Source organism: Macrotis lagotis, chromosome 2 (assembly GCF_037893015.1).
Source record: "Macrotis lagotis isolate mMagLag1 chromosome 2, bilby.v1.9.chrom.fasta, whole genome shotgun sequence".
In the NCBI taxonomy this organism is placed as follows: Eukaryota; Metazoa; Chordata; class Mammalia; order Peramelemorphia; family Peramelidae; genus Macrotis; species Macrotis lagotis.
Genome location: NC_133659.1, coordinates 156,188,453 through 156,260,541, shown reverse-complemented (window position 1 = coordinate 156,260,541; position 72,089 = coordinate 156,188,453). Strand labels below are relative to the sequence as shown.

At 37.1% G+C, this 72,089-nt stretch overlaps 1 protein-coding gene across 1 annotated transcript; it reads left to right on the top strand.

The window, feature by feature from the left end:
• The first annotated feature begins 19,638 nt into the window (after positions 1-19,638).
• On the top strand, positions 19,639-61,862 carry C2H1orf198 (chromosome 2 C1orf198 homolog). Its single transcript, XM_074223041.1, has 4 exons — positions 19,639-20,182; positions 38,734-38,784; positions 53,944-54,486; positions 60,961-61,862. The coding sequence occupies exons 1-4, from the start codon at positions 19,832-19,834 to the stop codon at positions 61,015-61,017; spliced, it is 1,002 nt and encodes a 333-aa protein (XP_074079142.1). The 5' UTR covers positions 19,639-19,831; the 3' UTR covers positions 61,018-61,862.
• The last annotated feature ends 10,227 nt before the right edge of the window (positions 61,863-72,089 follow it).

The window sequence follows — 72,089 nt, the reverse complement described above, 5'->3', positions numbered from 1 at the left end:
AGACTCAGAAAAGTTAAGTGGTTTCCCTAAGATCACACAACTAATATATGTCAAAGACAGGATTCAAACTCAAATTTCTCCCTATTCCAATATTAGAGGTCTTCCCATTAGACCATAATATTACCAACAATATATTAAAATATCTGTGTCCCCCACAACCAACATTTAATTTTAAAACTTTAAATGATTTTTAATTTTGAAATTTTAACCATTTTTTTTGTCAATTTAATGGATGTAAGGTAATGTCTCAGTTTAATTTGCAATGTTCTGATTATTAGTTTCAAGTGATTACTTTATAAGTTTTACTTCCTCTTTCAAAAATTAACTTTTCATCTCTTTTTACCATTTATACCAAGATAAACAAAGACACAGGAATATAGCATGGTCTTAGTACAAGGAGGAATACAACCTTTTTTCTTTTTTTTTCTGTTTTTTTGCAAGGCAATGGGGTTAAGTGACTTGCCCAAGGTCACACAGCTAGGTAATTATTAAGTAACTGAGGCCACATTTGAACTCAGGTCCTCTTGACTCCAGGATCAGTGCTCTATCTATTGTGCAACCTTTCTACCCTATAGTCTTGGAATGCAATCTCTTTATTTTATAGGAAAGCAAACTTCTTATTTTATAGATGAGGAAAACAACTTGCCCAAGATCATTACCTTGCAAAGTCAGTACTAAACTCATGTCTCCTAATTCTCAATTCAATGCATTTTTTTACCCAACCATTATCTTTCTATCCTCATATGCAACATGTTTCAAGTAGAACATTCTGTAGCTGTATGTCTTTTGTAATGGGGTTAATATAATTGGCCAAGTAAATTTGGACAAGATCTGAGTGGTCTATCTGGTGGTTCTGAAGGAAAGTTAAGTTTGTAATCTTTGTTGGCAGGAACTTGATTCAAAGAAAGAAAAGTAGAAGCATACTCTTTTAATTAAGCCTGCAGTCTGCATATAATTGGTTGTTCTCTTTCTTTTACTCTATGAATATCTCATATGAAGAAGTTTCACATTAGTTAAAATATTTTCCCTTATTTCCTTCTTGGCTACAACATTCAGATATACCATCTATTTTAACTCATTTTATAGCTGTAGATTAGGATTGAATTATAGAATGACTGATACAATTAAAGGTTAATTAACTTTTTAAAAAGTAATGTAAAATTGTGAGCCTGTGAGTTTGAGACCAAAAGATCCTGAGATGATTTACCAGTTTTGCCAATGATTCACTGTATGATCTTGGGAAAATCATTTACCTCTCTTTCTTGTTTCAGTTTTGTCCTGAGTCCTCATCTTTCTCTTTCTATACTATTTTACTTGGTGACCTCATCAACTCCTTTTGATTTAATTACTATCTCTATCCTGATGATTCTGAAATTTATCCTACCCCAAACTCTCCATTCTCTACTTCCTCTGGTCTCAAACTCTCTCTCTCTCTCTCTCTCTCCTCTCTCTCTCTCTCTCTCTCTCTCTCTCTCTCTCTCTATATATATATATATATATATATATATATATATATATATTCATTAAGCATTTTAAATCCAATATAACCAAAATAAACCTCATTAACTTTCCCCCTAAACCTTCTTCTCTCCACACTCTTTTTTTTAACAAGGCAGTGGGGTTAAGTGACTTGCCCAAGGTCACACACACTCAGGTCCTCCTGATTCTAGGGCCAGTGCTCAATCCACTGTGTCACCTAGCTGCTCCCCCCCCCCCCAACTCTTAACTGCAGTTGACAATACCATCTCAGTTGCTCAGGTTCACAACCTAGAAGGTATCCTAGATTCCTCACTCTCTCTCTCACACCCCATATCCATGTTATTATCAAGGCCTGCCAGTTTTACTTTTGCAACAGCTTCTGAATATGCCCCCTTCTCTCCTCTGACATAGTCATTATTCTAATGCATACCATCACCTCATGTCTCAGTTATTGAAATAGCCTATTAGTGGATCTCCCTGCTTCAAATCTCTTTCTGTCTCTTATCTGAATGAAGATCAGCAACTAAAGTGATTTTCCTAAAACATAGGCCCAATCATGTCACTCCTCTATTTAGTATACTCTAGTGGCTTTCTTTTGCCTTTAGGTTCAAATACAAAATGCACTGTTTGGCATTCTAAGCTGCCTCCTACCTTTCCAGTCTTCTTATACCTTATTCCCTCAAACATACTTTTCAATCCTGGTCTCATGGCAATGAACAAGATACTTTTTCAGTTCTGTGCATTTTCTCTGGTGTCTCTCATGCCTGGAATGCTCTCCCTCCAACTATCACTTCCCTGCAGTAGCTGTCTTTAAGATTCCATCTTTTACAGAAAATTTTCTCCAATTGCTCTTAATTTCATTGCCTTCCCTCCATTAATTATCTCTTATTTAACTGTATATAGTTTGCTTTGTATTTATTTGCATGTTGTCTCCCCCATTAGATTGTAAAGCATTTTTGAAAGCAGAGACTATTTTGTTTCTTTTTTCTTTTTTATCTCCAGTGTTTAGCAATATCTGAAAAATTTTAGGCATTTAATGCTTAATTAATTGATGAAAGCAAGAAATTATTGGTTTTTCTACTTGACAAGGAAGATATCAATACAAACTAGTTAACATTTCTAAAATGTTTAGTGCCTCTAGGAACTATTGGAACAAAAAAGATTATCAGATGTAGGCCTTTCTGATTTATTTGCTTCAATGGGCAGGGCATAAAAAAAGTCTACCTTTAAAAAAACACTATGGATTATTTGGAGAGTCATTATATGGAGACAGCTAGGTGACTCAGTTCAACCTGAATTCAAATCCAACCAAACACTTACAAGTTGTGTAACTCTAGGTTAACCCCTATTTGTTTTAATCCAATAGAAAAATAAATGGCAAACCACTTCAGTATCCTTGCCAAGAAAACTTCATGGACACTATTGGTGTGCAATGGCTCACAGGATCAAGAAGAGCTGGAGCTGGAAATGATTGAATAACAACATATGGAGAGCCAAAGGATTGTATAGGGGCTGGTTTCATCTGGATGTAAGATATTGAAATTTTTGCTTTAAAAATTCTAGTATTTTCAGGGGCGGTTAGGTAGCGCCGGCCCTGGAGTCAGTAGTACCTGAGTTCAAATCCGGCCTCAGACACTTAATAATTACCTAGCTATGTGGCCTTGGGCAAACCACTTAACCCCATTGTCTTGCAAAAAAAAATTCTAGTATTTTTAAAGCAACTCAATCATTTTTACTTTGTTATATATACTCTATATACAAGATCATGTATACAGCATGTCTTTATATACTTTAATAGTCATGAAAATAAATAGAAGTGCTATATATCTTTGGACATAGCCACATTCAATGGCATTATCTAAAATAGTAGGTATTATTAATTGATAGGAAGAGATGAACCAATGATAGATGATTAGGTGGAACAAGAAGATTCCATGAAGGAAGTTTCCTGATAGGTTATGAGTACAATTTTTCTTCTATTATCACAATATCTAATGATCTGCCCTTTTAATCCCTGAAATCAACCAGCAAGGTTATTAAGAGTAATTATTAAGCATATAGTATGCATTTAGGTTCAAATGATATTTTAGGAGAAAAAAAGATAAGATAAGGTTCTTTCTTCTAAGTAACTTACAGCATAATTGGTGAAATAAGGTAAACATATCAAGAATGAATAATATGAGAGATATAACTAAACAATAAATTATGTGCCAACAACTCTAAATGCTGTAATTATTGAGAAGAGAGGAAGACAATGAAGAATAGCTTCAAGGAGTTAGCCATTGGAAAATAGGGAGAATTTGAGGAGGCAGATTGGTGAAAGAAAGGCTTTCTTCATGAGGAAGAACATGAGCAAAAACACTGAGGAAGAAATAGAAATAATATGCTTGTAGTTACAGTGGAGAGATCAACTAAAATAAAGTGATTCTGTTGGGAAGGAAATCAGGGTAGGGAATAGATGATAGAAGGTCTTGAAAACATTAGAGGAATATATAGCTGATATGGTAAGATAGAGAGAGCCACTCAAAGTTTTGTTTAGGGGAAAGTTAGTCTGGGCTTTGGCAAGTAGAAAGGATTGAGTCAATCTACTAATGAGACAAGCTAGCAAAAAGAATGTTGCAGTAGTCCAATTAGGAGATGGCAATGACCTGAAATGTAGTGGGAATGAAAAATGAAAGAATAAGTGAACAAGAGAAGTTTAGAAGAAAAACAATTGATTACTAGATATGGTGATAGAAATGAATCATAAGATAGAAACTGAAGGTTAGAAAATAGTTTCTCCCTAACAACTTAACTATACCACTTCAAAATACAATCAGTTTCATGAGAAAAGAACTCTGGGGTGTGTTGTTATCTATTCATATGTCAAGACACAGAATTTAAACATACACACACACACACACACACACACACACACACACACACACACATGCCCTTCTCAACCACCATCTGAATCTAATGGCTACTTTTCCTTTCACTAGCACTAGATTTAATATTTTAATATACTATTAATCAAAATGTTCTGTACTCCTTTTAATGTATATGACATTGTTCATATTATCTGTAGGATTGTAATAACTCACTTTAGCATTTTATCCTTTAAAGACTGAATATTATTCAAAGATACCAGAAAACTAAAAACAATTTCAACAGATTAGAAATACACAGATCCCCATAAGCCAGTCCTTTTGATTGCTTAAGTTTTCACTTAGCCCCTGAAATTTGGCTTAGGAAGAAAAAAGGGGGGGGGTAAAAGAAAGAAACAGATTCAAATATTCTTTCCAAGCAGAGTGGCTGGGATGAGTCCATGAAACTCCCAGAGGGAGCATGGGGGATGACCATTTATGGATCTTAAAACTGTGACATTCAGCAAACAGTGGGTCAATAACCCATTTAGCAAATGTCAGTACAGTCTGAAGAGAGGAATAGAAAGGAGAAAAATACATTCCACAGCTGGGACTGTTTAGAACTCACTAACAGATAGTTTAGACTAAAGGATGAGGGGGAAGAATTCCCTTGACTTCTTTCCTATGAATAAATCATTTCTACACACTTTCCCCTCGCATTCTCCCTCCTTCAACCATTTTTATGTACCTTGTTTTGCCTCCCCTCTTGATCCCATTTCCATCTTTTCTTTATAATGTTTATACCATTCCATTAAACTCATGATTCACAATAATTTGGGGGAGAGACCTGGGTTTGGTTTTATCTACTATACTTACTAGTTGTATGATCATGGGCAATTAATGTCTCTGAGCCTCATGTCCTCATCTATTAAAAGGGAATAATATGAGTAATACTTATCTCACAGGGATGTTTTGAATCATAGATGAGATTATGTAAGTGCTCTGCAAACTTTAAAATGCTATATCAATAATGGGCTAATAATAATTTTAAGCTAATTATATATATACATATTACATGGACCAATGTACTATATAGATGGTTGAAGTTATCTATTATAGTTTCTCAGAATCTGCTCTAGGAAAAATTCAAATGGGTGAAGTTTATATTCTAGCTTTCTCACTGCCCCTTTCCCAATCCCCCTTTTAGGGTCTCATGTTCTTCAACTATAAAACAAGGATAATGATACATGTACTGTCTCATAGATTTGTTCTGAGGAAAAGTACCTTTTAATTTTAATGGTTGGTACTTATATGGTACCCTAAGCTTTGCAAAACATTTTAAAAGCATAATTTCACTTGAGTCTCACAAGTCTATAAGCTTAAGTCATGTTTCAGAAAAGAAAACTGAGATAAGGACTGATCAAGAGACTTGTCTCCAGTCTTACCAGGCAGAATTTATAATTAAATTTCTTCTGATTTCATGTCATTACTGACACTCTTTCTATTCTGTCATGTTGGCATAAATAGTCATAGAAGATGTTATAAACTTTCAAGTGCTTTGTAATTATGATATATATATATATATATATATTTAAAAGTTACATTTTACAAAGGACTCCTGAAAGTTTTTAAAAATCAACTTTAGGTGGTCAGGAAGGACCTGATCTTGAGAGGGAAAAGAGTATCTTAATTCCCCTTAGGTCATAAGAGAGAACACAATTTTTTCTTTCCCAGGTGAGTTGTTTCAATTAACTTTGTTAGACAAAATATGATGTTAATTTGATTCAAGTTGTTGATTTAATTGTCATGTGGACCAGTGTAATAGTAAATAAATATTTGTCTTTCTCTTTCTCAGGGTCATGGAGTTTGTTCTATGAAGAGAAACATTCTCAGTCAAAGGAGAGATTCTACAAATATTCTTCTTCGCAAATGATTTTGTATTAATTTCATCAATCCCCATTTATAAAACATTCTTGATGAGCTCTCTATTTAAAAGAACTCAGCTAAACCAGAACAGGTTATCAGAATGTATGAAAATGCCTAAATGACATACAGCAAAATCTGGAATAATTTGCCTTGTATGAGAGCAGAGATTTTTATATTCTGAGGTCCATTAAACTTTTTAAAATATCTTGATAACTGCACTTCAGTAAAATTGATATTACTTGTTGAAAAAGAAACACACTACACAACCCATCTTAACCTACCCTCCTTCCAACTTCCCTAATTATGCCTAGCAAACTATCATTCTTCCACTTGTGCAACCTAGAAATTATACTCACTTTCCCTTATTCACCAATGTCAATTGGTTGCCAAGTCTTATTATCAATTCTATCTCTTCAACACTTCTTCATACCCTTCCCCTTATTTCTACTCTTTCACTTCTCATCTAGACTATTGCAAGAGCTTTTTAACTGGTTTCTCTGCCTTTAATCTCTTCACCTCTCCAATCCATTCTCCACATAGATATCAAATCGATATTCCTGTGGTGGAGATCTTAAGACATTATACAAGAAACTTCAGTTGACCTCTGTAGTAAAATACCAATTTCTTTGACACAATTTGATTCCATTCTATCTTTCCAGATTAATCACATGTTACTCTGCTCCCTTCATAGTACAGCCAAATTGGCCTACTTGTTCCTATATCTCTCATAAGACTGACTTGTATGTGATATCCTATCTCTTGTCTCTGTGCCTAGATACTTAATAAATTTTTATTGTTTAGTTGATAGAAGTCCAGAATATTCAAATTGAAAGACAGTCTGAGAGGTCATATGGTCCAACTCACAGCAGTTGATTGGACTCTACCCTATCCTGCAAATACTAGAGATTTGAAATTTGTTAAGCCATGAAACAAGGCCCTTGAGGTTCAAACCTGAGAATTCAATATTCTGAGAACCATGATAGTTGATGAGCCAACTAAAGCTCCAGTTATTTGGGAATCTTCTTTTGCCACCTTAAATACCATTCCCTCCATGAAACCTCTAAACATTTGAGTTGGAAATGCTTGTTTTCTTCTTTGGGTCAGACATAGTATTGTTTGTTTCTAAATGAACATTCTTGAAGGATCCATGATTTCTGCAGTGTAACTATCCCTTCCACCAATACAGATCACAAACCTTTCAGTACCATATAAAAAAGATCTTTTGAGTCGTTATGGTCAAAAGTATCATTCCCTGGAGATAAACCTTTGAGGAAGAGGCTTACCTAACTTGTATGACTTGTCATTAGATGGGCATTATAGCCTTTCTACTTGGTATACTAACAGTGTGGTATAATGAATTTACTACTAGACCTAGATCCAAGAAAATCTAGGTTCAAATCTGACCTCTCACGCTAATTAGTTGTGTGACCATGAACAATTCCTGTACTCCCTCTTGGATCCTTAGTTTTCTCATCTGTAAAATGTTATCTTTAGTACTTACTTTACATGGTTGTTGTGAAGTTCAAATGAGATAATATATGCAAAGTGGTTTGTATACTTTAAAGCTTATGTCAGCATTTATCATGGTTAGAGCTTATACTCTGTTAATGATATTTCAGAACCTATTGCCATCTCTACTGTAAGATAATTATGGACACAATTATGGAAAGGTGATGAATCTTAAACCTTAACAAAGAGTTCCATTCCATAAATCATTTCAGAGACTTTACTGCCCTCATTTTGGTGGGAATATCAGAATTTAGATATTCTAACACAATATGGAAGCAGCTAGAAAACCAGCAATAGGAACATATATTATTTCCTATAATTTGGGAACACTGCCTAGATTTACACAATCAAACAGAAGGTCAGATTATGTGATATCTTATGTGATGTAATTGGAGAACACAATTAAAAGATCCTTTTCACAATAACTTTTTTTTCTGCCATAGCCCCTGAAATTTCCCCATTTTGAACTAATTTCTCTGGATTGAAGTATTTTTGCTAGTAGTCCCCTGTGAAATTAAACAACCACCAAAAGAAATATGACTTTGGGGAAGATCAGGAACTGCTTTCTATTGCTAAGAACCCAAACTGTTCTCCTACAGAGTTTCTTCCATCTCTCTCATTATTGCCAAATTAAATCTGACCCTTCAGCTAAATCTCCCAGATTATGCTACTAATGCAATAAGCATATAAGGAATAATGACTTCTAAAGATGAACCCCAGCTCCTAGGTACATTTTTTTTTAGGCTTTTGCAAGGCAAATGGGGTTAAGTGGCTTGCTCAAGGCCACACAGCTAGGTAATTATTAAGTGTCTGAGACTGGATTTGAACCCAGGTACTCCTGACTCCAAGGCCGGTGCTTTATCCACTACGCCACCTAGCTGTCCCCGGTACATTTCTTTATAAAGAATATGAAGACAATAACACATCTAGTAAACCTTGGTGTACTTTAAAAAAAATCAAACTAACAGGAAATTGTTCATCATAATGGTAATAAGAAAAGAGTGAGCAGGGTAAGAAAGGTACCACAAAGGATGAACCTTGGCAACCAGAGGAATACTTATAAATATTGGGAACCTAGGGGGACTTCATTTTTGTTTTTTTCTTTTTTTTGGTTTGTTTGTTTGTTTTTGTTTGTTTTTGCAAGGTAATGGGATTAAGTGACTTGCCCAAGATCACACAGCTAGGTAATTATTAAGTGTCTGAGGTTGGATTTGAACTCGAGTCCTACTAACTCTGGGGCCAATGCTCTACTCACTGTGCCAACTGGTTACCCCAACCTAGGAGGACTTTAATGATGCAAAGGAGAGAGGATAAAATAAAGAAAAAGTAGGAAGTCCTTAAAGACAAAGTTCATCAGCTTCAAAAATAACCCTATTTGCATACTGTTCAATAATATGCCAGCTAGTAGTGCTTAAGCTTTCCTTCCCCTTTTTAACATACAATAATTACTAATAGAAATAAACTAGTGTTCCCCATGAAACAAAGTGAAATTGAAATAAATAAAGCTCATCATAAAACTCAGGAAAAAAAGACATTACAAAAAATTAGAGTCAGTGTGATTTTAAGAATCAAGTTTTAGACTTAGAGTCAGGAAGACCTTATTTCATATCCTGCCTTTGCCATTTATTTAACCTGTATAACCATGAGGGAGGGTGGGGGGAGGGCGGTATGTGAACAGAGAGATCTAGGCAGGATGGTTTGCCAAGCCCTCATCCACCTTTGTTGTCTACTTTCATGCAACTCTCACATGTGACTTCAAGAAGAAGAGTTAGGGAAGGCGGAAAAGTAAGTCAGGGAAGCAAGAGATAGGCAGAGATTCATCAGCAGAGAATAAAGAGAACACTGCAGTTCTGCTGAATGGAGTGCAAGCAAAGGCACAAAAGAGAAATTTAGCAAGATGTGAAAGGAAGGAAATGAGCATGCTGACAACTGAAAGGGATGAAATGCATTTGGAAAGGTGAGAGAAAAACTGATAGACCTTGAATGCTAGACTGAGGAATTTATATTTTATACAACTGGAATTCACCTTAGGTTCTATATTTTACTTCAGTAGTAGAATGACATAATGAAAATAGAATTTTAGGTAATTAGTGTATAAGAGAAAGAGATCAGAAGCTATATCATCTAGGCAATCTTTTCTGATTTAAAATTTTACAGGCATTAGAAATAAATGGTTTGCTGGTTAGTCAGTATATGAAAATCTTCTTTCTATAACAATATTGACAGGACTTTGTCTATGCCTTACAAATTTCTCAATTGTCTGGTATCCCAGTCAATCAATAGCATATATTAACTGCCTACCATGAGTTCAGCAATTTATTAATCACTTTCAAAGGTTTATGAACAATTGACAGTGTGCCTATCAGATTATTCTATCATAATAAACTGTATTCAATCTTAGATCTTTTTTCATTCAATTTAAATATTTTTATTTGTTTTTCCAACAATATGCAATAGTTTTCTCTCCCTCTCTTCCCTCCCCCTTCCCCGACAGAAAGAAATCTAATATAGACAGACTCTACATCTGTAATTATGTTAAACATATATCCATATTAATCATGTTGTGAAAAAAGAATCTAATTCAAATGTAAGATAAAAAGAAGAAAAAATGATAAAACATAAGACAACTTTTAAAAATTGATGATAGTATGCTTTTGTCTTCATTTAAACTCCACAGGTCCTTCTCTGGATATGGATGGTATTTTCTGTCACAAGTCTTTTAGAATTAGCTTTTATTATTGTCCTGCTGAAATGAAAGTCATCATAATTGAGCATCACCCTATGTTGTTGTTAGTGCATACAATGTTCAGGTTCTGCTTGTTTCATTCAGCATCAGTTCATGTCTTTCCAGGCTTTTCTGAAGTCCCATTCCTCAGGATTTCTTATAGTACAAAACTAAATACATTCATATACTACAATTTGTTCAACCATTCACCAATTGACGTACATCCCCTCATTTCCAATTCTTTGCCACCACAAAAAGAACTGTTATGAATATTTTTGCACACCCCTTTCCCTGATCTCTTCAGGATACAGACCCAGTTGTGGTATTGCTGGATCAAAGGGTATGCACATTTTTTTTTTCCCTTTGGGTGTAATTCCAAATTACTTTCCAGAAAGGCTGGATCAATTCACAAGTCAACTAATAATACATTAGTGTCTCAGTTTTCCCACATCCCCTCCAACATTGATCATTTTCCTTTTTAGTCATATTGATCAATCTGATATGTGTGAAGTGGTACCTCAGAGTTGCTTTAATTTGCACTTCCTTATCAATAATTATTTAAAGCAATTTTTCATATGATGAGATAGTTTTAATTTCTTTGAGAACAGACTTTCCATATCTTTTGATTATTTATCAGTGGGGGAATGACTTGTTTTCTTATAAATCTGACTCAGTTCTCATATTTTATATATATATATATGTATATATTTATCAGAATATATAAAATCTCTGTATTTGTCAGAAACACTAGTTGTGAAAGTTGTTTCCCAATTTACTGCATTCCTTTTAATCTTGGTTGCATTGTCAACCTTAGCATCTTAGTGTACTAGTAGGCAATGTAGAGAAAGAGTAAGAAGTTAGTAAAAATCCATAAGGAATAATGGCTATGTCTAAAATGTTTAACTATATAAATATAAATTAGAACAAAAACATGTAAAAATAAAAAAAAAATCATAGCATCTCTGAGTTGGATAAGATCTTAAAAGTCTTCTAGTCCAATCCCTAAATATAGTGTACATTTCTTGATATTATACTCCCAGCAAGGTACCAGACAACTTTTTAAATATTTTCAGTAAAGGATAATGGACATGAAAGTACCCCTCATCAATTGGTCTACTTTGTAACTAGACAATTGGCCTTCACGATGACCAGCCCCTGCTTTCATTGATCTTAACCTAGTCTACTTTTAGTCATGATCTTTCCTTTCAGGTTTCATCCTTGACTTGACTGTTTCAGTATTGCTAAATTGCTAGTTCAACTAAAACTCTGGAATTGGACCATCTTCCTGTCCTTTTTGTTTGAAGTTTCAGTGATTTTTCCCTCATATATGTATGTTTGTATGCATGCATATGTTTGTATACACACACACACACATATACACACCTCTTTTAAACCAAACTAATCAAAATTGGTTCCTTTGAGGGTTTAACACTTACCACAGGAAATACAGAATTAATAGTTTTGTATTGGAATCTTCTAAGTGTTGGCATTGTGCTAAGGATACAAGGACAGTGAATGAAACAGTTTCTACTTTCAAGAAACATGTTTTAGCAGGGGAGACAATGTATATATATATATATATATTTGTGTGTGTGTGTACACATATACACAAAATAAATTTAAATAAAATAAGTGTAGTATTCATTTGCGAATTTATGAGTTCCATATTTTTCTACCACCCTCTTTTCCCTCCCCCTCCCTAAGCTGAAGAACAGTCTGGTAAAAGCTGTAAATGTATATTTGCGTTTAACATTTTAATATATTAGTCATGTTGCGAAAGAGGAATTAGAACTAAGGGGAAAGAGGAAAAAAACATGAGAAAGAAGGGGAAAAACAGAAAAATTTTAAAAAAGTAAACATAGTAGGCTGTCCTCTGCATTCAGACTCTAGTTTTTTCCTCTGGATGTAGATAGCATTTGTCCATAGTGTATCTCTCAGGGTTGTCCTTGATTTCTGAACTGCTAAGAGGAGTAGCATCCATCATAGTTGATCATCTCACAATGTTGTTGTTAATGTGTACAATGTCCTCTTGGTTCTGCTTATTTCACTCAGTATTGGTTCATACAAGTTTTTACATGCTTCTCTGAAGTCTGAATGCTCATGATGTCTTATAGAACAATAGTAATCCATAGCCTTCATATAGTATAACTTGTTCAGCCATTCCCCAATTGGTAGGTCTTCCCTCAATTTCCAATTCTTTGCTGCTATAAATATTTTTGACCATGTGAATCTTTCCCCATTTCTGTGGTTACTTTGGGATATAGATCTAATAATGATATTGCTAAATCAAAAGGCAAGATCAGTTTTTATCACTCTTTGGGCATAGTCCAGATTGCCTGAGGAATTTATATTTTATCCTAGAAATGAGAGTCACTGGATTTTACTGAGGAAGGGGTTGAAATAACCAGGTTTGTGTTTAAGGTACAGTGTGCAGAACAGACTAAGTAGGAAGAAATCTGAGGCAAGTACATAAGTGAGGGTGCCATTGCAATAATCTAGGTGAGAGATGATCATGGTTTGAACTGATATAGTGGTTCTATGAATTGAGAGGTTAGCTTGTGGGAGGGAGTTTGAAGAATCCAGGATCATGCCAAGATTATGAACCTGGGAAACTGGAAGAATGGTGATTTTTTTCAACAGGAAATAGAGAAGTTTGGAAGAGAGTAACATTTGAGGGAACAGATAAAGAGTTCTGTTTTGCACATGTTGATTTTATTATGTCTCTGGAACATCCAGTTTGAAAAGTCCAATAGGCAGTTGGCCATGTGAACTTCTGCTAGAGATGATCATTAATCTCATTGGAGGTGATGAGTTTACCAAGAGAAGGGGATTCAAAGCAAGAATTCTTTATCTGGGGTCCATATTTCTAGAGGTCCATGAAGCTGGATGGGAAAAAAATACCCTTTATTTTCACTAACTTCTAAGTGAAATTTAGCATTTCCTTCAAATATTTCAAAACATTATTCTGAAAAAGATTTTATTAGCCTGCTACTGGTCCATGATACAAAAAAGGATATGAATTCCTGGCATAAAGGGAGAATAGAAGAGAATCTAGGAAAGAACCTTGGGAAATCCTTACAGGGGCACGATATGGATGATGAGCCAGCAAAGTTAGACATACAGGAAGAGAACCAGAAGAGAGTAGCATTGAGCATACTTTTCAATGATTTCCACCTAGCTTTACTCCTTACCACATGACACTGTCTGACATCTGACCCAAGCATCAAGTAAATAAGAGGTTTAGCATCAGAGTCCTTATTCCAGTTTTAATATCTACTGTAAACTCTTGGAGTAGACAATACACAAAAGAATTCTGTTGGCACCTGTTCCATTGTTACACAAACAAGAGAATGGCTTTTACCATGGTAATAATGTGGGTTGTCCCAGAGTGTAACCTTTTTAGAGGGCTAGTCAACATCTGTGAGTTCAACTAATACTCCCAGTGTTGCCTTGCTGCTCTTGTACTATCAGACCTTTTTGTTTTTTCTTCATACAGTTGACCTAAATAAAGTGGTCTCAAGAAAATGTTATTTGGTTGAGAGGATAATGTTGATAATTCTCTTGGGTTTATTCATCTTTTAAATTGAAAGAATTGGTTCTTTCTCTTATTTAATGGGTGACATGGGAAGATTTAAAATCTAGGCCTTTACAAAGCCTCAAAAGTCAGCATCCACGAATCTCATCTTTGTCACAAGCTGTGGATCTCTCTCACCTTTTCCTTAAGTGTTCCAGTTTCCTCATCATGGGATAATAATTCAACCTACTAGAAGGGCAGGATAATGGTCATAAAAATACCCTGCAATTAAAATTTAACAGTTTGTTCTTTACTATGATACAAAATTACTAGAAAAAAATCTTTTTTCCCTTTAGCTATTTATTTACATACTTTTAAAGACTTCATGAGGGCTAATCGAATCTTCACACTTGTCTGCTTTGACAAGAATTCTAGTTTATGTTCAAGGTCTTGAAGAACAATGGGTTCTTAATGTTTGTTGAGTGTTTTAATTTATACTAATAAATGACATTGGACCACGAATAGTTAAAGTAGGCAGAGAAACCAGGAGGGAATTATGAATTCCCAGGAAGGAGAACATTGAAAAGAAGAGTGTTCAGTGAATGCCACTAAAAGGTTAAAAGAAATGAAGTCCAAAAAAGGGTCATAGGGTGTAGCAATTAAGAGACTATTGACACAGTGTGAAACAATATCATGGCAGCAGTGAGATCAGAGGTCAAATTGCAAAGGACTGCAGTTACTTGTATTGAAAAAATTAAAGGATTGAGTGTAGACAACTTCCTGTAGTGGTGGGGTGTTTGGTGGCAAAGAAAGAAGAGATATAGGATAGTAACATAAGGGATGAACCAACCCTCAGCCCATTTTTCAAAAAGGATAAAGGGGATTTGAACATCTTTGTAGGTAGTAGGAAAAGGAACAAGTAGAGAGTAAAATATTAAAGATGGAAGAGAAAGTGGTTTGGGCAAGTTCCCATGTGAGATGGAAAAGAAAGGAATTGTGTATACAATCCACTGTCCAAATGTTGGTTTTCTGATACTTAGTATCATTCTAAGCTGGAATTTGGACAAACCTAGGATTTTTCTCTTGGAATATGAATCATTCATATCTAGTTCTCTGGCAAGTCTTCTGTCAAAGCATTTCAGTCCTTTGAGTTTCTTGTAATCTTCTCAAAGAAAACTTTTTCTTTTAATTACTATTTATCATCTTGTTCATGGAATTTGGATAATTTGGCCAGAGTCCTTGGGCAATTTCAAATTTGTATCATTTTTATAAGTCTAATCGTCTCCCTCCCTTGCAATAAATTATATTTTGGTGCAAATTATTAGAGGTTTTGGAATTCATTCACTTTGTATCTTTTGGAAAACTAAAGGAATTCTTTTCAAAAGTGCTTTGAAAACATAGCATGGGATAATGCTTCTACTAGCATTTAAAATGCCTTACACATATGAATTTCAAAGCATTCCATTGTGGTTAATTTATTTCCCACAATATACCTGTGGATATCACTCACATTATAAAATAAAGATGAGAGGGAAATAATACAAAGGGACTCAGGCTAGCTTCCAAAAATTATACAATGGCATCATTGGTAGAGACAAGAAAAACAATTATAATGGCCTGGTCTTAGCCCACTATAGCTCGGTAAGACTGCTTTCCTAAAGATAATCATAGAGTGTATATACAGTACTCCACATACATTGAAACTAAGGTTGTTGCCTAGCAACTCAACTCATGTGCTCACTTTCCCCTGAATTCTGAGATTACATAATTTAATACTGATAATAACAATAATAAAACCTTTTATTCATAGAATTTGGCTTGTAACTTTAACTTGTAACATTAATCCTATTCTATGACTATTATCTTAAGGTTTCTGAAAAGGACTAATGTATAGATTTTAAAATAGATTTTTCTTCCTACATTTAAAACAATACTTTGCAGGTACTCTCAATCTTCTTGGAAGTCTCTTTACCCCTCAAAAAGGAAATTATGATGAGCTGAAATGAAGAACTTTGTAGACAAGTTGTCATCTTCTTCTGACTAAATTTCTGTTCACTCTTCACTGTTCATGTTTTGCTTGCCAAAGTCATTTTCAAATGCATAGGGGACACACATACACATTATATCCACAAACACATTTGTGTAGATGTATGTTTAAAATATTCATTTCTATAAGCTTCTGGGGGCTTCACACATCCAAGATTTTGAAATTCTGACTAGTAATATTGGATGCTATAATGTATTTTTTTCTGATCTATTCAGTTACAAAGCTGCAAAGATGTAGCTATCAAAATTTTCTGTGATTTTTTAACTCCAGTTGCAATGTTATTATCATTCACTGTCATTGAACAAATAGGATGTACCTAAACAAATTTTATCATTTTTTTGGGAATGAAATTAAAAACAGTGCATTGTTTTGGAAAAACAATACAAAAAACAACTTTAGGTAGATCAAAATACAATTCTGGTAACAAATTCATAAGTAAATCTCAAACTTCCATTCTCAGGTTTTCTGGCCTATCCCTTTATCCAATCATATCCTGTTGGTTTTTAACTTTTCCCTCTGTATTCCCTTAAAAAATGCTATTCTTCATATGGACCATGACCTTCAATCTCTGACATTTCAATTCTCTCCCACACCATTTCCCTACACTAGCCACTCTCCTCTTTTCTTCATCTTGACTCCTTGGCAAATCAATTCAACTCTATATTGTCCTGCTTTCTTTAATCCCTAGTTCCTTTATCATTTGACTGATTATTATATATATCATTTGACTCCCAAGCTGGAATCATTCCCCAAATTCACTGCCTTTGCTGCTGGATGAAGGTGGGGAAAAATTATGCAAGTATTCTAACTGGTTCCATACAAATGAATGCTACACAAATTCTACTAGGCTCTCACTGCCTCTAGGCAATCCTTCTATTATACCACTCTTATCAATTCACTATCCCACTTTCCAAAGCAGTCTCTTCCAAACCTTTTCATCCCTCTTCAAGCCTCCCATGTCTCCCTCTCTCTCTATTCTCAATTGAAAACCTTGTCTCATGTTTTATAGAAAAAAATTAAGCCATGCAGAAAGCAGGGAAACAATTTTTATAGTTAGTATTCTGATAAAGGTCTTATTTCTAAAACATATAGAGAATTGAGTCAAATTTATAAGAATACAAGTCATTCCCTTGAAAAATGGTCAAAAGGTACAAACAGGTGGTTTTCAGATGAAAAAATTAAAGCTATCTATATTCACATGAAAAAATAGTTTAAATCACTATTAATTAGAGAAATGCAAACTAAAATAATTCTGAGGTATTACCTCATACCCATCAGATTGGCTAATATGACAGAAAAGGGAAATGATAAATGTTGGAGAGGATGTGGGAACGCTGGGACATTCATGTACTGCTGGAGTTGTGAACGGATTCATTTTAGAAAGCAATTTGGAATTATGCAAAAGCTATAAAACTGCTCATACCCTTTGATCCAGCATTACCACCACTAGATCTGTATCACAAAGAGATCATAAAAAGGGGGAAAAGACCCACATGTACAAAAATATTAATAGCTGTTCTTTTTGTGGTGGCAAAGAATTTGAGGAAATTGAGGGGATGCCCATCAATTAGGCAATGACTAAACAAGTTGTAGTATGTTAATGGAATGGAATATTTTTGTTCTATAAGGAATGATGAGCAGGGAAATTTCAGAAAAATCTGGAAAGACTTATATAAACTGATGGTGAGCAGAACCATACACAGGAAGAGAAACATTGTGTGATGATCCAACTATGACAGCTTAACTCTTAGTAACACAGTATTCAAAAACAATTCCAAAAGACTTGTGATGAAAATTTCCATCCATATCCAGAGCAAGAACTATGGAATCTGAATGCAAATCATGGCTTAGTATTTCATTTTTTAAAATTTGTTTGTTTTTTTCTTATGATTTCCCCCTCTTATTCTGATTCTTCTTTCACAGCAAGACTAATATAGAAATATGTACAATAGAATTGTGCATGTATAACCTATATCAGATTACTTGCTCTCTTAGAGTGGGGGAGGGTAAGGAAAGGGGAGAGGGAGAAAACTATAAATATGAATTTTGAAAAGTATATTTACATATAATTGGAAAAATGAATACATTTTAAAAAAGAAAAACTTCAGAAAAAAATTTAAGCCATTTACCATGAGCTTCCTCATTCACACACCTTCTGCCACTGTTTCCTCCTTCACCCTGTCTCACATGATGAGGTACACTTACTCCTTACCAAGACTAACTCCCTTTTCTTGCTCAATTACATTCCTTTCTATTTCCTCTAAAAGCTTGCCCTCCCTGCCATCAAATAATCAATCAATCAATCAATATTTATTAATCACTTAATATGTGCTGTGCTAAGACCTAGGGATACCAAAAAAGGCCAAAGACAGTTACACTTTCAGGGAGTTTACAATACAATGGGGGAAGATAACATACAAATAAATATATACAAAACAAGTTAGATATAGAATAAATGAGAAATAATTAACAGAAGGAAGGCACTGGAATTAAGAGGGATTGGGGAAGACTTTCTGTAGAAGGCAGGACTTTTAGTTGGGATTTAAAGGAAGCCAAGAAGATCAGTAGTTGAAGAGAAGAGGGAGAACATTCCAGGCACTAAGATGGGAGAAAATGGGAACAGAAAAAGTGTTTTGTTCATGGGACAGTGAGGAGACCAATGTGTTGAAATGCATAGAGCTCTGGCCTTGGAGTCAGGAGCACTAAAGTTCCAATCCATCCTCAGATGCTTGACTCTTACTAGCTGTGGGACCTTGGACAAGTCCCTTAACCATGATTTCCTCGAATTCAAGACCTTCTTCAGTCGTCCTGATTCATATCTGGTCACTGGACACAGATGGCTCTGAAGGACAAAGTGAGACTGGTGATTCATCTTAGCACCCCTCTCACTCAAATCCAATTCACATGCTTGTCATGGTATCACCTCCCTAATGTCACAGGACAAACAAAACATCAAATCCATTTCTATTTGTGTATCTGTTATATCCTCTATCTGGGGTTGGGGGGAGAAGGGCTCCACGAGGGCATGCTATTTAATTAATGTGTTTCCCCTAGAATTTATCTCAGTGTTCTCCAAAGAGTATGTATTTAATGGTTGTTGGCTTAAATGAAATCCCACAGTAAACCATCCCATCGAAATATCCATAATTAGACCTTGACAACACTCACAAACAAGCGACAGTGGGACTCGGGAGGCTCCCAGGTCGGTGAGATGGGCTGATGAAACTTGGAGTGAAAAAGATGGGGCACCACAGCTGGGAGAAGGAGGAGGAGGCGGGAGAGGAAGGAGGCGTGTCTGCAGCTGGGTGGGGTGGAGAGGTGCTTACAAGGGGGAGGAGCAGCGAGAGGAGGCGACCAGGAAAGAAGGAAAAAGGGGGTAGAGAGAAACCCAGGGAAAGGAATTGGGATAGTCCGAAGGCAACTGAGAGACTGGGAGCGAGGAGGTCCAGTTAAGGGAGGAGGAGGAGGAGGAGGAGGAGGAAGAGGAAGGTAGGAAGGAAACAGAGGAAGTCCCAGGGAGAGGAGGGACTGGAGGAGTGGACGGAACTGGGAGCAGAGAGCCAGAGAGGAAGGGAGGCGTTCACCCTGGGAGGGAGGGAAGGAGGAGGGGGGAGAGGAGGTCCTTAGCTCGGTGGCATCTTCCCTTTCTGACTCCCAGCTCCGGAGCCAGAGGCAGAGGCAGAGGCAGAGGCAGAGGCAGAGGGTGGCCGGAGCGTGGCGGAGGCGTGGAGAGAAAGGGACAGCCGGGCGGTGGGCAAGCAGAGCAAGGCCAGGGGTCCGTGGCCATGGCCTCTATGGCGGCGGCGATCGCAGCCTCCCGCTCGGCGGTGATGAACGGGAACCGGCCCCTGGACGATAAGGAGCGCAAGCGCTTTACCTACTTCTCCTCGCTGAGCCCCATGGCCAGGAAGATCATGCAGGACAAGGAGAAGATCCGTGAGAAGTACGGGCCCGAGTGGGAGCGGCTGCCCCCCAGACAGCAGGACGAGATCATCGACAAGTGCATGGTGGAGCCCCACATCCAGGCCCGCTACGCCGCGCACCGCGCCGCCGGGGCTTCCCAGGATCAGGCCCCCTCCTGCTACCCCAACCTGCGGGTGCCCACCGGCCAGAAGATCGTGCATTTCGGAGACGAGGTAACCGGGGAGCTTGCACCGGCACCGGGAGGGCGGAGGGAGGAGGGGGAGGGGGCCCTACCGGGGACGGGGTGGGGTGGGGATAGGGGTCTGCTGGTGTGCCCTTGCATGTTTTCCAGTCCAGCTCTCTATCCCCCAAACCCCTGTTAGATCAGAACATCTCCTGTGTAGTTCTTTTGTTACTTGGCCCAGGTTCTTTGGGGCCCGGGTCAAAATAAGAGAGCTAAAATCTGACTTGTAGGAAAGATCAAGCTCATTGAAGGAGGAGAGAACACATTCACTCAGACTCTCACCTGGGGTCCTGGGCTGGAAAGAAACCTCTATTATCCCTGCCTCCGGCACGAGAAACCAGAAAAAAATGATATTCAGCTCTGACCATCAAAATATAGAAGGAGGGTTTCCCTCTTTATTACCTTAATCAAAAGCACCTTCTCATTATTGGCAAATTGGGAAAAGTAATTTAGAGGGTAGAAATTAAGGACTAGATAACAAGCAGAAACCTGTGGGATAAGATTTAAAAAACATTTTTCTTGTAAAACATTATGCACAAGTGTCATGCCCCTATTTATCAACTGAAATATCAAGCTAAGGTTAATTTAACTGCCCTCTCTCAAGAAAAATGTCTTCTTCCAAGTCAGAGCTAGACGCATTCAAAAGTCTCTTGACATATGATCCTGTAGTCAGATTGTGTGCAGTTGAAGAGGGTATGGGATAAGTGACCTTTGAAACCAGAAAGAGAAAAATGGGAGCTAATAGCCACCAAAGTCAGAGAGCACTTAGTTCAGAAAAGCACCTGCCTTTGTGTGTGTGTGTGTGTGTGTGTGTGTGTGTGTGTGTGTGCGCGCGCGCGTGTGTGTGACTTGAATATAGACACTGTAGACTTGGGCATCGGACAGGAGTATGATCACTTAATCACTTAGTCTAAAATCATCAAATGTATAATAGAAGAGTAGAACAGGAGCTATCAGGTATGGGGATTGGAGCCAATATGCATTGAGCTAGGAAGATGCTGTCTTCTGAAGTCATTTGCCTTCAGAGTAAAGTTTAAATCCAATTTTTATGTGTGGTGGCATTTATTCCTGTAAAACGGTCTCATTTTGGTGAAAGGAAAGTGTGAAAACATAGGCATATACTGCCAACACTACCTTATTCTGGAAGAATTAAAAGAAAATTCTCCAATGAACTATTATGGTTTTGCCAGGAAAAAATGGATGTAGCATAAAAGCAAGCCAAAAGTAAAGGGATTTTTAAAAAAAAGTTATTCCTACTCAGTATGAAGATAGGTATCTCTGTGTACACATGGTGTACTTGAATGCTCAGACTTTGGCTTTGGAAAAGTAAGCAGTAGGACCTTTTGAAAGGCTTAAGAATATATGAATGGGAGGTAAAATAAATATTTTTAGAAATATGGGCCTTAAAAAATAAATATTTTCCCATTTCGGACTGAATACTTTATATGCATTTACATATCAAAATGAACATATACATGGTACATGATCTCTTTCAGAAAACTAACCAAATTATTTTCTTTCTCTCCCTGAAGTCCTTTGGTCAGTTGCCAGGTTAAATTGCACCTAAATTTATACTTTTAATGAGATTTAAAAACAAATCCAACTAGAATTCATCCTGGCTGCCCATTTTATAATCCTTCAGGAGCACATCAGTCTTCTATTTCAAAGCTTATTCTTGCCTTTGCAAAGATGGCTGCTAATATGGATTCTGTCCTTTGGCAAGCATGGGAATATGCCGAAAAAATTTCAGCACAGGTGTTGGGAAGGATACAGGCTGCATCTTACCCCTTAGGTTTACCCCTCTGGCAAGAGAAACCAAAAAAAGAAAAAATGATAGTCAGCTCTGACCATCAAAATATAGAAGGAGGGTTTCCCTCTTTATTACCTTAATCAAAAGCACCTTCTCATTATTGGCAAATTGGGAAAAGTAATTTAGAGGGTAGAAATTAAGGACCTGTGGGATAAGATTCAAAAAACATCTTTCTTGTAAAACATTATGCAGAAGTATCATGGCCCTATTTATCAACTGAAATATCAAGCTACGGTTAATTTAACTGCCCTCTCCCAAGTAAAATGTCCTCTTCCAAGTCAGAGATAGCAGCATTCAAGTACATGTCGCACTACTTGCTGGAGTACCGCCTTAGGGTACTTTGGGAATTATGTGGGGTACCACAGTTTAACAAGCTTAGATTGTTTGACAGTCAACCCACTGAACTGGACAGGCCCCCCTCAGGAGATATCCTAAAAATATAAGTTCAAAATAGACCAAGTCCAGTTCAATTGCTTCTGCCTCAGTGGACTAGGACTTTTGACAATTTCCTCATCTTGGCCAAAGGCTTAATGTAGAGGGGTTTTAGAACAATTAAGAGCAGAGATGAATTCAACCGGGAATACTGGAACTGGTTTGTTGACTTGGGGGGGGATCAGTTCCCAGGTTTGAAATGATAATATATTAGAACATGTTCTACCATACCTAGTATTGAATTATAGCCCCCCCCCCCTCCCCCGGTCCCAAGAACTTCAGATTGTGGGATAGGTAATTTGGGCAGGAATTTGCTTAGGGCCCTGACAATGATTGCTGGTGATTTGGCTAATCTGTAGCAACCTTGGTTTATATATTGCATGTTGGACCTCTCATTTCTACTATATTTCTACTGTATTTCTACTATAGTAGATGGTATTGGTAATCCCCAATCAGGGACTGAAATTCATAGGCCCTTTGAAGGCCCAGTGCATTTTGAATCTTTTTTTTTAAACCCAGTTATCTAGGAGTAAGGAAATTTTTCTCATTCTTGTTTTAGTTTTCACCATTGCCTTGCTGAATATTTTCTGTTATACATTTTGATAGCTTAGCACAAGTTATTGTGACTGATTTCTTTGACTTTTTAGCAGTTAACTTTCTATATTACCTGGACTCTTACTTTCTTTGTAATCAATCCAACAAATATTTCCTGAACCTTAGGGACATTCATTTCATAGCATGGTTTGATTTTTTAATGCATGTGAAGATGCCGTTTTGGGGATCAACACTGTGGTAAGAAATTCCAGGTACATTATATGATGAATCCTCTTAACATTATGATCCTTCTATCATGTCTCAATTAACTTGGTCCTCTTACAATTTGAATACAAATTGTTAGCAAATCTTCCTTCTGAATCAGACATTTGCATTTTGATGATTTAATGACATACCTCATTTTTTCCTTCCCTGCTTTCTATTATATAAGGAACAATAAAATGGAACCTTTAAAAAGACCACTTAGAGATTGTTCACTCATTCTACTCTACACCTGATTTGTGGTGACCTTGATAGACTACTCAGAAATAATACTATTTCCAGCGCTGTAAAATATGGCAATTGTCATTCTTGGCTTCTAGCAATCACAAACAGATGGATGGTTAGGTCATAGTGACTTGTTCTCTACCTGTCTCTTCTAGTCTCCCACCTTCCTAGCAAACTCATCCAAGCCTATCAGTTTGGTGCCCTTGTAGTGATATTGGCATAAATGTTTTTGTTGTAGGATATGGTTTTTAAGAACTTATGGCCACATAGTTGCTTCCCAAAATATTCCATGGAAAATAATATTTGACTTTTAGCTCTTAAGTCCTAGATCCCTGAAATCTGGTGCTATTTCTCATGCTTCCATAGGGAGCTCACTTTTTATCAGCTGCTTTTAGATGAGTCTGTAAAATATGTGAAAACAAAGAGTATGACATCCTCATCTCTGCCCTTGTTAGGCATCTTCATTTATTTCAATTCAGTTGACTTTTCTTGAATGACTCCTATTTGCAAGGCTTTGTTCCAGCCATGGGATATGGAAAATAAAATAGTTAAGGAGGTTGAGTAATGACAAGATAATTTGCTAAAGAGCTCTAACAAATGGGAATGGGAGCATGGAGAGGATTGGCAATGGTCTAATAAAAGAGGAAGCACCTAAGCTGAGCCTTGAAGGGAGATATAAGAGAATGAATGAGAGAGAAAGAAAAGAATGATTACAAATACATGGAGATAGGAAATGAAATGTTAGATTTTGGGAACAGCTTATAGGCCACTTTATCTGGATATTAGATTGAATGTGTTAAAAGTTAATACTAGCAAATTAGACTGGAAGGGTGGGTTGAAGACAGGTTTTGGAGCAAGCACTGTCTCCCACCAACATCTGAATACATATTAAGCCTTTCTAATATATTTTAAAGAATGTCAATTTGAGGTCAGTAGGGATTGCAAACTGACTCCAGCCCCCCAATCCTGTATCCTTCCTATATCCAAACCATTTTGTTTTGGAATTCTTTTTGATATACTATTATCATACCTAAAAGGGTACCTTATGGTAAACCCTCAGAAAATTTTTGGGAATTTTTCTACTCCATAGTATAGTAAAAAGAGCACCACACTTAGAAAACCTGATTTCAAAGCTTGCTTTGTAAGTTTAGAAAGGTCATTGGGGCCATTAATCCTTGCCTTACCTGTCTCACAGGATAATTCTGAAGAGCAGTTGAAATAATTATATGGAAAATAGTATATAACCATAAAATGTTACATATGTGTGTGTATGTATGTATATATGTATCAAGTTTGATTTTTTCTTGGTAATACTAATTTGAACATTTTATTTTTGAAACCATCCTGTAACATCACATAATTTCTTCTATCTTCTCAAGGATCCTATTTAATATTGCTAATAATCGGAATGTTTAGCTTCTTGAACTTAGATCTATTGCAGCACAAAATATGTTTCATCTCATCTCTTCTCTAGGCTTTTGCCAAGGGTTTGAAATAATCTGAATTTTGTATGTGCCCTTGTTTTTTGGAGGTAGAGTATATAATTATAATGCTCACCTTCTTCTCTCAGGCTGATTCATTTTTCAGAAAAGATTCTAGAACAGATGCTAACTTTTCTGTGTCTTGGATAGTAGGCTCTAACTTCTGGGTACTACCTCAAAAGATCATCTTGAAAAACAATTCCATTGAATTCCAAGGTCTTTGTGGTATTTATCCTCATTGCTCCCCAAACAAGAAAAGGTAGAATGCTTTTAGATCCACATATTTTCTCTTTTCCCCACCTCCATCAGAAATCATTTTCATTTGAATTGTCTGTGCAGTCACTGACATCATTAAAAAGTATATTCTGAAAGCTGAGCATGTATTCAGGTAAGAAGAGTAGATTACTGAAGGCAAACCGGGGGATGTCTTTTTGTTTTCAACCACTATATAGACAGGCTCATTAATCTGCACAGCTCCCTGGGGAGAGAGGTGACCCACTGACTGCCAAGAAACAGAGGTGCAGACAAATTAAGTGACTTGTTCACCATCACACTGGGGATGAGTAGCAGGGCTAGAGATAGTTTTTTAAGTTTGATATTTCTCTTGCTGCATTGTTTTTCTTAAAATATATGTGTATGAAACACAGAAATACACGCACACACACACAGCAGGCAGATCAATTTGAGGAGGATTCGTATATGTTTCATGACATTTTTGTCATCATAAAAACTTCCCCTTCTCTCCTGGCCCTCCTTTTCTACTAATCTTTCTTCCCTTCTCTTTTCTTTTCCCCTCATTTTTCCATGTACCCTGGGGTTCAGAGAAACTTTTCAGTAAAGCTGAGAATTTGTGTTTCTTGTGATTTATAGAGATTGAAGATTCTATTTTTTTTAAATTGTGGTGCTACTCATTTATGGATTAAATCATTAGTGGTACATTTTTGCTATTGGAACTATAGGTTTGCTTATCCAGTTTGGAAATTCTCTTACCTCAGCAAGACTAAATATATTGCAGGCTTCAAGTAAGAACAAAGATGCATTTTTAGAAATACTAATATAGTCTATATACAGGCATTTGTAATAGAAGAGCACATTGTAATCATTTCACTTTATCTTATAGATACATAAATCGTTTTCAAAATGTAAAGATTAAAGCAGGGGCATTGTATTTACTTCTTAAATAGATCAGAGCTTTAGAAGACAAAATAGTTTTCCTATAATCTTTCTACTTTTGGGTTATTATGCAACTACTCAGTAATTAAGCCTTGCATTTAGCTGGGTAAGCTACTTTACTTCTGAAACCCAGAAGCCAGGAAAAGTGAGCTCCAGCTCCTGACTTGATCAGAATTTGTTTAGTCCTTTTTGACCTATTCCAGGTAGACTGGGGCATTTCTCATTATTTTTGCTTATCTCCATAACTGTAATACTGTTTCATAAATCAATGATAAAACAGTAACAGAATTTCACTTTAAAGTTTACAAAACAATATCTACAATACCCTATAAGGTACGTAGTATATTATTTAGGCATGTAGGTCTGTCATACTTGTATGTAGGTATGAATTGTGGAGTGTGTGAGTTTGTAGGCTTGTGATGTTGATGGAGTGTGGAGTTCCCTTTGTGGAGCCTATATCTATTGATGTAAATCTGTTTGTGACTTAGCAGAACACAGGATTATAAACTTAGAATCCTGGACTCTGAGTCACTTTTATTTTCTTATCCATTCAGCCTATATCATAGAACAAAGAGTACAATCTATTATAATCTTAGTGTTAAATAGTCTTATTATTAAGGATATCATTCGTGATTTAGTCCAGTTCTATTATTTTACAAATTAAGAGACTAACATCTAGAAAAATCAACTGAATTATCCAGCATCCTGCAGGAACTAAATAGAACCAGGTCTTTCAACTCCAATTTTAATGTCCTTTCCCCTGAACCATAGAGGTTAAGTGACTTGCCCTATGTCACACAGATAATAAGTGTCTGGGGTGGGATTTGAACTCAGGTCTTCCAAGTTCAACATTCCACCCACTGGTCTACCCCCAGTACAGATAAGTTGAGGTCCCAAGATGAAGTGACTTGTCCAAGGTTATACAAATAGTGCATAGCAGAATCTGGATTTGAATCTGGGACTGCTTGACCTGAAGTGCAGCTCTCTATTCATCGAGCCATCTGAATATTTAGAGCAGGTATTCTCTCCATTTTACAGATAAGGCAACTAAGTCTCATAGAAAGTAAGATCAAGTTATTCAATTGTTTCAGTTATGTCTGACTCATTGTGATATAATGATAGAGGTTTTCTTTGCAAAGATACTAGACTATTTTACTTCTCCAATGAAACAGTAAATAGAAAACATTAGGAAGCAATAGAGCTGGGATTTGGGTCCAAGTCTTCTGCTGCCAAAATTTAGGGCCCTTTTCACTAACTATACCATGACTCCTTTGATAACCTGCAGTCAGCAGTCAGGATACTAGGGAATTCAGCTTCAGTGCTTCCAATCATTCTCACAAAGTATTGCATTGTATTGAAACACCTTCTGAATTATGAAAGAGATAAAATTGTATTAAAAAAAGCATTTTCATATATATGTATATATATGTATACACACACACATAATGTACAACCCATATCAAATTGTTTGCTGACATGGGGGGGAAGAGTGGTAGAAAAATGTGGAACTCAAAAGCTTGCAAAATGATAACTATTGTAAACTATTTTTGCATGTAATTGGAAAAAAGTTTCATTGTATTTAGGTTTTAAAAATTTGGCAATTGACAGGTTTGACTATTTCTTATCTAGAACACTCAACCAGTCTAATCATTTCAGATCCAGTTCATACTCCATATGAGGTTTAAGGTTTGAAGGCTTGTGATGGACAATTGAAAATGTTGGTTAAGTAGTTGGATGATCCCAGAACCTACTAAAGTTATTAGATAGATATCACTGTAGAAGCTAATCAATCAAGCATTTATTTATGAAGCATTTACTATATTCTAGACATTAGATTGAGCTTTGGGAATACAAAGAAAGCCCCAAACATTTTTCTCAAGGAACATACATTTCAGTGGGAGTATGTGTACACATAGACACAAGAAGTTGATGTAAAAAGAAAAAGTAATGACATCTGGAAAAACTCTAGGAGGAAAGGTTTCTACAGAAGGTGGAATTGAACTGCTTTGAAACAAACCAGAGAAACTAAAAGTCAGAACAGTCTAGAACAGGTAGAGTGAAGACATAGAGATCAGAATTGGAAAGTGATTCTAGGAAAGACAAATGGAAGTAGACCACTGCTGTGGCCCACAGATGGATAGGCTACCCTAGTGGTCTCTGGTTGGATTGTTAAGTGTGTATCCTCAACTATCCATCACAAACATAAGTACAGCATGGCACAATAGGTACAGTAAACCTCTTCTATAGTACAAACAGGATGTGAGATGATATGCTGGGTAAGTGTTCTGAAGAACAAAGTTACTATTTATTCCATCCCTATTCAGAAGGGAGAAGTAAAGTGTAAGAAGATTGGAAATGTAGTAAGGAGCCAGGTTATAAGCTTAAGGTGCCATATAAAAGAGTTTATATTTTGATCCTGGAAGTAATAAGGAGTGACTGCAGCTTATTAAACAAAGTGGAAGTGGGGATATAGTGGTGAAACAAAGAGGTAACTTGGTTATATGCACTTTTTAGAAATATAATCTTACCTGAGAGAACAATGAATTGGGGAGAGATCTGTGACAGAGACAAGATAGAAAGCTAGTTCAATAGTCTAGCCCAAAAGTTATTAGGGCTTGACAATAATGAGGGAGTTGGGGAGAGGTAGCTTAGATATAAAAGAGGAAGCTGGGTATAAAGATCTAGGAATCATCTGCAGAGATGTTCATTGAGCCCATGGGAATTGATGAGATCATCAAATGTTAGTATAGAGTGAAAAAAAGGACCTAGGAAAGAGCCTTGAATAATACCAAGAATTAGTGAGCTTGACCTGAATAGAGAATCAATAAAGAAAATTGAGAAGGCATGGTTGAGAAATAGGATGTGAACCAGGAAAGAGAAGACTCGTGAAAACAAAGAGAAGAGAGAATATACAGGGTAATCTCTAGGTTGGCAGGGAATAATTAGTAATAGAAAAGGTCAAGGAATTTCAGAGTTACAGATAATGTAGAATTGAGTTGGTTCACCAAAGGGTTAAGTTGGGCAAGAAGGAGAGTATAACAAGTGCATGGGTGGAGGTCTGGGAAAGAACAGAGAAAAGGTGAGGGTTAATAAGGGAATGGAGGTCATGGTGAAAACAAAGGAGAGGGTTAGGGTTCATAAGGTATAAGGAAAGATGAAATGATAACAGATATTGATACAGTAAGATAATGTTGGAGGTGAAGTAAAATACATAGGTGTTGGCAAGATCAAGAGTATGTCCATCCCAATGTGTAATTGAAGTAGAGTTGATCATGGGAATTAAATAGATAAATTCAGAATTTTGAGTATTTGAGGGACCATCAATATGTTTGACATCTTTCTGTATAAGGGAGGGATGGGGAGGAGAAAGTAAATTAATTCTTAAACCTTTGGAATTTGCTAGTAACCTATATATCCAAATTTTGTATTGGTTCACAAGGTAGATCTTTTAATTGACTGAACACTTTAATGATAATTTTTTCCTCTGTGCCTCAGTTTCTTCATAATGAGGTTATAGAGACAGCCCTAACAAGTGTCTAGGGCTTTGAGCCAGAAGGACTTGACTCTGGTGGGCACTTTGTTCAAGCAATTGTCTCAAATCAGTTTGCTAAGTCAGAGTAGAATTTGATTAAGGAAGTGTTTACAAAAGAACTTCCACAATAATGGAGAGGATAAGTCTTAGATAATTTATAAATTCCTTTCTATTTAAAAGTTCTGTAGAGTATATAAAAGGAAAAGATTATCCTGAAGTCAGGTAAAAGGTAAATCTATCTTTGGAATGTGAGTGATGGAGGAGAATTCTAGAATTTCAAGTTTAATTTGGAGAAGCTCCTGGATTATCCCTGTCTCCCACTAACCTCCTCAAAAATAGAATAAAAGTTACTAAGAGTCAGCCGAAAAAGCTTATAGGTCTCAAAATATTTTCCCCCTTCTTTAATTGCTAGTTCTGTTCTCTGCTTCTCTCTTGACTGGATAGGGGAGGTTTGACTTTCAGCTGTGTCTTCTTAAGTTTGCTTTGATAACCACTTGGTTCTTGGCCCATCTCTTTTTCCCAGGGAGGCTTTTGTAAGAGATTGCTATGAATGTTCATTATCCACTAAGGAAGAAACCTTGTTGACTGTCTTCAGTGTAGGTGTGGGGGTGGATATCTTTCCAGTGACCCTGACAAAGAATATGCTGTATGAACTGAAACAATTGCTACACCAAGGCCTCATCTGACTTTTTGGAAAAAGATGTGGGTTGGTATTTGGTTGCCAGATAAGAGAGCAGTGTTAAAGGCTGCTGGCATTTCAGCGGAAAAGGTGCTTTATATGTGTGAGAGAGAAAGAGGAGTGAATGCCAGACCATCTGGGTTTCCTGAAAACTTCTGTTGGAGAAACTGGCAGTGCCTTCCTTCTGTGTTGATCAGGCATCTCATTGTCAGATACTGTGTATGTCTCAAATTCATTTCATTTGCTTCTTTTTCTCATTTTCAGTTTCTCTGTCAGACTCTCCCTTGAGTGAGAACAGGTGCCCTTACACCAGCGTGTTAGGACTGTGTGCTCCTTTTCCTTTCTACAATGGAGAAGCTATTTTCAGGGTGGCTGAGTTATCCTCCTTTAGCACCTTTCTTTTATCTAGGGAAACTTGAATCTCCTGAGAGCGTTCCCACAACATCATTAAAAAATGGGACATAAACCACTGTAATAGCCAGGAGAAAAGTTGTTATTGGATGGGTTTGTCACAGAAATTAGCAGTTGTGCTTTTGGTTTAGTGGAAATTTCAGTTTGTATGTGTGTGTGTGTGTGTGTGTGTGTGTATGTGTGTGTGTACACAGAATGTATGTAATTGGCTAGAATAGAGTGTGCTTGGTGGCACATTGGTGTGCCTGCTGGTTCTGGTGGGATACAAAAGAAAGATGCTATTGTGTGAGAAAGTATTTGCCACTCTGAAATTTTGATGCCATTTGTATCCAACTGCTGGGAGAGCCTGTTCTCTTATGAAAGCTTTTTATTGCTTGGGTCTGCAGCTGGTGGCTGACATCAGATCATACTTTGGTTTGGTGTGTCTGTGTGTGTGCTTTAAAGTGCTATATTATTTTTATGAGCACAAGATTATAGAAAGCTGAGGAATCCACCTCTTTATTCAGTCTCTTGCAAGAGTGAATAAAACACTACTGACTTGACATTGCCTTGGAGAAAGATGACTGTAGTGGTCCTCTAAGTTGTGATGGGCCTGACTAAAGAGAATTAATTACAGGCTCACTGGCTGCCTCCTCAGATCTGTGTGCAAACTCAAGGTTTACATCTGCTTTATGATATTTGATCGACTTCAAAAACATTTCAACTACAAGTCTTGATTTAATTTTGTAGAACCTGAAGTATTTCAAAGTACATAATTTCAGTCTAGGAAGAAGTTCATGTTTAGATAGAGGGAGGTTAGTAAGATTGTATTTTACTCTCTTCTAGTCTTTTGCCTTCCTTGAAGCTGATGATTAAGTCCACCTCATTGTTCTATTTATCAGGTCAGTGGAATTTTACAGGTCTAAAGAGAACATTCAAACTTCTTTAACAAATAAATCCCCCCACTTTACAAATTACTTTTTTTTTAAATTTAAAACTTTTTATTATAATTCCAGAGCTGGTAATGCCATTTTATGTGATAATAGCTCCCATTTTATACAGTTCTTTAAAATTTACCAAGCATTTTCCTCCCAACAACCCTGCAAGGCAGATAGTTTTCTCATCATTTTAAAGATGATAATAATATGAGCTAGCATTTATTAGTACTTCAAGGTTTAGAAAGCACTTGACAAATATTTTATTTGACTTGCACAACAGCCCTAGAAACTGGGTGCTATTTTTATCCCATTTTACAGAAGAGGAGACTGAAGCAGACAGGTTAAGTGATCTGTCCAGAATCACAAAGCTGGTAAGTATTTAAAGTTGGATTTGAACACACATCTTCCTAATTAAAGGATTAGAACTCTCTCCAGTGATACATCAGATGAGGAACTGGTAGCTTAGAATAGTACACAGATCTGGGACTTAGACCTTGGTCTTTGCTTTAGTTTTCCCACCTGGAAAACTCATCCTGTTGCCTTACTACTACAAAGGAGAACTTGAAAATTTTTGGAATCATAAAATTTTAGCTTTAGAAGGGACATGAGAAGTCATTTAACTTGATTTCCTGCCTAATGGAGGAATGCTTTCTACAACATCCCAGTCTGCCGAATGTTTCCAGTGATGGAAAATTCAGTATCTCACAAAATAGCACATTTTGGGAGGATCAAAATATGTAAATTGAAAAATAATTTGGGGGAGCCAAGATGGCAGCATGAAGGCGGGAATTACCAGATACTTGTCCCCCCCCCCCAAAACTCCAAAGGCCATCAAATTATGATTCTAGCCAAAATCTAAAGGGGCAGAACCCACAGAAAGACTGAGTGATACAATTTCCCAGTCCAGGACAACATAGAAGATCTCCTGAATAGGTCTCTTCCACCAGGACCAGGGGTTGGAAAAAGCTACAGCACAGCCACAGCCACAGTCCCAGTGCAGCTGGGCACCTGGATCTGTGGCAAAGGGGACAGTTTAATCATTGGGAACAGCTGGAAGGGGTGGTGAGAGAACTCTGCCAAACCAGAGTGAGTACAGAGTAGAGCTCCAGCCTCAGAGCAGCCCTGTGGTGAGAACCTACAGTGGGAGTCAGCAGAGTCACCCAGCATGTCTGGAGCTCTCAACCCATAGACAATAAGGGGATTGGGGGAGACTGCAGAAGTCTCTCTGCTCTCCCTAGGGAAGGACTCAGCTGTTTGCCCACACTCAAATCTAGGTTGTACTTTGGACTCCTACACAACATAGCCAAGGAGGGACCATCTTCACAGCTCCAGGGAAGAGGGAAGAACCTGAATGCAGGCAAGAGAGTAATCAAAACCTCTCATAAGACCTTGGAGGAATTAAGATCCCTGTGGGGTGTCCCATAAACCCCCCCAAGCCTTGGAAATATGGTAAAACAGCCATAGGCTGAGGAAATGAGCAACAACAGAAAAGAATTGGACCATAGAAAATTACTTTGGTTCCCATGGAAGATCAAAATACATACTCAGATGATGACAAAATCAAAGTTTCTCTATCCAAAACCTTCAAGAGAAATAGAAAATGGGCTCAGGCTATGGATGAGCTCAAAAAGACTTTGAAAAGCAGTTCAGGAAAGTAGAGAAAAAAATTGGGGAGGGGAAATGAGAGCCATGCAGATAAATCATGAAAACCAAGTCAGAAACTTGGTGAAAAAAATACTGAAGAAAATAATATGTTAAAAACCAGTTTAGGCCAAATGGGAAAAAAAGGCAAATGAGGAGAAGAATGCCTTAAAAAGCAGAATTGATCAGCTGGAAAAGGAGATAAAAAAGTTCTCTGAAGAAAATAATTCCTTCAAATGCAGAAAGGAACTAAAGAAAGATGATGACTTTGCAAGAAATCAGGAAGGAATAAAACTTACCAACCCCCCCCCCAAAAAAAAAATTAGAAGAAAATGTGAAATATCTCATTGGAAAAACAACTGACTGTGCAAATAGATCCAGGAGAGATTATTTAAAAATTATTGGGCTACCTGAAAGTCATGACCAGGAAAAGAGCCTAGACTTCATTTTTCAAGAAATAGTACAGCAAAATTTCCCTGAGATTCTAGAAGCAGAGGGTAAAATAGAAGTTGAAGGAATTCACCAATCACCTCCTGAAAGAGATCCCAAGAGAAAAACTCCCAGGAATATTATAGCCTAATCCCAAAACTCCCAAGTCAAAGAGAAAATACTAAAAGCTGCCAGAAACAAGCAATTCAAGTACCATGGTGCTATAGTCAGGATTACACAGGATCTGGCAGCATCTACTTTGGGTCTCGTAGGGCTTGGAATATGATATTCTAGAAGGCAAAAGATCTTGGTTTACAACTGAGAATCAACTACCCAGCAAAACTGCACATCCTCTTTCAGGGAAAAGATGGACTTTCAATGAAACAGGGGAATTTCAAACTTTCCTAGTGAAAAATAATTTGGGTTTAACTGGAATCTTATGGCAAAGGGGAGATTGACCAGTATTACTTTTTTTGCCAGTCAAGATTGGGAATGTATTATCATACTCCCTGAGCAACTTCTCTCTGAGAAGACAAGGCATAAAATGTATATAGAGTTTGATATTGAGTACAAAGGATACTTTGAAATTAGCTTGACATAGAATGATACACATGATAATTAGGCCTGACTGATAAGCCATTACTATTAAAGGTTGTAATTAGTGTTACTTTTAACAGGCAAGCAAGGAATGTGCTTTTTCTCTTTTTTTGACATTTCCCTAGGACATTTTTAACAGCCTCTATACTTAGTTTACCCAGTACTGTACATGTTCTTCCACCCTGTCTATATGTCTGTCTGTCTGTATCTCTTTCTCTTTCTCTGTCATCAGAACTCAGTGATCTTTTCTTCCCCTACCTTTTTTTGCTTAAACAGCAAATTCAACTACTGAAATTCTCCATTCCTTATCCAGAAGATCTAGCCCATGATGCCAAAGGGCATGAGGCAGCAGAAACTCCTAGGCTATGGATATCCAGGCTGCTATAATTACCAGAATGCAAGTGATTGAAGCCTGATTTGGAATGGTGAAGGCATGAAAAACATGGATGAGAAATGTACAAAATGGTCAGGCAGGGATGGGTTGCACTCTGCATTGCTGGAGGGAACTCCAGAAATGATAAAATAAAAAAAAACTATTTGTGCATATGTGTGTATCTATATCTATGTATCTATATATCTATATGAATATATCTATATATCTATATATCTATATATCTATATTTCTATCTATCTATCTATCTATCTATCTATCTATATGTATATATAATCTCCAACCCAACCATGGTTGCCCATTGTCCATGGATTCCCAAAGGGATGTGTGCCATACAGGATTTGCTTATATGTGCCCTTGTAAATATATAAGCAAATGCTTGTTGATTGATTAGTCATACATAATAGATGTTTTTAATATAGGTTGTGTTATTTTCCTGAATGTTTCCAGTGATGGAAAGTGGGAGGAGAAAGTGGTGCCAAGGAAAGATGTTTCAGTGGAGAAGGTGGTACTTGAATTCATCCTTGAAGGAAGAGAGTAGTTTCAGCAGAAGAAGATGAGATGGAGTCTATTCCATTAACCAGAAATAGAGTAAGCATATACCTGGAGATGAGAGAAGGCAAGAAAATACTGAAACTTATTAAGTTCCCACTGAGATGATGGGGAATAATATGAAAAAGACTAAAATGGTAGTCTGGAGCTAGATTATAGAGGGCCTTAAATGCCAGTATCATGAGTTTACTTTTATTTGTTATACAATGGAGATTCTTTTTTTTTCTTTGAGTTTTGAGGAGTGACATGATCTGAGTTTATGTTAGATTATTTAGCAGAGTGAAGGATGGGTTGAAGAAAGAATAATGTATAATAAAAGCTTGATTTAAGGTGGTTAGAGTCTAAGATAAAAAGGACATATAAGAGAGCTGTCTTGAAGCTAGAATCAACAGGATTTGACAAATGATTGATTGGATGCCAGAGAAGGGATTAAGGTAATTTTGAGACTAGGAGTCTAGATGAGTAGGATGATGATCAACAGAAATTTTAAAAGTTGGGGGGAAGATGAGGAATTGAATCTTACGTATGTTTGGTTTGAGTTGTTTGAACGTATAGATATTGATCAGGAAGTTTGGTGAGAGATTGCAAATGGAGATATGAATTTGAGAACTGCTTGCCTAGAAATGATAATTGAAGCAATGGGAGTACATATGATGACCAAAGGAAAGAGAGTGAAGAGAGATGAAAAGGCCAAGGGTAGAAGAGGGGAGGAGGAGGGAGAAACTTTTACTTTGAGAATGATAAGGAAGTTATTAAATTCCATAGAGAAATTTTTAGCTCTGGAAACCAGATTGCAAGATATTGAGGAGTGAAAGAATGATGAGAAAATGGAAGCAAGAGAATTTGGTCTATTCAAGAAGTTTGACTGTAAAGGAGAAAACAGATGAAATGATAATTTGAGAAATAAAAAAAATATCTTTTGAGAAGAGAGGAAACTTCTTTCTACATCCTATTTAGCAGTTGCCTTGTGGTATTAGCCACAGTAATATCAAGAGCAAACAAATGACCTAATTGGTCTAGAAGTCAGAAAAGGATAGAAGAGTTCAAAACACAAAAGCACTAACCAGTAAACTTGGTTCTGGAGGTAGCTTTAGATGATGGTGGTAAAAAATGTATTTATTGGGCTTCCTGGATACTATATTAAATAAAACATTTTGTTGTTTATTCACATCTGACTCTTTGTGACTCCATTTGGTGCTTTCTTGGCATCTTTTTTTTCTTTATTCTTTTTTCAAAAAAGCTTTATATAATGGAGATTTGCAGTGTCCTATACAATCCCTTTTCTTTGTATGTTGATCTTCAAGAACAAGCCACAAACATTATCAGACAATTAAAAAATAAAGCAATGGGGAAATTTGTTTTAAAATAAAATTTAAAATAAAAAAAGAGAATAGCAGTTTTGAGAATGTTTGTAGAATGAGGAAAAGAAGCTAGAGGACCTGGAGGTATAAAAGAGAAAGAGACAGACAGTGAGAGAGAATGATAAAAGGGCACAGTGGAGGGAGAGGGAGAGAATGGGAAGATGCAGATAGGAGGAGGTGCCATTTCTCTAATTTGTCACCAAAAGAGTGAAACACTTTCAACATCCTGTCAAGAGTGACTGTGTGCTGAGTTTGCCTCTGATTGAACAACCCCAAAGTAGCACAAAAGTGACTTTGTCCAGCAACCATAATAGACCAAGACCATCAAGATCTTATCAACTTTCTAGATTTGGTAGATCAAGGGAAATGATGGCAGATTCTGTGTTTAAGAAAGACTTCTTCAATTATGAATAGTTATCATGTGATAACTAATCATTGTAATTCTCAGAGCATCTAACCCAGCCCTGAGCCAATGGTAAGCCCTTAATGTTTAACAGAAGTGAAGGTCATAGTTGAATGTGCTCAAAACTGACTGGCACTAGAGGATGGTGTTTAGCTTAATAATTTGTATTAGCCTAGAGGATACAACAGTGATGCTATTCAATCTATGTCATATTTGTACCCCATTTTTTATTAGTGACTTGAATAATATAATACAGAGTGTGGTCAAAAAATAAAGTTAATGAAAGGGTGGAGATGAGAAAGAGCTGGTAAGCATATTGAAAGAGAATAAAATAATTCAAATCTAACCTTGCTGAGTTGTAGTAAAAAAGCAAATAGGGTAAGATTAATGAGAACAAACATAGTATAGTACACATGGGAGGAAAACAAACTGAAAATACAAGATGGAAAACTAGAATAGAGAGTAGAAAAGTCAATAGTTAAGAGATTTGGATCCTATTCCTGATTTTGGCACTGGGTGGTCTTGATAAAAATCATTTATCCTCATTATCTATCTGTGAAATAGTTGGGACAAGATGTTTTCTCCAGGTCTAAATTATTATAATTTAATAAAGCATAGTATATAGTGACTAAAGTGCTGGATTTGGTGTCAGGTATCCAGTTCTGTCCATGGGTAAGTTTCTTAACTCTTTGGTCTCAGTTTCATCACCTGTAAGATGAGGAGTTTGGATAAGAGAACCTTTAAGATCTATTCCAGCTCTAAATTGATAACTTTCTGAGTTGTGTTCACTCCTGGCAGAATAGGATATCACCAAAGTCTGAGAAAAATTATAGAAAAAGAATACTAAGCACTAAAGATTAATTTAACTTATTTCACACTTTTATGTAGGGTTGTCTAGTTTAACTTCAGCTGTGCATGTACAAATCATTTCAAAGGTGCCTTAGTAGAAACAGTGTTGACTAGATCTTATAGAGGATAATATTCCTCAACCTCATTGCCCATTCAGACTACTTTCTGGGATTTCTTATCTGCCCTTTAAAGCACTTAATGGGATTTCTTATCTACCCTTCTCTCAGGTTCACATTGAAAACTGATCAAAATAGAGCCAAAGAAAGAACAGATATGATTGTAGGATCATAAATCTAGATATTGAAGGGAATCCAAGAATCTCTTTAAACTTAAACAACATTTATGTGCTTACTGGATGCACAGTATATTTTGAGTAGGTGTAATGTAAAGTAAAGATAAGACTTTGTCCCTGCCCTCGTGGATTTTACATCAGACCATGTGGTGACGTTTTCTTTGTCTCTTTTATATTTGGTTTAGTCCAGAAAATTAATTTCTAAATTCTTCCCATTCTTCTTTGTCTCTTTTCTAAGTGCATTATTAAATGGATTCTGCATTTATCTATTTGATTAAAACCATACTCTCTTTAAAGTCTTGGGATAGTTATCAGCCCTTCAGTAAAGATACCAGATCAACTGAAGGCAATAAGCACACAAATTTGACTCTTTATATATAAGGTGAAACAAGATTCTAAGAATATAATATTGTCTCCCTGAAGATCAAAATACTAGGGGATGGGATAAGGACAGCCCCAGAGGCATAATTTATCCATGACTGGACCATCGGTTTGGTTTTTATAAGCCTGAGTTTGTCTTTCATGCTTACTCTTGAATTTTTATTTCAGGATGTAACTTGGCAGGATGAACACTCTGCCCCTTTCTCCTGGGAAACAAGGGTAAGTTGGATTAAGATTTATTTTTTACTTTTTAAAAGGAACTAAGTAATTACATGTCTCTCTCTCTCTCTTTCTCTTTACAAGCTAACAGTTGATGGTCTTAGAGTGTGACTGCTAGCCAGCCTACAGTTGACATGCCCATTGTTTGCAGGAAAGAAAAGGAAGGGTGAAGGAACTGTTAAGAGTTAGAAAACTATTATGGTGTGGTTTGGAAGCTTTTAAAAAAGCACATTGGAGATGAAAGCAATAGTTAATATGATCAAACTAATTACATTCTATTGACTGGGGTAGTAATCTTTCTTGGGTATAAGGGAACAGGTCACATGAGACTGCTGGGTGTGCTGCACATTCTCCATCTCTGGTCCCCAAACAATGGAGAAAGTTAAGTGACAGAAAGGGATTCTGTGAACAAGACTCTTTGGATTCATGGATTAATATCTTGTTATGATTAAAATTAGGAAGTTTGAGAAGAGTTGCATCTTGGAGGCAAATTTTAATATGTTTGAAGACTAGTTAAAGGCTGGTCCTTTGGGATTAGGTAGCTAGGGGAAGAGAATTCAGTTCAACAATCATTGAATATCTAAGTGTGCCAGGCCCATAAAGAAGAAATCCAAAAGAATCTGTGGGTTTTTCATTTTGTGAAAGTAGGTGAGTTTTTCTTTCTTTTTGGGGAATAATTTCTTAATATGGATACTGTGGGTGTGGTGAGGTATAAGAATTTAAGCTTACCTGTAATCACTTAAAAAGCATTTTAAGAACCTACCAGGTCTCAGGCACTGTGCTAAATGCTGAGGATTTGAAGAAAGATAAGAGATGACCCCCCGTTCTCAAGTAATTCACAAGGGGGAGACAACGTTGCAAGCTACTATGTACAAACCACCATGTTACTGAATATATTGGGTTAATCAGAAATAGTCATAGAGGGAAAGCATTGGAATTAAGGAGGATCAGGAAGGGCTTCTTATACAACTTGGGATTTTGGGTGGCCTCTGTAAGAACTTTTATAGTATATAATCAAAGAGAAATCCAGAATTTAAATATTTGTATTTTTCTAAAGGAAGGCCCTAGGCAAAGCCTTCTGGCCCTATGGAATTGATTCTTCATCTACCTTTTGAATACAGAGTCGTAATATTAGTCTTTCAGTTGAGATTGGGTTGTCCTAGAAAACATTTGTTTCCTTCTTCGGTGACTAGTAAGGGGATGGTACTCTGTCTTCCCAGAGGGGGATTGTAAAGGAGCAGCAATGATAGCTCTGTTAAATCCCTGAACACTTTATTTTAATGAAGTTATCAAACCAAGTCAAGCACCAATCTGATCATGGGATAATCTAGATATTTAGAGCTGGAAAGGACCTTAGAAGCCATCTAGCCCAATCCCCTCAATTTTTAGATGAAGAAACTGAAGCCCAGGAAAGTTAAGTGTCTTGCCCAAGGTGACACTGACATTAAGTAACAAAGACAAGATTTGAACTCAGGTCCTTTGTTTCAGAACGAGCATTCTTTCCACTGGACCAAACTGTCTGGAATTTTTACTTGATATCATGGGATCTTGTGAATCTACCCGACTTGTGAAGTAGCTATTTTTATAAATAAAGCACAAGGATAAGAAGAGAGTGTGTTTTCTCAATCTTGAGAAAAGGTGGTATGATCTTTAAATGTTTCTCAGTATAACACTATATGATATGATGGATTCCCACTTGAATTTGGAGATTGAGATTTTCATCCCAGCTTTGCCTCTGATTTCTTACTTGACCCGTAGGCAAGTTACTTTATTTTTTCTCCTAAAAGTTGAGAGGGTAGAACTAAGTGATCTCTGAGGTCATTTTAGCTTAAAAAAAGTGATCATCTGTTTTTGGTAGAAAGTCTGTCCTGAAAGGTCTTTGAAATTGGTAGCTCTAACATCTGTTGCTTTGTTTCTCTGATACTTTAATAGGAGAATAGAATTCATGGGAGCAATTAATGTTTGGAGTCTCATAAAAGATCTCGGGCCTTTGACCTCACAGGATAGCTTAGTATCCTGTTCCATTTAGTAGTCACCAAATCATTGGTTTTTCCCTGGATTTTTTCTGGTGACACATCTAAATATATTGAATAGTTAAGCAATCTCAAGGGCATTGTGTGAGGTCTGTGATCAATTTGTATATACATTCTTTCTTGGGCAGTTTTCAATTATCATTAATCATTGGAATTGTCACTACTCCAGTTTTCTTATCTTTATTTGTCACCCATGGTCCTTTGCCTGAATTCCAGTACTAGAAATGCATGGTAAAGAGTTCTGGACTTAGCAACTCTGAACTAATGGATAAATCTCCTAACCTCTCTTAACTTCAGTTTCCTTATTTGTAAAGTAGGGATGGTAATAATGCCCACCTTTCTTGGGAGAGGAGGAGGGGACATTATGAGAATGAGATTATATTACGTTACATCTTGCTTTGCAAGACTCAAAGTACTAAATAGATGTCAATTATTACTATTTTCCCATAAGGGTTCCAGATGGATAAAGCATATGCAACATGCAACCAAAAACATAGGCACTAAGAAAATAGTGACAAAAAAGCCCAAGTGTAAAATGTTCCTGGAGATTAAAAGTTGAGTTATTTTATCCTATGACATTTACCCTTATTGGCTTGTTCTGGTGCCTTTGAGTGACTTACAACAATAGTTCACATTTATATAGCATTCTAGGGCTGGTAGCACTTCAACTATATTATCCCATTTGATCCATATGACAACCTTATGAAGTAGACAACATAGGTATTGTTATCTCAATTTTTTTTTCAGATGACAGTATTGAGGCTCTGATTAAGTAACTTTCCTTTAGTCACATGGCTATTAATGGACAGGATTTGAACCTAGGTCTTTAAATCCAGAGCTCTTTCCATGACTTCATGTTTATCTGATCCCATAATTCAATTCTACACAATTGTATTAAGCATCTACTATACCCAAACATAAAATATGCTAGGCATAGGAAATACGAAGACACAAAGGGTGTACAAAGACAAAACTGAAACAGTTCTTGCCCTCAGGGAGCTTGTTTTACAGAATATATACATACATATAAATAGATACATACACGTATATATATATATATAAATATGTATATTTATATATATATATATAGAGAGAGAGAGAGAGAGAGAAAGAGAGAGAGAATGCAAAGTATTTGCATTGTATTTATTGATTGAATGAATTTAGGTAAATATGTCCATTATGAGGCTATGACCTCATCCTGGCAAGTATATCTTTCCCTTGCCTTTAAAAGGTGACTTAGAATCTCACTGATGTAAAAAAAAAATTGGATGCACCTATTTTCACCTGCCAATGGGATTCTGTCAGATATGTGCAGAATGTTGTATTTATGAACTTTGCTATAAGTTAAAACTGCCAGGGTGGGAGTGATAGATGGTGTATAAGTCTGTGTGTGTGTGTGTGTGTGTGTGTGTGTGTGTGTGTGTGTGTGTGTGTGTTCATCTGTTTCTATGTCTGTGTATGTTAGTTTTGATGGGGGAGTAAGAGGGTGAAGATCAGTGCTTCTGTTTTGAAGAGGCAAGGTAAACCATCTGGAGGCTCTTTCAGGCACAGCCTTCAGTGACCTCTGTCCCTCAGTGAGAAAAATGATCCTGCATCCTCTTGATACCTACAGAAGGAATACTAGGTATAGATTAATTAATTGTATCACTATTTGCCAAGGTCCCAAGTACTCCTGAAGAACTAAGAAATTCCTTTTTTTTCCTATATGCTTTATGTAGAGATAGAGAATAAATGTCCCTATGTATTGGCAACTGAAATATAATTTTTGAGAATAAACATGTCTTTGTCTTCTCTATCCTCCCATACATAAGCTCTCCAGAGCAATGCCAAATGATTTGTGGAGGCAGTGTGGTACAGCAGAAAGAGCACTGGCTCCCCAGTTAAAGGATCAGGGTTCAAATTCCATCTTTGATGTTTATTAACTGAATGATTCTGGGCAAGACACTTAACTTCCATGGACCTTTTTTTTCTAAATTATAAAATGAAGGGGTTAACCCCATGGTCTTTGAGGTTCCATGTGGTCCAACAGAAAGAGAAGGAGATAATGAAAAATTGTTCTTTTTTCCTTACATATGGACAGTCACAGGAAAACAGCAAAAATGTCCTAAAATCTGAGCACTTTCTTCATATGTCCTGTGGGAATAGCTGACCTCCCAAGAATTACCTTGTTAAATGTTCCTTAATTAGCCATTAGTGGGATAGTACATTATTTCTATTATTAACTTGGTGCAAATGACATTCCAGTATAAGAATTGTGGTTCACTGAGGAGGCTGCTGATTCAGGTCTGAATTGGGGTAGTTGGGCCCAGGAAAATAAATGGATTGAGAAGATTTCAAGGTTTTGGCTTTGAAAGCAAGTAGAGCTAATGCTTTCCAAAATGAATTTCACTTTGTATTAATGCCAGCCAGCTAAGGTTCATGGATAGTAGCCTTTCTGGATTCTGAAGCCAATATAAATGGAGAGAAATGACCAGAGTCCTATTGCTAGGCAGTGTCTGGTTGATTTTATTGTCATAGAAATGAAGTCTTTGTTTCCACTTTGCCAGAATTCTATTTCCCTTCCCTCCAATCTGTCTTTCCTAATCATCCATTGCAAGGCTGTCAGACATTTTTCTTTTGTATCATTATGACTGGGTCAGATTTATCTTCTGATTAAAATCCTCTGATACTCTATTGCTTACTGAGTGAAATTCAAATGTTTTAATTTGACAATCAAGGTCCTCCATAATCTGGCACCATTCTTCCTTTTCAGGTTTCTGTCATGCTTTATCTCTTCCATGAATGCCACATTCCCCCTAAATGCTCTTCAAATTAAGTTCCATCTTTTGCAGTTTCCTTAGGTACCCTTAGGACTTTTTCCTTCCATCCTTCCATATACTCAGCATTTATCTCTTATTTATTTGGTTATTACATGTTGTCTCCTCTACTGTAATTTACACTCCTTGATGGCAGGACCTGTTTTTACCTTCTATATCTCCAGTATTTGGCATAGTGTCTGATACAAGTTTGCTAAGGCTGACTGTTTGATTGACTTACCCCAAACTTTTCTTACTCTGCTTTTACATACACCATTCTCTGACTAGAATATTGCTGCTTTCCTTAATTTACCTCCTGCCCTCATCATCTCTTAAACTCTCATGTATGCCTTAAAACTCAACTCAAAAACTGTTACCTTCAGGAAGCTATACTTAATCTCCCAGTTAGTTAACCCTTTCTCTCATGGACTTTTCCCCCCATCCCTCCCTCCCCATTACTTTATTTGTATTTTTAATTAGCATTTAACTATTATTTTAATATATTGTGTTTTGTGTATTATGTCAAGTCTTCCTATTAGATTGGGAATTCCTTGATTGGAGGAACCCATATCTTTTTTAAACATTTTAAAATAATAATAACATATTTATATAATACTTTAAGATTTACAAAACACTTTACTTACAATTACATGCAGATCATCTAGTTCCAGTGACTCTTTGGGAAACTGATGATACCTAAGAGATTGGCTTACCCCAAGTCACATAGTTATTGTCAGAGAAAATACTAGAACTGGTATTCAAACTTGATTGCTTTAGATATATCTCAGTGAAGGAATGTGATCTCACACATGGTTATTGAATTGTCATGTCACATTCTCTATTCAATTTGGCATACACTACCTGATATGTGAAAATATGGTTGAAATTAATAAGCTCCATGAATTAATTCTTTATGACCTGTTTACCTCAGTTTCCTTAATTGAAAATAGAAATAATAATAATTATAATAACACCTACTTGGCCATGTTGTTGTGAGGCTCCAAATCCTATTTCCTGTATTTTGAGTTCTTGGATGTCCCACTTCACTATGGGTCATTGGGAACATTGGGGATGCTAAAGAAGTTGGAAATTCTTGAGTAAAACCCACCCTGGGAGTGTGAACTGTATCTGATTCCTGCTGGACTTGATGTTTTAATAGAAATTTCTGCTTCATCCCAGAAATGGCCTCAAAACACCCCAATGAAGCTAGTCAGTGATGTTTTTGTTTAATAGCTGGAGTGACTGAGGTCTGGTTTATGGGCTTGCCTAACGTCACGCCAGTCAGGATTAGAACTGGCAATAGTATTCAGAAATTCCAAGCTCTCATTCCTTTGCTTAGGTTTTTGCTAGACCAGATTGTTGTCTGGGAGGCAGTTTTATTTATTTTCATATGGGCCAGTGACCATTCACCCTAAGCTACCAATGGCTTATAAAGATTTTCTTAACAGACCCTTATAATTCAAGACCCCCTTCCAGGACCTCTACAGCTAGATCAGTTTTGACAGGGTCAGCCTCAAGGTAAATCATCTCTTGCTCTTCAACCATAAGTTCATTTCTTCCTAAGTTTACCTAATGTCTCAGACCAAACCCTATTTTTTCCCCCTGGTAGTACTTAGTTTTCTGATCTTGCTAGACCTAATTCCCCCGGTTTACACTGACCTTTTCCCAAGTCATAAAGGTAGGGTAGGTTTGGAAGGCCACAATATATATTTTTTCTGCTCCTGAGTAAATTGCTTTTGTCTATCAGCAGAAGTGGTAGAGGATGAGGACTCTGGTTTTCCCTTGCTTCCTCACTCCGTGACTACCCCTAGGGACAGTGTTGGATTCCTCCCTGGTGCTGTTGCTTCCTAGAGTAGAAAGAACTTATTTGGTGAGATAGAAGAAATTGAGAGGATTCCATTCATTCCCAAGACAAGCTCAGTCTGGAAGGTCTTAATGGAGAAGTTGTAAGGAGACTAGGACTAGTCATGGTGCTTGTTAGGTTCCTGGTGCCTTTGTTCTAGTTATTTCTTCTTTCCCCACCCTCCCTCTCTTATCATTCAGCTGTTTGTTCAGCCACCAAGGGCACATTGAGCCTTCTAATTTCTAAAAACCCCTAAGGGATAGTTCCCTACATTAGGAGGCCACTTGTCTCATCTGTATCTGTGACATTCTGTACCAGTGTAAGGGTATGGGGACTGGAGGTGTTTAGTCTGAAGCTTTTGTATCTCATTTTAGGATTTAAGAGTGGATAATGTGGTGAGGGAAAGAGAAAATGACCAAGGAAACAAAAGACTTGGTTATATTGCCCAACAAAACTGTACCAGACCTCCTCAGCCTAGACCTCAAATATAGGGGAAGTCATCTTTGTATACATTAAAAACAATCAAATAAGGCTAACTAAAAAGAAAGACTACAACTTGCCTATGGAGGGTTAAAAGAGATAGTCCTTTAACATGATCTAGATTTTTAAAGAAGTCTTCTTTAAAGGATTTCTCAAATCCCCTTTAGAGCTTGGACACATGTTTATTTTTTGTGATTAATCCACATGCTACTTATTACTTCTTGATCTTTAAAACTTGGCAAACTACTTTTGGCCTCATTTTTCCTCATCTGTGAAATCAGAAGGTTGGGCAAGAGACAATTTCTAAAGGCCTTCAAGGTCTTAAATTTGTGAGTCTTGGATTCTTAAAACGCACTTGAGATATTGTTTTAAATTAGCTCATTGAGGGGCAGGCAGGTGGTGCAGTGGACAGAGCATTGACCCTAGAGTCAGGAGGACCTGAATTCAAATTTGATTTCAGATACTTAATAATTTCTTAGTCATGTGACTTTGGACAAATAACTTAATCCCATTGTTTTGGAAAATTCCAAAAACAATAAATATATAAGTAAATAAACTCATTGATGTATGTGTGGAATCTTTTAATTTTTGATGATTTCTTCATTTTCTTCTCCATATCCCATTGCCCATATACAGAGCTTCATTATTCCATCCAGAACTGTTCCATGTGCCAGTGACAAAGCAAAGATTTTTAACTTTGGAGCCCCTTCCTCAGTGTCCAAATTGTGACATTTCTCCTGTATTGCTTCTTTTTCACTAAAATCAAAAGTTCATAGTTTTCTCTGAGCTATCTTTCATTACCTTTCCTTTTCCTTAGAATAAATGGAGCTTTAATTGTTTGGTTTGTTAATTTATTAGGTTTTGCTCAAATGAACTATCTTGTGTTCTGACAGTGTTTCTGCAGTCTCTTTCTCAACAATTTAGATTTGCTGGAGGCTGCCAAGTGAAACAATTAGTTTTGGCTGCTTGCACTCATCTGTTTTACTGAAATACTACACATTCTTCTCCTGTGAATAGGGCATAAAAATAGGTCCTGGGTTCATTGTGGTCTTTCTGTTTTTAAAATAGACATTGCCAGCTGAGACCTGGTTCCCCACATGGTGAGATTATATCCCAAGTGTTGGCCTGGGAGGCTTGAATCCTCACCATGCACATCCTGTCTCAGTTTAACCTAGGAGCTTGGTGGCATTCTATTGCCTGTATCATAGAAAATGCCTTATAATAGACTCTGATGTATATCAAGTGTTTGGCAATATGCCCCAGTGAGTGAACTAATGATTGGTGTATTTGCTCTCATGTAACCTATTTCTTCATCATCCTTCATTTGACTCAAGTAAGTACCCACTAGATACAAGTGCTGTGTTATCTGGAAAATGATTGTTGGATAACAGAGGCTATGTGGTACAATGTATAGGACACTGAATCAAGAGTCAGGAAGCTGACTGGATGAACCTGCGGCTATATCATTTAATGTCTCTTTGCTTCACTTTCCTCATTTTTAAAATGAAGGGGTTGGATTAGATGGCCTCTAAAGGTCTCTTCTGACTCTAAATCTTATTATCCTGATCTTATTATCTTGCCCTGGTGCTTTGTGGAGAAGTGATTAAGGAAGGAAGGAAGAAAGGAAGGAAGGAAGAAAGGAAGAAAACAAGCATTAAGTGTTTACTACACAGTGATGTACCTATAGTACTGTGCTAAATCCCATAGAGATATTATCTCATTTAATACTCACAAATCTAGGATGTTGGTGCTATTATAATTCCCATTTACAGTCTAGGAAACCAGGGCAGAGATTAAATGACTTACCCAGATCACAGAGCTAGGTTATTTGTCTGAAGCTGGATTTGAACTTCGTTTTTCCTGATTCTTTCAATTATTTCCTATTTATCCTTTATATACCTTGCTTTGTTTGCATTTTTGTCTCCCCCATTAGATTGTAAACTCCCTGAGAGCAGGGACTGTCTTTTGCCTCGTTTTGTAGTGCTAACACTTACCAAAATCCTTGATCTATAGTAGGTGCTTAATAAATATTAATTGAAATCACTTCAAGCCCAATTCTCTGTGTCACCAGGGGCTTTTGCAGTTTGTGAATAATCTCATAACAGTAGCCCAGTAGCCTTTCTTGCCTCTAGTTACTATGCATCCTTCCTAACATTATTAAATTATTATACATTAAATGCATATCTGCTTTTTTCATTTTTTTGCTCAGAAATGTTCAGTGACCTCCTATTGCCTCTTGAATACAGTTCATATTCCTCTGGCATTCAAAGTCCTCTATAGATTAGTGTTCCTATAAAATGCTTTGTTTGGCATTCAAATCTTCTGACATTTCCTGTCTTTTTACACCATACTTATGTCCTCCTCCCTTCCCTCTGCCAAGTACATTATGATCCAGTGTCGCTGGCCTCCTTATTCTTTCTTGACCAAGAAATTCCAGCTCCACACTGATCATTTTTGCTGGCCTCTAAGCCTGAAAAACTCTTTTTTCAAGACTTTACCTCTTGACTTCCATCAAGTCCCAGCTACAAGAAGCTTTTCCTGATTCCCCTTAATGCTAGTTCCTTCTCTCTGAAAACTATTTCTGATTTATCCAGGATATTCCTTGTTTTTACATTATAGTTTGCATGTTCTCTCCCCCTTTTGGTTGTGAGATCCTTGAGATGAGGGACTGTCTTTTTTGTTTTGCTTTGTATTTTCAATGCTTATCACAGTGCTTGATACAATATATGCTTATTGATTGATTTTCATCCCGGTAAATTAAGTCCCCTGCATAGATTGACTAATGTTTGCATATGATGGGGTAGAGCAGGGGCAGGGAACAAATGGTCTGAGGGCCGTATAAGACCCATGAAATCATTTGGTCTGGTGCTGCCAAGGCAACCACGGGTGAGACTCAAAGTTCAATAAATCTAGGAGTTTTTTTAGGACTGAATTAATTAAATGTTTGACCAAATTAATTTTGGCCCTTGTCAGGAGAAAAAGGTTCCTCACCTTTATGTAGAGGAAAAAGAAAATCTGCCATTGCATTCCTTTATACATTCACATTCACATCCTTCCCTAGTCATAGGTGTCCCTGATCCTCAGCAGCCTGGACCAGATTTCCACAATGTGCTCCCCCTTATTCCTTGTAGTGTTGTTTGAGAAAATTCTTCTGCTGTCCATATACACACACTAGAGACAGCTAACACCATAGCTCTCTTCAAAAAAGGGATATTTGGAAAGGGGTATTTATCACCCTCTGAGTGGTAGCATCGTGTTGTGGGAAGAGCATTGTCCTTGGATTTCGCCAATATCTATTCTCAGCACTTACTGGCTTTGTGACCATGAACAAGTCAAGTACCTACTTCCTGGACTATTTAGGGCTCAAAAGAGATGATATATAAAATTGCTTTGTAACCATTAAAAGTACTCTATAAATGCCAGCTATTATTATAATTTGTTATTATCAATTTCTAGCAGTTCTTTTCTTGGGCACTGGGAAGAAATAGGCACTGAATCTAGGGGTTACCGATCTGCAATCCTTTGGGGAGAGAATCAGATCAGAAATTATCTGTTTTGAGGAGGCATAGACTAGTGTCCGATAGCAATGGGGGTGCCTGTCTGTTTTGGGCACTCGATACTAACAATTCTATTCACTTAGATAGATAGTTCCTATTATTCTGTAATCCTTTCTAGCTCAAGAATGGAATAGATGAATCTCAAAGCTCCTTATTCACATGTGTAAGAGGTGTTTTGCTCCTTTGAGACAAGTCAGGGATAATGAGTTTTGCTACTTGCAGAACTGAGAGACTAAATATGTAGAAAATTTTTTGGAGTACTGTCTGTCCTTGAACAGTGATGAATAAAACAAAAACCAGGGAAGTCATATTAAATGTCCTTCTTTGTTTCTAGCCACTAGCGAAACGAGGGTGTGGTCTTTGTATCATATTTGTTTTTGTGAGGAGGTTAAAATGGCACACATTGTTGAAAAGGACACTAGGGTTTAGTTAAGGGTCAGTTATATGGAAGAGTCTAGGGATGCTTAGGTTGAACTGATGATAGCTTCTGTCCTCTTTTGGTCTGTCTCTTTTTCTTCTCTCCCATTCTGCTTCTGGAGGTGGGGGGGAGGGCAGAATTAATGTTCTTGAAACAATATCCTTAGAGACCCATTTAAAAAAAAAAATCCTCCCCTGTATAATCTTTTCTTTTGGGAATCTTGGTGCTGACCCTGATACCCTACTATATCTCCAATGTAGTAAGACAAGAACTGTAACCTTGGGCTCTAACTTTGTCTAGGTCTCAGCTTTTCTTTCAGAAAAAATGGAGGGGAGAGGCAGTTGAATTAGGTCTCTTAGTCTCCTAGTTTGCAAGGATTCTCTGAGTCTCTGTGTTCATGTAGTTATGCCTGAAAGAGTACTGAAACAGTTTAGTATAAGATTATTAGATGCTGCTTAAATGCTTCTGTATCATGGTGATGACCTAATTTGGTACTGGTGTGATACTCTTTTTCCCCCTACCTCCCCTCTCTTGCCTTCCTTCCCTATCGGCTGGAATACTTACTTTAAGGTCAGAGGTTCTCTTCTGGAATGTTTGTCTGCATGACAGAAGCATCTAAAGAAAGATTTCTGTTCGGAGTAAGCTGCTGGTCCTAAAAAGGCAGCACCCCCCAACTTGACATAGCATCAGTTTGGAGCTCCTCTGCATTACAATTTCCAGATCAAAGTCAAACTCATTCCCAAAAATCTTGGGGCCCTACTTCCGAGCTATTTTTAACTGGTGTACTTATTTAAAGAAACCATCATCTCTGTGTTGACAGTGTCCCTGAATAATATTTGTGGTAGCTTTAAATATGCATGTGCATGAGATATGGGATGGTTCACTTAGTGAATAAAAGTTTAAAAATTACATCAAGTAAACACAGTACCTATTGTGTGTAAGACCCTATATTATTAAAAGTTACGTCGTGTCCAGTGTGTTTGCATCTTGATAATGATAAAAAGGATGTTGGCTCAGGAGTCAGACCTCTCTATTGTTTTTTAGTCATGTCTGACTCTTGGTGACCCCATTTGGGGTATTTGTGGTAAAGATACTGGAATAATTTATCATTTCCTTTTCCAACTCATTTTCACAGATGAAGAAAATGAGGCAAATGGGATTAATTGACTTGCTCAAGATCACACAGTTAGTAAATGAATGAGACCAGATTTCAACTCAGAAAGATGAATCTTCTCGACTCCAGGCTTCATATGCTATCCACTGTGCCACCTAGGTACCCTGGAGCCTGAGGACTTGGATGCAAATCCCATTTCCAACGATTGGAAGTTGTAAGACTTTTTGGGCAAACCACAACCTCCCAGAGCCTCAGTTTCTTTCATTATAAAATGAGGAAGTTAGATTAAATGTTCTCTGAGATCCATTTCCACCCCAAGATCCATGATGATCTATAATTGTGACATTTATGATGATTTTATCACTGTGAACCTGTATAGCCTGGGATTTGAAGTTCTGAATGGTGGAAGATAAAGCTATTTTTGTGTCTTTCTAGACTTTACTTTTTATAGGAATGGGGATGATTTTTCTTTGGAATTGTCTGACCATGTATTACTCAAGTTTAAACTCTTCAGTTCTTCCTCATCCGTTCACTTTACTTCCTGAACTATGGATGGGGATCTCTAACTAGGTACCTAAGGAAAACCCCTAAGGTGGAGAGATTGGCAACAATCTGGTCTTCTGGACTTTTCCAAAGTATGTGACCCTTCTGGCCTCGGTAGGGCTGCCCTGCCACCTTAGTGAGAACTGACAGAGAAGAGATGGAGACAAGGGGAAAGAGAAAAGAGCTTCCACTTTGAGACTTGTATTGGAACCAGCTGGAGCAAGTAGAACCCCATTGTTTGCCCTTCTTAAAATAATGAGGGAGGGGAACTGGACTTGTTTGCCATTCTGTTCTCTGCCTCTGCAACCTACCTGCTTTTTCCTCTGACCAGGGCTTGGAAATAGAGGGAGTGAAGGGGCACACACTGATCATGAATCACTATCAAGTGAGGAGGAGCAATTTGAGGAGAGAATGTTAGTCAATGAACCAGGAGGGTGGAGGGAGCTTTGCTAGGTATAAATGGGCAGCTAGGTGTTACTTGGAGGTAGGAAGACCTGAGTTCAAATCCTAACTCAGATATGACTTATCTGGCCCTGGGTAAGTTATCTAAGCTGTCTCAGCTTGTTTGGGGGAGTATAAAAATAGCACCTAAATAAATTTTAGGGTTGATGTAAAGGACAAACGAAATTACTTTGATAAATTTAAAGTGATATATAAATGCTACTACTATTATTATTTTAAGCAGTTATTATTATCAGTTTGTTAGATTGCACTGCTCAGAGATCTGTTTGCATCCTGGGTCATTACCAGTTGCCTTGACTTTTGTCTTGCCATTGGACTCTGATGACTCTGGAGGAAAGAAGAGTTTGGTAAGGTCAGGGAACTAGATGTTGGGAGTCCTGGGTTTTTATTCTACCCCTGATGTTGTGAAGATGGAAGGGATTGAAGGACTTGACTTCATAACAAATCTCTCCTCTGTTGTAAGAAACAGTCTACAGAATTCACCAGTGTCTCTAGGTAGATCTGGAGCTCGGTTAGGAATGGGCCCAGTTCAGAGCTATTGGTTCAGGTTTGATGTTGGGATGAAGTAAAGCACTTGTAGAGTAACTGAACAGTTACCAAAAAGAGATCTACTTAGTAAAACATAGAAAAGGATGCAGTAACATTTTGCTCTAAGCTCAGGTCCCTAATATACCTTGATTCTTATGGAAACATATTTGCTCTGCAAAACATGAAATCACTCACCTGGCCAGCAAGGCAGAGAGTATATCTCACTGTCTTGAAACTTCCACTGAGTCTGAAGGGCTTTGTCTCCATGTGGTGGGACTTTATGTGGTCTTGGGTGATCAGATGTCAATACAGCCAGAGAGTACTGCCAGGGCAGCTGCCTCAAGGGACATGCACTTTTCATCTCCCTTCTTCCCATCACCAGATGTTTTCATCTTTTAGGGAATTTCTAGCCTAATTTGGATTGGAGGAAGAGGGGAGAGACCCTGATAGGTCCTGTTTCTGTCACAGGCTCCATATGTACTATGAGGTGGCCAAAAGGATTCAAGGAAATAGTCTAGTTACTTCAGATATTTAAAACTGACATCTGCTACTTAGCAATGCGGATGAATTCACACAGGGATTTTTCCAATTGAAGGAGATGATGATGAGGATTATGAGAATATTACGCTTCCAGAAGAGGAAGAATTTTGAACTAAATAAGTGCTATGTGACATCAGTCTTCCTATCTAAACCTATACCTGGATAGTATTCCTGGGTTGATCACTGCTTCCTAGTAACCTCTTTTATTATACAGACCTTTAAAGTTTTATTGGTACTTTTTAAAAAAATTCACAGTCATTTCTGGAAATCCCTACCTCCATCACTCACCCTGTAATTAAATTCTCCTTAGTAACAAAGGAAAACAGTTAAAACACCCAATACAGTGATCTTGTCTGACAATATAGACTATAGTTTGTCCTGCTGAACCCCCTCCTTTTTCTTGATAAGTGCAAGATATAATTTACTATCTGTTTTTTAGAATCTTTACTGTTTTGCTTTTTAAAGTAATCTTATCTTTTAATATTCATTAGGGCAGGTCATGTAAAGGATAAATATTTTTTTTTTTAAAATGAATTTTACTATTGGGCTATCTACATAGTCAACTCTGGAAATTCCACCCTTATCCTAGAATTGAATCCTCTCTTGTAATAAATAAAAATAGTTAAGGTAAAACACCCAATACAATGTACTTTTCTGGCAAAGAGTACATCATTTTGCCAAAAGGAACAAGTATACAGAGGATATTGACCAGGTCAGTGAAGGAAGGGCTGAGGGAGGGCTGGATGTGAATGTTGGATTAATCAATCTGTTGCTTGTCTTGCTGACAAGGTTTCATTGTATTTTGTTGTTGTTTTTTTCCCTCCTTTTCTATGTTTCTTTTCTTAGAGTCAGATGGATTTCAGCATTGCCTCTTTGTCCATCCAAGAGCCAAGTGGCACAACCCAGAATGAACCAAGGCAACTGTCCAAAGTCTCTCAGGGTGCCCAGGCCCCCAAATCCTCTCAGGGAAACAAAACATCAAGCATGGATGGTCTAGGATCCATCTGGAAGGAGGAGGAATCCTCTTTCTGGAAGATAAATGCAGAGCGCTCTCGAGTGGAAGGACAAGAGTCGGATTTCCAGTCACTGACCCCTAGCCAGATAAAGTCCATGGAGAAAGGGGAAAAGGTTCCCCCAGGCCATTACCGGCAAGAATCAGTCCCGAAGGACAGAGAGATGACCAAAGGGGAAAGATCCAATGGCCCTTGGCAAGAGAAATTTACATTCTCCAACCTGAATGCTGAGAAGGAAAGGGCCCGGTCTGGCCAGTCTTCAGTCAGCTTGCTGGATGATGGCTTCTTCTCTGAACCCGTGGTGAAGCTGTCCTCCTCTGGCACAAAAATGGAGGATACAGAAGATGCTTTAATCTCAGAGTCCAAGCCTACACAGGTTAGATGATCTCTCTCACTGTCTCTTCCTTCACTCATTGACATGCACATATATTAACACACACACATATACACACAGATCTGTTCTGTTTTTAACAAAGGCAACAAAACAATAGGATCAGGCTAGGGTTTAGGAGAGCTGGACTCCTCCCTCAGATTTTACCACTAGTTAAATCTATTAAGGTTAACTGGGTAGTCCCTCCTTAAAACGGGCATTCCCAATGCCTGTTTCCTGGGGAGATTCTGTGTAGACCATTGGGTAAGGAGGGGTTATTTATTGATGTAGAAGCAAAGGAAGGTGATAAGTTTGACAAGAGTACAGCTCTGTGCTAGACACTAAACGAGGCCATCGGGCTGCATGTGTTCAATCCATAATGGTATGCTGTAGAGAAGGCAGAAATAAAAATGGAGGCAAATGAAGTTTAATTTTATGCAATGTACATTGTAGGCATGAATTAAGTATTGTTTTTTGTGAGCAGTCTGGTGAAGACAGTGAAATAAGAATGTTAACATTTATCTGGAACTTAGATATCTCAAAGGAGTCTTTCCAGGGTAAGGGGAAAGAAAGACTTTTACTGAAAGGAAGAGAAGCAAAGGAAGGACTTGGGAGAAATAGATGGTTCTACAGGGGAAGGAAGAAAGAGCAAAAACAATCAAGGATCATTGCTTTTGGAGAGAGAGAGAGAGAGAGAGAGAGAGAGAGAGAGAGAGAGAGAGAGAGAGAGAGAGAGAGAGAGAACAACTCTACTTTCCCAGTTGCTTTGCATTTCTTAAGAAGCTAAAGCTGTAAATGGAGGAGACTAGAACTTTTAGCCACAGCAAACTGGAAGTTGTGGTCCACTTAGTAAGAAGCATTGTTCTGCAAGGGACAAAGTAGTAACATTGAGCATGGTCACTTCAGAATTTTATTTTTACAGCATTGAGCTACTCTTGAGAAGAGCTCCTAAGGAATCATACTTTTCTTCAATTAACATTTTTTTTAGAGATATCTATGATTTTCTTTACAAAATCTCCTCATTGAAAGGCTCCTTAGAAGTCATTTGATGCAATCTATCTCTCAGTAAGAACCTTCCTGCTTTGTACCTGACGAGTAGCCTTCCAAACCCTGCTTAAAGACCTCTAGTGAAAGAGGGTTGAGGTCCGTTACTTCCTAAGGCTGCCCTTTCCACTTTGGGATAAATCTTATTCTTAGCAAATAATTGCTTAGATCAGAGTCCCCCTATATAACATTTGTTCAGTTACTAGTTGTCTCCTCTGGAGTTAGGCAGAAAAAGTTGGATCCCTTTTCCTTTCCCTCATTTTTTTGGTGTTGGTCTCCCTCTCATACCCAAGCTGAGAACATAGTGGTCTCTCCCTACCCCATTGCCAATTTGGCATTGAAATTTTGACCTATTCTGTTTTCAACATGGGTCAGCTTATCTCAATGTAGGCAGCCTAGTGGCCTCCATTCCAAGGAGTTTACCATTATTAGTTCTGGCCTTGGTACCAACACACTTTAACTTTAGTGCTACTACAACTCAGACCACAAAAACTCAAGAGAGCTCTTGCCTGCCCTGTAACAGAAATAACAGACATGCCCCCACCCATGGCTAATCTCTTTTCTACATAACAATCCTTTAGAAATGCTTAAAAACATATCTTTCCTCACAGTCTTCTCTTTTCCAAACAAAACATCCTCAGTTTTTTCAATCCATCCTCATGACCTTAAGCCCCTTTGCTCTCCTGGTCATCTTTTTCTGAATGTTTTCCAGTTTATCAATGTCCTTCCCAAAACATGGCAGGTATAACTGGACACAATATCTCAGATTAGTCTGACTAAGGCAGAGTCAATGGGATTTTTACTTCATGTTCTCTGGACTGTTATTCCAGCCCAGAATTTCATTTTTTTTTTTTACTTTTGATAATTGTTTTGCTTATCAATTATTTGGATCCATCATCCCAGAAAGTGGAAAAGGGAGAGGAAGTTGAAAACCTGCTTAACTGGAAACTGAAGAGGAATGATAGTTATGCCATTTATTCTGAGCACCTCTTAAATTCCAAGAGAGGGTAGTCAGATCATTTTGTTCCATGTCATTCCGCTCAGTAACTGCTAAACTTTGAAAAAGCCACATGAAAGCTCCACCATGGGATCATGTGGCAATTAGGGTGAGGCTGTATGGTTTAGGGGCAGAGCCCAGAATGCTATTCCTGGCTGTCCCCACTGTTAATTTGCTGGGTGACTTGGATTACTGGTCTTGTCGTTCCTCCATATGTTGAATAGAACTGACAATGCTCTTGGTCAACAGTGTCAAGTGCTCTGGACTCTGTTGAGAAAACAACAAAACAAAATACTATCTTGACAGTGTGCATTGCTTCTGTTTTCCTATGAGACCTCTTCTGTTATTTTCAATTCATCATATATCTTTCTAGTTGGTACAGCTTACAAATCCATAATTTTCTTCTCTTGACTACTTTCTTCTGAATCAACAAGGTAGAGAAACGACTCATAAAATACCCTTTACACCATACTTCATAGGTGGGTATCCAGCTTTTGCCTTAATACTTCTAGTGATGGAGAACTCACCCCTTCACTGGGTATTCTGCTTTTTGACAGACTCAATTCTATTAGCCCAACAGTCAGTAACCATTTGTTAGCATTTAATTATGTGCCAGACATTATGCTAAGCATGGGCATACAAAAAAATGACAAAAGAAAATCCCTGCTCTAGGGGAGTTCAGAATGTAATGAGGGAGAAAAAATGTTCTTCTTATATTGAGCCAAACTATATCTCCTGTGACTTCTGTTCATTTGTCCTGATTCTGCCTTCCAGAATTAAAAATAATACATGTAATTTCTCTACCTCATCAGAACTTTGTAAATATTTGAAGAGAGCTATTATGTACTCCTTCTTTCCTCTTCCACTCACATCTTCTCATCTATAAACCATAATAATATATAAACTATCTATAAACTATTAGAATAGCTATAAACTATACCTAATAACTAAATAGTTATAGTTAATACAGTAACTCCTCATATCACATTGTTTCCAGACTTATCACTTTCTTTGTGTCCTCTTGTGGACACACACTAATTTCTCAATGTCTCTCTAAAAATGTAATGCCAAGAGGCAAGCATAATCCTCCAGATATGATCTGACCCACATAGTGGCAACCGAATACACTATACTTAAATTCATTCAGTTCAGCAGACTTTAAAAATAATGTGGTGGAGCAGCTAAGTAGTACAGTGGATAGAGCACCGACCCTGAAGTCAGGAGGATCTGAGTTCAAATCTCGTCTTAGACACTTAATGTCAAGTCACTTAACCCTATTACCTTACAAAAACCATAAAAAAGTAGTGCATTGTGCCTAGACCTTTTCTCTAGATACAAAACTTTGATTTGTATAGCTTTAAATTATATTATTAGTCCTTTTGGTGGCCACATTCAATTTATTAAGTTCTTACTATTTGCCAGGCACTGTTCTAGATATACTGGTCAGTCTTGGGAGCTGGGCTAGAATCTCAGCTTCGTCCCTTACCTCCTATGTGACTTTTACTTAGGTAAGTAGCCTTTCTGAGTTCCAATGTCCTCACTGTGAAATGATGGAGTTAGACCAGATGATCTTTCAGATCTCTTCTAGTTCTATTTTAAATGCTTCATTTAAAAAAAAAAAAAGATGCTTAAAAGTATAATAAATTAACTGAAAAAAATTCACTTATATAGAACTTCTGGTTCATTTCCAAGAATATTAGAACAGTGGAATGTTGCCACAATATGCATGTTGGGAAACACTGGAATCATTACATTGGGTAAAGTGAAGTTTCATAATAGGAGGGAGGAAGCAATATTAAAAAGGAGGGAAGGAACTTACCTAGAGATGAAGGGGTAAACAGGGCACTGGCTTGACTCAATTTGGTGATCAGCTTAAATCACTTTCCCAGGACAACACAGCTAGTTTAAGTATCAAAGGACAGATTTGAACTTGGGAAGAGGAGTCTGCCTGACTCCAAATCTACCACTCTATCTGCTATACCATATAACCGCCCTGTTTCAGTAGTATATAAATGTAAATTGAATTGACCCCTGTAGGTATCGATCTACCAAGATAAATCACAGTGTGTCCTCACCTTCATGGGTTTTCATCATCAGAAATATTCATTAGAAGGGGACCATGAATTGACCCCTGTAGGTATTGATCTACCAAGATAAATCACAGTATGTCCTCACCTTCATGGGTTTTCATCATCAGAAATATTCATTAGAAGGGGACCAAAGTTTTAAGGATTCCATCTTCCAAACTGAACTTGATTGATTTTTGAACTCTAGTCCAGTACTTGGTGTTTCTGGCTTGGTAGGATATATTAGAACTTATGCTGCCACTGTCCAAATCTAAAGAATCCAAGGTTACATCGTGATGATGGTCCTGGAGTGAGAGAACCTACCTACTGAACTGTAGGTATAATGACACTTTGCAAACAATCATATCAAGAGTGATAAATCCACTTGAGGGTTGCCTCCCTGAAATTAGTCCCCTAGGATACTACATATATATATATATATATATATATATATATATATATATATATATATATATATATATATATATACACACACATACATACATACATATATATTTCCAACAATATTGCCACTTGTCCAGAATGTCTCTAGAACTCCTCTTTTGGAATTGCCTTCAGAACTTGCCACTGTTTCTCTTGGCTACACTACACATGGTAGCATGAGTCATTTGGAGAAATCTAGGTAACACCTTGCTTTTTTTCCCCTCTTCAGACTTTATGGAATATAACTGGTAAATGTCACAAATTTTGTTATGTGACTTTTATATTCATATTCCCTAATCCCTAATTATCTGGGCCTCTACTTGCATGAGCAGCTTTTTATTCTTCATTTCATAATTCCTCTGGTTTTTTTAACTCCTCTTTTTCTCCTTACTATCTCAATGAGAAGTGTTTTTTCTGGGACTTACCTTATCAATCCTTTTTCTCTTCTTCTTGAATCCTGCTCTCTTAAGAGGTATAGGAGAAAAAAGTCTATACTGGTTGGCTTTCAATTTCTCCTACTCACTCACTTCTTAACACCTTATCATCTGGCTTCTTGCATTTACCACTTGACTGAGACTGTTCCTTTGAAGGTCTCCAATAAACAAACCCAATGATGCTTTTTACATCATCTTCATCTGTTGAAATCCAACCTGTCCTTCATAAAGGGAATGGTATTTGAGTTAGGTCTTGAAGTTTTTTCTGCTCTCACATACAGGAATATTTTTCCCTCTTTTAAATTCTTGTATTATGGTTTTGTGTGTCACTTTTCATAATCTACCTTGTGTTGTGTTTTTTTTTTTGTGTATATGTCTTCTCTCTCCTATTGAGTAGAAAGGTCTTTGAGGACAGGAGGTGTTCATTGCTCTCTAGTTACCACTGTGTACTCCAGGATAGTGCTTTGCATAGAATTTGCACAATATGTTGTTTGAAAGAATAAATTCTTGAATGAGAAAGCTAGGTAATAATGTTGTATTTGATCAAATATTAAAGATGTAACTGTGAAGTGATGAGAATGATTCTTGTATGGCTCATGAACTTTCTCTGAAGGCAGATACAAGAGAAATTCCAGAAATATCTGCAGACCTACCCAGAGTAACTACTTTGGTCAACAACACTCACTTGAACATTTATTGTTATATTACTCTTTAGTCACGGGTATTCTGTGTGCATGCTATGCCCTTGAGAATTCCCATCAATTTAGGAAAATGATGAAAATGGGAAGGGATTTTGAAAATAAGACAGTAATGGACAAAACATGCTTCTCTGACTCCTAGTCATCTAGTTCAAAGTGTTAAGGGGAGGGAGTGCCTAGTCTGGCTCCAAAATATCCTAGGATCGTGTTTAGAATGGGGAAACTTTACAAAAACCTGGGACTTCTGGGATAGCTTGCACATGCATGTTATTCCTTTAAATTGAGCCCCTTTGTTTCAAATGAGTTTTCCTTGACTCTAAGGATGCTGTTAGTTTAGAGATAGTCATTTGGCTTCCTTTGAAAAAAGGAACTTCCCCATTTTTGCTCCCCACATTGTGAAGGTTATTTGTGCTATCAGAAAGAATGCCTTTAAGATTGTGTGTGTGTGTGTGTGTGTGTGCATGTGTGATGATTCAACATGTTCTTATCCTCCTATCCTGTTTTATTCATTCTTTCCTTTCCTCTAGGCTGTTTTATATGGATAAACCTCTAAAACTGACGTGCTCACATATGTCATTAGGGAGGAAAGGAGGGAATCTGGATGCTGGCAGAATCAAGCCAGTCTGTACTTAATTTTATTTAATTTTCTAGTTCTAAGTGCTGGGGTAAATTGAGGTCAGGGAGATTCTGAGAAGGAAGTAAGCAGTCTCATTTGGGTCATACTAAATGAGATGCTGTATTTAGAATTTGCTTCACTTTGAAAAAAAAGCTCACTTGTCTTTTTTTTTTCCCTACAGCTCAATACAAGTAATGTCATCTTAAAGACAGGATTTGATTTTCTGGACAACTGGTAAAATGAAACAAAATCAAGAACCCCCAAACTTTTTTTTCCCAAAGTGTTGTGCTGGAGAAGAAGGATAAAGAACAGGGCAATTTTTTCCCCATGTCTTTCAATTTTCCAAGCTTTTGTGTACTTTTTTCTTTAATGATTTCAAACTATTCAATGTTGCCTTGTCTAGATGTTACCATTTGTTATAAGATCAGGCACATTTTGATTTTTTTTTGGTGATTGGTAATGACAGTTTTTAAATTAGCATTACTTAAAGCCTGCTACAAGCTGATTAAATATTGTAGGAGAATTTTCTGCCTCAGGTTCCACCAAATTCTCTTCTCTTTATTCTTATCCCTCCCCCCAAACCCCTTAATACTTATTTGTGAATATTTCATGTAGAAAAACTACAAAAGTAGATTGTCTTCTACGACTTCTTTTTATTTAAGAGATCAACTCTTTTCTTTAAAATGGTTTCCTTGGCTAAAATGGCTCTGACATCTCAGCAGCAACTATGTCAAGATTTACCTCTCTTTAAATAACTCATAAGACACTGCCAACTTGTTCAGATGGTCTTGTCCTCAATCAACAACGCCCACTGTTGGTACTGGCCTTGATCCTCCTGTCAGTCCTAAAAACCAGTGCATTGGTACAAGTCAAAGAAAATAAGGTTGTTATCATGCTGCCCTAAAACAGATCAATACCATGGATGTTTTTTTAAATTGCATGCTTAAAATTTTGTATTAGCCTTGTATTATTTCATATCTAGTTTAGCAACTTTCTCAGAGCTACATCTTACTTGAGTTTTATACCTGTTAATTCTTATGTTCCTTATGTTTCCCTGGTGATTCCTTATCCAGGTGGGAATATGGAAACTATGACAGTCAGTTAGATAAAGGGCTGTTCTGATTGGCTGTCCTAGAACCCCAGTGGAACACTTCTTGGTGAACCAAGTTTTTCCTGTTCTAAAAGATTCAAAGACTGCTTACTTCAACAAATAGCCCACCTTGCTATGTGTTCCTCTCAGGATACACCAGGCATTCCTCCCCACCATCAGCAGAAATGAAGGCATATATCACCACTGAGCTATCCATTGTGGAGAACTTTGGGATTCTGATGTGATAGCAAGTGACCTTCCTGGGACTGCAACTGCCTTCCTAGGACTTTACTTGCTCACTGTATAACCACTAACTTTTGCTGGAGAATACCAGTTCTATTCAGTTACCTTACCATTTTAGATGTGGCTCCCATGGAAGGGGAGATACACGTAGAGCCTTCTCTGCAGTATACTGCAACTGTGTTGTTGCCTCTGGCATCTCCTGTCCTCTCAAGTCCTGGGACAAACTTTAATGCAGCACGATTTACACACTGCCTCTCACTGTGTCCTCCTCACCTGAAGCCTTAATTTCCCTGAGCCTTTGCCAGTGAATGCTTGGTTCCTATATCAGAATGGTGTGTGTTAGAATTTGAGGGGGTGTGTACAGGGGTGGGGTGGGAAGGGTTGGTCTTTTTTTTCTTTATAGGACTTCATTAAATGGTTCCCAGAATGTTGTTTCCCTCCCCCCCTCCAAAGACACATGGCAACTACTTTATTTTTTAAAAGAAAGTCTCTGCCAAAATAGCATCCTGGCCAACAGTTGGGTTGGGCCCAGCCAATGACTTCAAGTCTGTGAACCACACTTGGGCCCCTTGGGGCTTGGCATTTTAAGCTCCTCACTGTATAAGAGGGGGAGAATAGAGCTTGGCAAATACAGGTTCTTTCTACACTTAAGTATAGTTGATCTTAAAAAGAAAAAAAAATACAATTCTAGCTTTCTGAGTTATGGGGGGGGGAGTCCTCAAAATTCTCAAGTTAGGGTCTTGTTTTTTCAGCCAAGTGTGCTTGGTAGAGCAGTAGAGGGATGATGTAAGCTTCCCTATTGGCTATTTGGTCCTATTTTCACAATGGAAGCTCTTCAAAGCCTGGCTGAAAACTTAGCCATTTCCGTCTCAGCAAGAAACTGAGACTGGTTTATAATGGCTAGAAAGTAAACTTAAAAAAAAGATTGATTCAAGCTTGCTTTGAGTTAAGCTTTTTGAGAACTCTGATAGATAAATTTAATTTCTTTTGGGGAGGTAACTGCTATTTCTCTAAGAGGGGAGGGAGTAGTGGCTCCTTTAAGCTCTGATATTTAGACATATTAAGCTGTTTTCATCCTTTCTAATATTCAATATGGGGCTAAGTTTCTTTGCAACTTAGTAAAAATTTCATGTTTAAAAAATTCCCCACCCAAAAGCTTGCTAAAGGATGAATGTAGAAAACTACCTTTGCATTTAATTGGAAAAATAAATAAAATTTTTAAAAAATTCATAGTAGCATAACCCCTTGAAGCTAATTTAAAAATTTTTAAATGAATGGAAATCAGGAAATGATTACTTGAGTTTTTATTAAGAGATAGTGAGATATAGAGGAATGGGCAATCAGTTGACCATGGGTCAGAAGGGCCATGCCCTTCATCAAATTCTTTAATTTCCCAAGGCCTTATTTTTCATATTTGTAAGATGGGCTCATAATACTGCTTCTTGTCCACCTCACAGAGTTGTTACAATTTTTAAAAAGCCCTATACATGAAAATTCTTTATAAGCAGCAAAAATACTATATAATTATAAAGCACTATTACTAATTTTTTACTTGCTTTGGACAAGTATTGTGAAAGAATAATGGAGGCTTAAGGGGAAGATTCCTATAACTCTCTAAGGTATCCCAATCACATTAAATATTAGGGAGTTAGGGAAGACCTCAGATCATGTCCTTTGTTAACAGTATTATATGAATCACTAAGAGATTGTTTGGTTTTTTAATCCTTTGGACTAAACTCCAGTTCATAGGGAGTATTGTTACACTTCTCCCAAAGAGAAGAAAATTGAGACTTGGGTTTGCCATGTGTTCTTCTCTGGAGGGGGACATCAAATCAGACAATTTTATTTAAAAGAAACTTTTCCACTGCAGAGTGTATAGCTAGAGTTCCTCCCTACATTCTTTATCCTTAAGATTCAACTCAAGGATTTTGAATAATGCTTTTTGGTGACAGCATCTTTTAATTTCCTGCAAACAAGATGGAAAGCTGTAATTATTGTCAGAATGGCATGGTTTCTCATGTTTTTCCTTTCCCCCCTACCACTGCCCTGCTGAAGGTTTCTCCCTTTGGAATGTTGGGAGTCCTGGACACACTGGGAGCAGCTGGTAGAGAGCATGAGGTACCTTTGTCAGTCACACCATGTGACTATCCAGTCTTCATCCTAACAACACAACCTAAGGCCTTGTCTGTGGTTTGATGCTCTTCCCTTTCTTTGATACACATTTTCAAAAAGACAAATTCTTACTGACAACTTGTACTTGGTCATGTTTTATATTAATAACATTGAATAAAGTCTTTTAAATAGATTGGGTGTATGTGTTTATGTTCTTGGCTTCCATATTCATAGATCTGCTCTATTACCCTGTTTTGGAATTTCAGTCATCAAAGAAGAGGAAAGCTTTAACACTAATTAAATATATTATTGAAAGAACAAGATCTGTCTTACATGACATATAGTCTGTTAGGGAAAAATTCCTTCCATGCTAAAAGTTGAGATCCAACACATGAAATGCTGTCTCCCCTTTCGATCTCTGGATTAGTCTAGTTGGAGCTGATCTTCAATGAAATAAAAAAAAAATCAAAACAATTCAGAATGTCTTGTTTTATTTTTTTATTTAAGGCAAAGAGGTTGAGTGGCTTGTCCAAAGTCACACAGCTAGGCAATTATTAAATGTCTGAGGCTGGATTTGAACTCAGATCCTCCTGACTCCAGAGTCAGTGCTCTATCTATTGTGCCACCTAGCTGCCACCTTGTTTTATTTTTAATAGTGCCAATGGTAAATATCTAGTTCTTTAATAAGGAGTGGTACTTTCATATTCTTACCTTTTATTTCCAGTAGTTGTTGAAGTTTTTGTTTTTTAATAAATAAACCTGGGATGACGGTATATTAAAATTCAATGGAAAGAGCATTGGCCTTGGAGCCAGAAGATCTGGGTTCAAATTCTAGCTCAAATACCTACTAGCTGAGTTATCCTGGGCAAATCACTTCATGTTTCTGAGCTTCAGTTTCCTTATTTTAAAATGAGGTATTGGGACTTGGTGATCTCTAAGGTTCTTTCCAGCTATGGATTTATGAACTTATGATCCCATGGCCTTTCAGTGCATTTGCCATACATTACTAAAGACCTTGACATTTCCCTCTGAAGATTCACTGTTTTGAGTGGATATATTTATTTGGTCTTATACATGTCTTATTGAAAATTATTATTTGTGAGGATATATCCCTAATGAAAACAGTTGACAATAGAAGAGTGAAAATAGATTTAATATAGTAGAGTTCTAGTGTAACATACTAATTTCTTTCCACATTGAGAGCTGTCCAAAAGGTCCAGGATCAATCAAAGTAGGATCAGTACCAGTCTAGGATCAAACTTATGCATGCTGTAACTGAGGACCTCTGTGGAATCTTTCTCATTTGGTAATTTGACAAACATTACACACATATGTATATCTCACTATACCAAGTGATGGAGATTTGCCATGCACTGAAAAATTTATTAAGCTGTGACTAATCATCAATAAAAGGGTTGGGGCAGACAGCTGGCACAGAAAATAGAGGCATTAATCCTGGAGACAGGAGGATATGAGTTCAAATCTAGTATCAGTTGATCTAGTTGTGTGACCTTGAGAAAGTCACAACCACATTGCCCCACAAAAAAACAAGCACAAAAAAACTATCAATAAGAGGTCATGAGTCTTTGGTCCTGAGAAATTAGATCTATCTTAGTGTGGAGCTGTAACTAATATCTTCAAAGATTCTAAAAACAAAAAAGAACACAAACTACAATGAGTTCCAAGTTATGATCTTTGCAGCAGGCTATTTGTCCATTCATCATCCCTCCTCCATCTGCCCATCCATCCAGCCATTCATATCTATCCATCTACCCATCCATCCACCCATATCTATCCATCCATCTGTCTACCCATACATCTATTATCCATCCATCCATATCATCCATTATATGTCTGTCGATCCTTCATATGTCCATACATCCATCATCCATTCATCATTTACCTATTATGGAAATGAAATAAAAATGTCTCTCATCTATCTGCACACATATAATCATGATATAACATATCTCTCTCTCTCTCTCTCTCTCTCTATATATATATATATATATATATATATATGTATAAATGTCTTATACATATACATGCTGTTGCTAAGACCATATCTTGTAACAGGGTCAAAGTCATGGGGATCTTAGTGTCAAATACACACCAAACAGTCAGTACTTGCCCTCAAGGAATTTGTAATTTAAGAGGTATCAATTCATTCACTTAACAATATTTATTGAGCTATTAAGATACCAAACTAATGTGCTAGGCATTGTCGGGGATAAAATAGTAAGATACAGTTTCCTTCCCTTAAGGATCTTTTTCTAGGATACAAGATATATCAATTATAACAACCCAAGGTAGAATATGATAAATGCCACAAGAGAGGTTGGATTATTACAGAAGATAAAGGGAATGGGGTAAATTTGGAGAAAGAGGAAAATTGTGAAAGCTACATTTGAGATGAGTTTTGAATCATGGGTAAGATTTCAACAGGATGAGAGAACAGGATGACAAACATGTAAAAGGTGGGAAAGACATTTTTAGGGAACAGTAATTAGATTGAGTACAGTAGAGAATAGATACATTTAGAGACAAAATTACAAAGATAGGTTGGGGTCATATAATGGAAGACTGTGTAATTTGGACCTTATTAGGAAATGGAGATCAATTGAAGATTTTTTGATCAAGAAAATGGCATAATTGGAGCTATGATTTTTTTTTGACACATTAATCTGGCAAGGAAGGGGAAAAATACTTTTTCAGATGGAAATACAAAATATTCATTCCATGATTAATGATCTATTTCCCTTGCCACTTAATACTCTCAATTATCTGACTTTCATAATATATTGTGAAGTGATTATTTCCCTGTCTATGTTTGCGCTGCTTTTAATATGTCCCATCCTTTCCATAGACTAAGTGGCTCAGATTTGCTATCTGGTACATTCACCTTTCTTAGATTGAAATTCATCTGTTTAGTTTTATATTTAAAAGTAGCCCTTGACCAAACATTGTTTTTTGTTACTTGGATCTGCCTGACAATTCATCTGACTATATAAACATAGGATCAAAGATTTTCAACTTAAAGGGACCTCAGAGATCATTTCATGCCTACCCCCATTGCATACCTCTCCTCTCCTGCCTCCCTGCTTCAACTCCCCAGATTTCATAGATGAAGTCCATATTAATTGAACCAGTGAGTTCTGCTCCTGGAAAGAAAACAGTTAAAACTCCTCTATAACTCCAGAGTTCACTAACCCACACTACCAAATTGGTCTGGGAAGCCAGAGAGATCATAGACTCTCAGTAATAGAAGAGACTTTAGATATCATCTTCTGGTCTTTTAGATAAGAAACAGACTTAGGGGGTGACTTTCCTAAAGATTCTAGATAGTTGATGACAGAGGCAGGAAAGAGTAATTTTGAAAAAAAAAAAGGTTGATGCCAGGGTCTTAAAGGTGAAACAGAAGCATTTATATATGATTCTCTTAGCAGTAAGGAACTCCAGGGAGTGTTATAGTCAGATCTTCATTTAGGACAATCATTTTTGCAGCTATATAAAGGACAGATTTGAATCAAATTGGGAAAGAATTGAGGATGGTGCTAAGAGTAGGTGAAATGGGATCTCATATTTCTTTATATTTCACATAAGGGTTATGTGGTCAGGTCTAAGCTGAATTTTTTCCTCCACTGTTTATTGAGTACCATTCTATATTGAAGATATAAACATCATTTTGCATATATATATATATATATATATATATAATTTTGTATTTCTATTCCCAGGACTTCGTTCAGTATCTGGTGCATCTGGGTATTTAATAAATGTTGGTTGAAATAATTAAATAATGTATGTGAAACACTTTGTAAATCTTATATTGACATATAAATTTGGCACCACTAAGTGCTCTCTCCTATCTTCTGAAAGGAACAGAGCTAAATTTTACTCATGTCTCTTTTCTTTCCTTCTCACATTCTGTAGATTTAATCAACCCATAATATGAAATTAATATGATAAATGTTAATTCACTTTTAGCCTTTGGAAACATATTTGTTCAGTTGTTTTGGTCATGTCTGACTCTTCATGATTCCTTTGAGGTTTTCTTGGCAAGATATTGCAGTGGTTTGTCATTTCCTTCTCCAACTCATTTTACAGATAAGGAAATTGAGGCAAACTCAATTAAGTGCCTTGCCCAAGTAACATATTTTCCTATAGAAAGTAAGTGTCTGAGATCAGATTTTTCACTCAGAAAGATGAGTCTTCCTTGACTTCAGGTTAACACTATTCACTGGGTCACCTAGCTAACCCCACCTACATTCCACCTCCCTAACAACATGGGTAATGGTCTTCTCAAATCCACATTGTTCCTTTCTCTGCTATTTCATGGAGTTTATATCAGATGAAAAGAATTAGTTTAATTATGCTAGCATAGAATTCCATTAGCAAAATTCCTAATATGTAGATAGGATGGCTCATAGCCCTCATTTAAAATTTGTATTTTTCTAGCTAACCTCTACTTCTTGGCATTCAAGGCAAACTCAGGTTAGAGGAAGCATGTGGGTAAAAGAAGTGAACAAGAAAAGAAGGGGAGAGGTATAGGGAGAAGAAACTGAGTAAGAGTAGATCTTTTGGAACTTTGCTCAGATACTTAAGAAGCAAGTCCAGTCAGCAGATTCAGTCAGTTCTTTCTGCCACAATGCCATCTGTATCTTTCTTTCACTTCTCTATCATAGCTTAGCTCTGCTTCTGCCTGCTGCCTCTGTGCCTTCAATTCTTTCTAGATTGGCTTTTCAAATTCAAGGTAGGGCTGGCAGTTTTTCCTTCTTCACTAATGCTACTGCTTAACTCACAAAATCCTTATTCCTTCCTTTCATTCTGTTCTCTTGCAGACTGTATTGTTCAAAACCAACAGGAAGGACTCCAGTCTGCCTACCAACTCAAAAGATTATTATAAGTCAAAATCTCACTCAGGGTTGAACAAGAACTCCTTTTTCTCTGAGATACAGATCCCGCAGCTAGTCAATTTTCAAGTGATTATTACATAAGTAGCAAAGAATTGAAAATTGAGGTGTCCATCAATTGGGGAATGGCTGAACAAATTGTGGTATATGAATATGCTAGAATACCATTGTTCTATAAGAAATCATGAGTGGGGGGGGCAGCTAGGTGGTATAGTGGATAGAGCACTGGACCTAGAGTCAGGAGTTCAAATTTGACCTCAGAAACTTAAAACTTATTTAACTGTGTAACCTTGAGCAAGTCACTTAACTCCATTGCCTTGCAAAAACCAAAAAAAAAGACTTCAGAAAAACTTAGAAAGACTTGCATGAATTGATGCTGAGTGAAGTGAGTAGAACCAGAACACTAACAGCAACATTGTGTGATAATCACCTATGAAAGACTTAGCATTTCTCAGCAGTACAATGATCAAAGACAATCCTAAAGACTTACAATGGAAATACCATCCACATCCAGAGAAAGAATTATGGAGTCTGAATGCAGACTAAAGCAGATTATTTTCATTTTTTAAAATTTATTTTTTCTTTCCTGCAGTTTTTCCCCTTTTGTTCTGATTCTTCTTTTACAACACAACAATATAGAAATATGTTTAACATAGTTGTATATGTATAGTCTATATCTGATTACTTACTGCCAAAAAAAGAGGGGAAGGGTAAGATAGAACTCAAAATCTTACAAAAAATTAATGTTATCTTTTTTTGTAATTGGACATATATATGTGTGTATATACATATTTGCCAAAACCCTTATTATATAAACATCGGTTATCATCATTAGAACTTTCCCCTTAATTTCCATTACAATTCAATTCAGCATTTATTAAGTACCTCCTATTTGATGGGTACTATGCTAAGCACTTTACACCTGTGATCTCATTTGATCCTCTCAAGAGCTCTGAAAGGTAGAAGATATTATTATCTATATTTTACAGGTGAGGAAACTGAGGCAGGCAGAAGTTTAATGACTTGCCCAAGGTCACACAGCTAGCATCTGAGGTTAAATTTAAACTCAGATCTTTAATGCTCTCCACAGTGCCACCTAGCTGACCAGCATTAAGTACAACCCACTATATCTAAGAGGCACTATGCTTGGTGCCAGGCAAATAAAGATAGCTATGGCAGATTCTGCTCTCAAGAAGTTTACAATTTAATAATGGGGACTAGAGGTACACAATTTGGAGAGGGAGAGTTGAAAGAAAACCATATCTTGACTTCAAAAATCTTCAAAGAATTTTATATTCATATAAATATTCTGTTTCCTCCTTTTAATTTAATTTGCTTAACAATTTCAAAAATTTTAAATACTGAACCTTGAATTCATTAGCAGAGAATTTTCAGTAAAGTGACTTATCTCAGGGAGGCTAGGTGGCACTAGATAGAGCACTGGCCCTGGAGTCAGGAGGACCTGAGTTCAAATGAGGCCTCAGACACTTAATAATTACCTAGCTGTGTGGCCTTGGGTAAGCCATTTAACCCCATTTGCCTTGCAAACATATAAAAAAATGTGACATCTTCTCTAGTGAAGTTTTCTCTCCTTTCTGCAGCTTAACAGCTTTAGAAAGTTGCCTGTGGTGATATACAGAAAGGTATCAAGTATGATATAGCAAAGGAGGGAAAAAGCGATTACTTCAGTCTTGGGAAAGAACTAAGGAGACCTTTATGGAACAATCATATGAAGAATCATCTGCCCTCTGGACAGACAGGGGAAGCCTTCAAATTTACCTCTTCAAGTTACTACAGAGATGGAGCCTCCAATGTAAACATCAGTCCACTTGCTGTTATACTAAATTCTTTCTTTCTGAAAAGGCCTTCTTAAGCTCAACTGGGAAATGTGGCCTGGTTTATCCAACAAAAACTTGCACACCAATGTAGAAAATCCCCAAAGTATTGACCAAGGAAGAACAGATTGTGCTTAGACAGGACTGTGGGCAGTTGTAGGTCAGCTCCAGGGGTCTGGCAGTAGAAATGTGTGGGCAGTTTCAGAAATTCCAGAGCCTGTCTCAGAGACTTGTGGTTCTATGTAAAGTCCAGGGTAGGGAACCTTTTTTTCTGCCAAGGGTCATTTGGATATTTATAATATCATTTGTGGGTCATACAAAATTATCAACTTAAAAATTAGTCTGCTGTATTTGTTTAAATATTTAATTAATTCATCTCTAAAAAACTCTTAGATTTATTGAATTTTGAGTTCCATTTGTGACTGCCTTGGCAGTCACATTAATTTTTGTAAGATTTTGAGTTCTATCTTACCTTTCCCCTCTTTTTTGGCAGTAAGTAATCAGATATAGACTATACAGATACAACTATGTTAAACATATTTCTATTTTGTTGTGTTGTAAAAGAAGAATCAGAACAAAAGGGGAAAAACCACAGGAAAGAAAAAATAAATTTTAAAAAATGAAAATAAGCTGCTTTAGTCTGCATCAGACCAAATGATTTTGTGGGTTTATAGAGTCCACTGGTTAGAAGTTCCCTGCTCCTGAGTAAACAAAGCTTGTTTTCAGGTAGAGTTGAGCACCTGGGGCAGGACTGGGGTTTGGAAGCAATTTGGTTTCACTTGCTGGATAATTTATTTGGCCATAGAAGTAAATTCTGGCAAACTATGAATAACAAGCTATTTTTCACTCAGGTAGTATTTCTGCATCAGTTGATGGTACAGAATATATATAAAACATTGGGCTTATATTTCTGGAGGGGAGGTCAACACATTTAAAAGCATTTATCTTCTATTAATGAGAGAACTTCTCAGAAAAGGAATGATCAGCAAAATAAGATTCATAGCGGCATAAGCATAGGACCAAAAGGCAACCTCTTTGGCACACAAGAAGATTCTAGTTCCATCTCTTAACTAATAGGTTCCATGACCTTGGCCAGATTAAATAATCTCTGTGCATC

Bases quoted from the DNA above. Each gene is read 5' to 3' on its own strand.
- C2H1orf198 (XM_074223041.1), top strand. From the start codon at position 19,832: ATGGCCTCTATGGCGGCGGCGATCGCAGCCTCCCGCTCGGCGGTGATG. The intron at 20,183-38,733 runs GTAACCGGGGAG...TTTTTATTTCAG, and splicing joins TCGTGCATTTCGGAGACGAG to GATGTAACTTGGCAGGATGA. The intron at 38,785-53,943 runs GTAAGTTGGATT...TTCTTTTCTTAG, and splicing joins CTTTCTCCTGGGAAACAAGG to AGTCAGATGGATTTCAGCAT.